At 34.1% G+C, this 51,482-nt stretch overlaps 7 protein-coding genes and 2 long non-coding RNA genes across 11 annotated transcripts; 3 read left to right on the top strand and 6 right to left on the bottom strand.

The window, feature by feature from the left end:
* Nucleotides 1-217: 217 nt before the first annotated feature.
* On the bottom strand, nt 218-6,031 carry LOC135121075 (cohesin subunit SA-1). Of its 2 annotated transcripts, XM_064045380.1 has the most exons (7): nt 5,441-6,031; nt 5,079-5,390; nt 3,173-4,414; nt 2,423-2,701; nt 1,688-2,365; nt 1,396-1,636; nt 218-1,332 (listed from the first exon to the last, which is right to left on the bottom strand). In XM_064045380.1, the coding sequence occupies exons 1-7, from the start codon at nt 5,870-5,872 to the stop codon at nt 1,139-1,141; spliced, it is 3,378 nt and encodes a 1,125-aa protein (XP_063901450.1). In that variant the 5' UTR covers nt 5,873-6,031; the 3' UTR covers nt 218-1,138. The 2 variants fall into 2 exon arrangements, with proteins under 2 accessions (XP_063901450.1, XP_063901457.1); XM_064045387.1 differs by lacking the exon at nt 218-1,332 and having other exon boundaries at nt 1,558-1,642.
* A 93-nt stretch (nt 6,032-6,124) lies between these two features.
* Nucleotides 6,125-10,354, top strand: LOC135121089 (ribosome biogenesis protein WDR12 homolog). The gene is made up of 4 exons (XM_064045402.1): nt 6,125-6,242; nt 6,343-6,481; nt 6,536-6,835; nt 9,425-10,354. Exons 2-4 carry the CDS (start codon nt 6,429-6,431, stop codon nt 10,323-10,325), a joined length of 1,254 nt encoding a protein of 417 aa, XP_063901472.1. The 5' UTR covers nt 6,125-6,242; nt 6,343-6,428; the 3' UTR covers nt 10,326-10,354.
* On the bottom strand, nt 10,345-16,860 carry LOC135121064 (nuclear pore complex protein Nup214-like). The gene is made up of 9 exons (XM_064045373.1): nt 16,617-16,860; nt 16,415-16,556; nt 16,042-16,359; nt 15,602-15,992; nt 15,115-15,544; nt 14,428-15,063; nt 14,051-14,371; nt 10,501-13,994; nt 10,345-10,445 (listed from the first exon to the last, which is right to left on the bottom strand). Exons 1-9 carry the CDS (start codon nt 16,650-16,652, stop codon nt 10,418-10,420), a joined length of 5,796 nt encoding a protein of 1,931 aa, XP_063901443.1. The 5' UTR covers nt 16,653-16,860; the 3' UTR covers nt 10,345-10,417.
* Nucleotides 16,861-17,609: 749 nt separating this feature from the next.
* On the bottom strand, nt 17,610-19,012 carry LOC135146167 (gamma-secretase subunit Aph-1). The gene has a single exon (XM_064078330.1). It carries the CDS (start codon nt 18,456-18,458, stop codon nt 17,736-17,738), a length of 723 nt encoding a protein of 240 aa, XP_063934400.1. The 5' UTR covers nt 18,459-19,012; the 3' UTR covers nt 17,610-17,735.
* A 2,806-nt stretch (nt 19,013-21,818) lies between these two features.
* On the bottom strand, nt 21,819-23,011 carry LOC135121056 (uncharacterized). The gene is made up of 3 exons (XR_010278841.1): nt 22,679-23,011; nt 22,415-22,610; nt 21,819-22,356 (listed from the first exon to the last, which is right to left on the bottom strand). It is a non-coding gene; the product is annotated as an uncharacterized LOC135121056 (long non-coding RNA).
* Nucleotides 23,012-24,821: 1,810 nt separating this feature from the next.
* Nucleotides 24,822-26,452, top strand: LOC135121021 (uncharacterized). Its single transcript, XR_010278828.1, has 2 exons — nt 24,822-25,276; nt 25,333-26,452. It is a non-coding gene; the product is annotated as an uncharacterized LOC135121021 (long non-coding RNA).
* A 1,591-nt stretch (nt 26,453-28,043) lies between these two features.
* Nucleotides 28,044-29,481, top strand: LOC135121029 (protein cornichon). Its single transcript, XM_064045342.1, has 3 exons — nt 28,044-28,400; nt 28,504-28,760; nt 29,129-29,481. The coding sequence occupies exons 1-3, from the start codon at nt 28,251-28,253 to the stop codon at nt 29,154-29,156; spliced, it is 435 nt and encodes a 144-aa protein (XP_063901412.1). The 5' UTR covers nt 28,044-28,250; the 3' UTR covers nt 29,157-29,481.
* Nucleotides 29,482-29,712: 231 nt separating this feature from the next.
* On the bottom strand, nt 29,713-30,742 carry LOC135121039 (glia maturation factor beta). 2 transcript variants are annotated; one of them, XM_064045355.1, is made up of 5 exons: nt 30,620-30,742; nt 30,485-30,552; nt 30,294-30,431; nt 30,147-30,243; nt 29,713-30,097 (listed from the first exon to the last, which is right to left on the bottom strand). In XM_064045355.1, exons 3-5 carry the CDS (start codon nt 30,294-30,296, stop codon nt 29,775-29,777), a joined length of 423 nt encoding a protein of 140 aa, XP_063901425.1. In that variant the 5' UTR covers nt 30,297-30,431; nt 30,485-30,552; nt 30,620-30,742; the 3' UTR covers nt 29,713-29,774. The 2 variants fall into 2 exon arrangements, with proteins under 2 accessions (XP_063901425.1, XP_063901421.1); XM_064045351.1 differs by lacking the exon at nt 30,620-30,742 and having other exon boundaries at nt 30,485-30,586.
* Nucleotides 30,743-31,518: 776 nt separating this feature from the next.
* On the bottom strand, nt 31,519-32,253 carry LOC135120776 (uncharacterized). Its single transcript, XM_064045117.1, has 3 exons — nt 31,943-32,253; nt 31,666-31,887; nt 31,519-31,605 (listed from the first exon to the last, which is right to left on the bottom strand). The coding sequence occupies exons 1-3, from the start codon at nt 32,108-32,110 to the stop codon at nt 31,519-31,521; spliced, it is 477 nt and encodes a 158-aa protein (XP_063901187.1). The 5' UTR covers nt 32,111-32,253.
* Nucleotides 32,254-51,482: the final 19,229 nt, after the last annotated feature.

Below are 51,482 nucleotides of genomic sequence, written 5' to 3'. Positions count from 1 at the left end.
TAGCTCAACCGAGCTCGGTAGCACAGCCCCCGCTGTGTCTACCGGGATGCGCGTTGTGGGTGTAAGGGACAATGTCCTGGTACCCGAGCAGAAGAAGGAGGGGTTTTAGGGCGGTAACCATTCCCCCAGTACCACCGTAGGCCGCAGAAGAGGCCAAGAACCATTACGGTGGTCTGCGTAGACATTTCCCCTCCACCAAAAAAAAAAAAAAAAAAAATTTGGTGATAAAGCATTTATTATTTATTTATTCATCTTTACAAAATGTAAAACATGTTTAGGCACTGTAAGCTATTTTCTTTACTATTGGTAAAATTCTAGAGTTTAAATGCTGTACATTTGCTACCTCCTTTATTTGAACAAATTAATGAACAAAAGTTCATGTATATCCATCTTTTTTTTTCAATTATTATTCTTGCATATTAAAATAATTTTGTTTAGAATCATCCTCAAAACAACATGAACTAGTTCTCTGTATGTAACGTTGCAGTAATCACTCAGAGATGCCAACAAACCTCTGACGAATCTTTATGTAATATTTCCTTTTACTAATTCGTTTTACAAATACAGCCGATTTCTGATTACTGTATTTAATGTAACGTAAAAAACATTATCACATAATTGCTGTCAATGTTTGAGGAAGAAACAAAAAATAAATAAAAAGTTACAGAAACTAGGTCATTTTTAATGCCTCTACATTTTTAAAAATATATGATCCCTTTTCGCAGTACCACAGTAAAAAACTATTTTTGTTTCCATGCCACAACATATAAAAAAAGGAAGAGTAAAAAAACCTACGTTTCTACACGGTTATTAATAAACAATAAAGCAATACGTAACTATTTTACAATCTATAAATAGACTTTTACAAGATTATTAAAGATATCACTGATGTCCTTCCTTTTTTTGTAAATTCATAGCTTCATCACTATTAATAAATATTACAAAAGAAGAAATTTCAAAAAAACATCTAAATTGAAATTTGAATGTGTATGTGTTCTCAATAGCTACTTCCCGTTTACTTTGAGACCAAAGTAGGGGAAATACCTATTAAAAAACTGCAACACTTCAAAAATATTGTAAAGGTACATAATCTATACAGTTAGTATTTTCTTAGAAATAACCTTAATATTTATCTAGTTTAACTATATAAGTTAGCTGGAAATTCTTGATCAGATAAAACTTCATCTTGTTCGTGGTCGGACTCAGGGTCTTTCCGTTTCCTTCCATAAGCTCGCTTACTAGTCACTGGAAGAGCATCTGTTTCACCATGTAGTAAAGAATTCCGATACAATAACAATGGTTGCCAATCTTCACCTCTACTACTTGGCATTCCTATAAATATTAAGAAGAGAGGTCAAGATAGATAAGGAGAAAATCACAAAACAGAATAGATACCTGTTGTTATCCTTCTATCCAAAAACGTTAATACAACTCTCTTGTCTTGCTTCAATAGTTTATTAGTAAATTCCGTCAAAATCTCTAGGAAAGGTAAATTAGGTGGTGGGCCAGTAGGATCCTCAGGTTGATCTGCTCCAGTGACAGCAAATAAGATGCCTGCTCTGTGTAAAGCTGTTATCGCTTCTCGATTTTTGACTGCGTCCAAACCAAATGACAGGGCAAATCGTTTCGCTAACTCCTACAACTTAAGTTAATCATTTTTAATTTCAACTTTCAATTCAAATTTTACCTTAAGTGCAAAAAATTCTTCATTTTGTCTCGTACTTTTGCCAGATGACAACTTCTGTACTTCATGAAAAATCATATTCAAACTTAAACACATTGTCAAAGCACAATTTACTTTATTAATTTCACGAGCTTTGCTCAAAGTAGCTTTAATGATATCACCATATTCATTGTAATATTTCACATAATGTTTAAATATATCAGCAGCAGCTTTTGTTGGCATTATATTATACACAATTAATTTACAATATGCTGCCAAGAAGTTTCTGCGTTTATGTAATTCTTCGATTCTATGTTCATCATGTTCCGCGTTTTGTTCAGGTACAAAAACATAAGACTGTACAAATTCATTTAACAAAGCTTGAAGGTTTCTATCTGGTTGACAAATTAATTCTGCCAACGCAGGCGCAGTGCTAGACAGCTGTTCGCTGAAAACTATAAGAAGATCGCACAAACATACATATGCTTCTTCTTTTATACTATTGTGAGGAGAACATCTGATTAACATTTGAGCAGCTTCTATAAATTCATCCAGTCTTTGCCGCATTTCTTGAATTCCGGATCCTGTTAAACCTCCACCTTCATGTTGAACTTCTAAACCTCTTAAACCCCATAAAAGGCAGTAGAAGCATGCACTCAAACTATACTTTAGAGCGTCAGGTGGTAACACACTGTCAGTGTCCTATCAATAACACGTTATTTTCCAAAATATTGTCATTAATATAAAAATAGTAATTACTTTTACATCCTGGAAGAGTGTCGACCATAGATTCCACTGATTTAAGTTGTGACAAGCATAAAACATGGAGACTTTTTTCAGAGAACTGACAACATTAAAGATTTCATCTGCATTAGGTGTTTCTTCGCCAAGTAATAAATTGCGCCAATCATCAATAGCTTCTTTATAAGAAACCACGATCATGTCAACTATTGTAGATCTTGCTACATCGCATCTTGTGTATATCGAATGACCTTCTGTACAAAGAATTTCAAGAGTTTTAGCCAAAGTTTCTAACACCTATGAAAAATATAAAATAAATATCAACAATTTCATAATATTAAAAACAGTATAATAATGTAATGTAACAATTTTGTTGTTCTTGCGTCAACTAACAAATTCCGTAATTGTTTAAATACATTTTGTGAGATTATTGGTTTTAAGTTCTATTAAAATAAACTTGGTTAAAAGTTATTTTGAGTGTGTTTTATATAATTATTGAACACAGTCTAAAAATAGTGACTAAAACTGACATGGGTTGGAATCAAATACAGAAATCTGAGAAATTAACATCGAGAATAAAAACCCCCATGAGGAGTAATAATGAAACAAGAAATTACATTACCATTGGAAAAATTCGGTCTGTAATGAAAATATATCTGATATTTTCTTATCTGCGTCATTAATTTTAGGTACTTCATGCGTGTTTTGTGGCAGTTTAAAAAACTTGTAAAATAAGTAAATAATCAATTTAATAATTTAATGACTTACTTCTGGTTCATGATGGACCTGCGCAATATGCTTCAATTTGACTAAAAGTGACTGAAGTGAACCTTCTTGCCTTCCACTTGTATACAGATCCAAGTCAAAATACTGAGGAATACTTAGTAAATTGGCTAACTTTTCTGGGTCTGCTGCATATTTGTCTAAAAGTGGAGGTAAACTAACAATGAAGTGTTCTGTCAATTTTTGTTTATCTTCTCCAGCTTGCTTCATCTCTCTCAAAGAAGAAACCCTTCTAGTTGGACCTCGACCTACTGGAGCCTCTCCTGTTGCAGCCTGCTTAATGCAGCACACCATAATTTCAATTAAACTTGTTTCTTGGCGATTGTCCAGTGGTTCTTCTTGGGGTCCCGGTTCTTCTAGTAACAAATCTGTCATACACTCCCAATCTTTCATCATACTGTTCGACTCTATGAGTGAATCAACAAGGTAAGCAGCGTGTTCATGCAATTCCGATTCAATGAAAAACTGAACCAAATCTCTGATAAAAGGTGTATTTGGCAGCCGACGCTTGCCACGTTTCGTTTTTCCTACATCAACATCACCAGGCTGGAAAAGTCGCTCGTTTAAAAATTCACCAGCAGCTTGAGCAACTGCTCGATGCGAAGAATAAACCAACTCATATACATGTTCACAATCCTTATCTGTTAAAATTTCGTGGTGATGCTTGAGAATTGAAATTACAAGCTTTACAGCTTGAACAGCAACATCATATTCTTTATCTAAGGTCATTGCAACAATACGATCTTTAAATTTGTTAGTAAAAAGTTCCAATTTTCCTTTAAGTTCTTCACTTGCATAAAGAGGTTGTAATGCTTGCAGACATCTTAAACGTACCTCCCCTACTTTATCATGTAATGTCCATCCTATGTATTTCAAATATGAATCATCTAAAAAGTTTGCATGGAATTTATGCATCCATACACCAATTTCTGTCATAGCAATAGCTCTAATTTCTGGTAGAGTGTCACGATATCTATGTACAAAAACTGATTTAAACATGTAAGTTAGCATATTTTTTATTTCATCCATGTTCTCCTCAAGTTCTTGTCTTTTGCCAAGGAGAGCTTCCAAACGATCACTGGCTCTTTTTTCTCTCGTTTTCTGACGCTCAGCTTCATATTGACGCTGTGTATTGTCCAAATTTACTGACACTGTTAAAGCAACATCCACTAGTGCTGTCATTAATTTCATGGCGCCAAGTGTAGCGGTGTGTCGGAAGGCACGCACCTGAAGAAAAATGTTATAAAAGAATAAGGGTAATATGAAGTTTGAAACTTGAAATTCGCCTACAAAAATTTGGTATTCATATTTGGCAATTTTTAGTAGATTAAGGAATGTGATATAACATGTAAATTGATATAAATGTATACAATGTAGAAACTACTTATAAGAAAAATATAGATATTGAGACTCTGGAACATTTAAGAAATATTATCAGGAATCCCTCACATTCTGCTATGATAACACAAATAATTTCAAATATTAATTTTCCTGTAGTCAATTTTACAAAATAAAAGTAAATTATTCAACCAAATTCCATAAAACTGACCACGGAATTCCATACAACTCTAAAATTTTACATCAATCTTGATCAAATGTTTACAACTGAATTTCAAATTTACATGTTAAACTTATAAATTCAAATCACGACATAACGGGAGTTTAATTACCACTGAGGTTTAATTAACAATCTGGTTAAGAGGGCTGTTTTATTGTTTTTCCCATATGTCATAGTGAGTTGTCATGTCAAAAAAAGGTTATTAATTCACTACAGCCGTGCACAACAGAACAGTCAATGTGACAACTGTATGACAGCTTTCAAAATTTATTTCAGAAACGACCCGTGGAAACGACGTATCAAAACTTTATAATTAAGACACCCAATACTTACTTGTGAATCTGATAATCCAGTAAGCAATGAAATCACATTATCCATTAAAAATTGATCATAAATTATAGAATACTGACACTGCTTCACCAAAGTTTGAACAAAATCGCAAAAATTTTGTCTAAATTTCTTCCAAGTCTGTCCAGCCATTATTAGTGGATATTCTCCTGACTCTTCATCAAATTCCTCAGTCATTCTTCTAATAATCGCAGCATGTTCCATAGTTGCTTGCATATGTTGGGTTATACGTCCCTTACATCCAGCAGCATTTATGAAAAATTGCATCAATGCAATAAGAGCTGATTCTCTGTTAACCTAAACAGGAAAATTCAGTATATAACAAAACTTATAATGCATTTATATACCTTATAACTCTCAATCCACTCATCCACGATGTTTGTAAGAGACACTTTACTATTTTTAATATAATGATATAGTGACGTCTCATCTTCTGTACCACCTTCGATATGATTTTTTCGACCTGGGGGTCTACCTCTACCTCGACCTTTTGTAGTTGTGCCAGTGTTGGTTGGAGAATAAGACGGTGCGATTGGTGGTGGCAGATTTGTTTGCCCTCTTGCTTTAGATCTTGTTATTCTTCTCATTCCTGGAGTTGGAGGCGATTCAAACATACCATCTGACGAAGATGTTCCTGCCTGCTCTACGTAAGCCTCATTTCCGTACAAATTTCCATGATAGCCCCCATAACCGTCAGATTCTACCTGAGGGGTCATGGGGTTCTCGTATTCTGGTGGTGGTTCGTCCATCCGTATGCGTTTTCCACCACGACGCTGCATATTCACGTTTTGACGTTTTTTTATTTATTTATACCATTTACACTAACACCAAAAAACTTCAATTACAAGTGAGATCCCAAATCCCAACATAATCAAGAAACAGAACGCAGAACAGCAAAACGCTGTGCGACGCCGGATGACGCCACACTCCACGCGTGCGCCGTTGCCAACAAAGTTATTTGTCAGCGTTTCCAAAACAGAATTTAGGCAACACTCAATTCATTACAGTAACCAAGAACGTGGCACACTTATTTTTGTCCTCTTTTTTTCACCATCAGAGCCATCAAGCCTATTCTTAGAATTACAAACACGAGTTTTCCTATCTTCACCTTCACAACAAATAACCTCAAAATCAACAAGGCTTGAACAGGTATAATCGAAAATTAACCGAGAATGTGCTATAGATGGTTTTAAAAAACCCGTAATTAAAAACTAACAACATAAAACTAAATCAATATACTATTTTCCAGATATATATTTTTCTGGCTCTCTTGGTTCAGAACTATAAAGCTACAAGCAAGCAAGAATAATTCAACGTGACAATAACTTGTAAAGCATGAATTCGGCCGAGTCGCAGTTACAAGTTCGGTTATTAACGAAACAAGAAAAGTACTATACTGTGTTTGCAATGTATGACCTATATAATATGTTGTTTTTTTTTAGTTTTGCAATCCCAGATGTGCCATTGGCAGTGCCGAGTTCTATTGAACATAGTTCTTTGAATGAGTTAGTGAATCAATTAATAAAAGAAAACAAGTCGGATTTCTTAAAGCCTAAAGAATTTGATTTCTTAATACAAGGCGAATTAGTTCGACTTCCACTGGTGGAACACTTAACAGAACATGCTATATCTACTGAAGCAACTATTGATATTGAATATATTGAAAGGACTCCAGCACCTCAACCACAGGATTCACTTTTACATGATGACTGGGTCTCAGGAATTCACTGTGCTGATAAATGGTGAGTATAATTTTATTATCTGTGCGATCCACTCTTGACCAGTATACACTTCTTTGTCGTTTTAAAAGTTATGGAATCATTTTAGCAGGTTCCAAAATGAACTAGTGCTCTGAGTAGGAATAACAATATCTATTTGTTGAAAATTATTTTTTGTAGCTGCATTATCATAGTACTCAAATCCACCTGACCATTTGAATGATGCATTGTTACCTTTTATTATTTCTACAGGTGGTGATAGAACAACCCACAAAATTTAAAAATGTTCTGTATACACTCCTTGATATCGTGAACTACTTTTATTTAAATAAGAAATTCTGTCTTCATGTCTGCAACAATTTCAGAATAATGGTCCATTTGAGACCCTACCCTAGCTCCAACTATCACTACTCAACATCAAATGAAAGATACTCGAGGAATGTGATTTTTGAATGTGCTCCATTCGCAAAAATCACAAACAAATGCACTTACTTTTAAAAAAATAGTTACTTCATTATAAACTTTATTTTTCAAGTTGAAACAAAATGGGGTAAATGATTTAGGACTATGAGAATTACGATTAATTCAGTACACGGTGGATTCAGTAGCAGAGCAGAAGGGTAAAATTTTAGATTTTGCTATTCAGTGCACAGTTGGGAAACAACCTTTCCTGAAAATAGTGTAATTGTTTATCTGTGTCTCATGGAAGGCTGTAGTTTTAATCAAACCGTAAATCAGAAAGTTGTTAAAATATCATCATGAGTACATTGTCAGTACATACTAGCCTAAATTACTACTTTTACGTTTTCTCGACCTTTCATGACCCCTAGAGTACGAAGAAATAGGTCTCCCGTTTTCGTCTGTCTGGCGTCTCGGATTTTTATTAAACAGATAAACTCCGAAAGTACTGGGCCGATTGTTGTCAAATTTTGTATTTGTATTAGGAATAATCATGTAGATGGTAAAACACTAACCAAAATTTGTCCCCACCACTAAGGTGATGACGTCACTTTAAAATTGTACGTACTAAATGGGTTTTAAATTGTATAAAATAACATAGTCCTACACTTGTAGTTTATGAATCCATATTTTTTAGATTAGCTTGTTCAGGGTGACTAGAAAAATTAATGAATACCATCTTTAATCTTAAGTTGTCATTTGAAATTTCAGAGGTCTATTATTGCAATGAATTCAGTTACTACGAAAAAAATGCACGGAAAACAGACTTATCGGAGATCACTGTCGCACTTCGAAATGCGTTCGTATTGTGAGAGTCGCTCACAAAACTACAAAAAATCAAAAGCAACCAATATTCTAAAATCAATAATAAAATAATTTAGTAAAATATTTCAAAAATTTTCCGTTTATTTCAAAATCTAGTTGCTTGAAAAACAATTGAAAAATGGTTACCATCACATATATATAAAATAAAAAAGTTACAGGGATTATATCAAATAAAAGAGACACCCGGTATAATATACTAGTTCATTAGAATTAATTTTTCAGAAATGACATTCATTTTAAACAGGAGATAAATAAATCATAAAATTAATCATCCAAACACTTCGGACGTGGCTATATACGTCAACATATAACTACTATACTATATGTACTATATACTTCAATGCTTAATTCGCAGTGGTGTAAAAAAATTAAAAATATTAACACACAAACATTTCCTCAAATTCATGTGATTTCTATGAAACGCGGAATTCTTAAAAACATCATCGTGGTTATCATTTCTGTCGAATTTGATACAGTTTTGTATTCGCTGTGTAAATATGTAGAAAAATTTTTGAGATAAAAAAGGAAAAACATTCTACTGAAAAGTGCATTTACATATAAATAAGACAACGATCTTTCTTTGTTGGGACTGACTAGTAAATATTCGGGAATGATTTGACAATCCATGTCGTCGTGGTATTCGCCAACAACAGTTTAACAAAAACTGATATACACTATGTGAGCAACACCATGCGAAAATATAGAAGTAATTGATTTTTCGAAAATCCCATGAAACCTAAACTAGGAAATAACCAATTTCATGACTCGTTTTAATTGTATGCCTTCCCTGAAATTATATTCCCTAACATTTAAATGTTGTTTTAGTCCAACCTGTTAAAAATCGTAACCTAATGATTATTTTTGCGGTTTAGTCGTTTTTGTACGCACATGTCTGAGCAAAAACAAAAACCTGTATCAGGTACTTAATTTTTCTAGGCGAATAATTCGCGAATAGTAAACACGGCTATTTTTTCTGCGTCCTAGAGCCCGCATTGATCAGATGTCGCTATACCCACTATACCGTCACATGCAATCACCTGATTTCTGATTTAAAAACTAAAAATAATCGAAAGTTGCGGTTTTCTTGTTGCCTTAAACATGTTTTTTATTTTTTGTTTGTTTATAAAACGTTTAAGTTACTACTTTTTTAAGTAATTTTGCACCATTAATCAAAATGTTAAAACAAGATTAATATTAACTGGTACCAGCGTTCCATTATTTCAGAGAATCCGCGAATTTATTAATTTGATGGATTTATAATTTTTTAAAACAAATTGTAATAGAAAGTAAAGTTTAAAGCCAACTGTTAATTGAATATAAAATTTACAGGATTCTGACCGGCTGCTATGATTACTCCGTCAATTTATGGACCACCCACGGCAAATTAGTGACTTCACAAAAACAACATACAAATATTGTTAAAAAAGTGGTTTGGCTAAAAGAAGGAGATCCTTCCTGCGGTTTTGTAAGTGTTTCCCATGACTTAACTGGATTGTTGTGGGAGTGGGAGCCCGGAACAGATACTGTTAAACCGCGCATTGCATTAAGAGGACATGAAAAAGGTGTTGACAGTGTTGGCGTCAGCCCAAATTCCCAGAGAATTGCAACAGGAGGCTGGGATACTAACCTGAAAATTTGGTCAGGATCATTTGAATCTGACGATGAAGAACCCGCCAATAAAAAAGTTAAAGGGCCTAAGGGCATAATTACAAGAACACCCTTACATACGTTAAAAGGTCATAAAGAAACTATCACTGCAATTAACTGGATTGATAACCATGTTATTAGTACTGTATCAATGGATCATACAATCAAATTTTGGGACGCCGAGTTATATGGTATCAAACATGATATTGTTGGCCAAAAAGCATTTTTAGATGCATCTTGGTCTTCTCTATCTAATACTTTACTAACATGTTCGGCTGATCGGCACATTCGTTTGTATGATCCAAGAACTTCACAAGGATCTGTTATCAAAACTACTTTTACTTCACATATTCTTTGGGTTAGTTCTGTAGCATGGTCTAGATACGACGAACATCTTTTCATGTCAGGAGGATATGATTCGTGTGTCAAACTTTGGGATTCCAGGAGTCCAAGAGCTCCACTTTATAATCTAGAGGGACATCAAGGACAAGTCTTAGTTGTAGACTGGTCCAATAACAAGTACTTAGTGTCTGGTGGAAGTGATAATAACGTACACATATTTAGAAATAAGCAAATTATGTAAATAGTTATACAATAAAACATTTAAAAAAATGTAGATTTTATTTTGAAACGAAGAACGTTACTGACAATACACGTAAAATATTTGTGTTGATTTTAACGCCAGCTTGAAAAAGACGAACTCCTGTAAAATAATATTTTTATTTATTAATGTCACTTGGTAAAGAGCTCTAACATACCCTGAAAACGGTGCATTCGCAGTTCCCGAGTTTGCAGCTTGTTGGGCTAAATTGCCAAATCCTACAGTTGTCTGATTCGCTAAATTACCGAATCCGGTATTTTGCGTACTAGTAGCGGCACCAAAACCGGTGCCTGTAGAACCAAATATTTTTGGAGGACTACCAAAGGCTGGAGGACTTCCAAAGGAAGGAGCACCTCCAAAACTGGGCGCACTCCCGAAGGAAGGTGAACCACCAAAAACAGGTGAATTTCCGAAACCAGGTTTATTGAAAGTCGACGCAGTTCCAAAACCGGTTTGTCCAACAGTTGCCGAAGATCCACCACTAAAGGGCCCGGACGGTCCTTGCCCAAAGCTGCTTCCTCCAAAAGAATTTTGTCCAAAAGTGGATTGTTGACCAAAAGGCGATGACTGGCTTCCAAAATTACCATTACCAAAAGTTTGTGTAGGTGTACCAAAAAGTGACCCGTTGTTAGAACCAAACACAGAATTGTTCGAAGGCGCTCCTGAACTACCAAACATATTTTTGTTTTCGTTTCCGAACGGATTACTTGCCGCCGAACCGAAGCCTGAACTCGATGTCGTTGCAGTAGAACCAACGTTAAGACCTCCGAAACCAAATGATCCTGTATTAGAACTACCGGAGAACGTACTTGGTTGAGTTGTATTTGAAGAAAATATGCTTGAGCCAAATGGAGGTGCAGTACTTGATGCTGGTGCTCCGAAAACCGTTCCACTTGAAGCAAATGTGCTTCCTGTTGTAGCAGATCCACCAAAAATGTTACCAGATGTTGTAGACGGTGCGCTTCCAAAGATTGATCCCGAAGATTGCCCAAATGTATTAGCGGATGTACCAAAAGTATTTGAAGTACCAAAGGTACTTCCCGACGAACCAAACACGGATTGGCCAAAAGTGTTGGTCGTTTGATTTTGACCAAAAACGGAGCTGGTTGTACTAGTAGCATTGCCAAATCCGCTGGATTGATTAGTACTCCCAAATATTGTTGCTTGCGTGGAACCAGTAGAAGTGTTACCAAATACTGAAGTTTTTTGTAGTCCGTCCCCGAATACGCCAAAACCTTGAGACTGTGCCGTCGTTGCAGTTGGAGCTCCAAAAATTGATTGTGGAGCTGTGGATGTGGCTGCATTACCAAAAATTGTTGACTGATTTGAACTACTAGAACCAAACACCGATTGAGCAGTTGATGGAATTGAGGCTCCAAATAAAGAACTTGAAGAAGTGGACACTGCAGTGCCAAATACTGACTGTGTAGTTGTTGTAGCCGGAGTACCAAATGAAGATGTAGCCGGAGGCGGAGCAGCAAACACTGACGGTTGCGTAGTAGATGCAGTTGAGGAACCAAAACCAGAAACTGACGTTGTAGATGTATCAAATAAGGATGTCTGTGTAGAAGGCGCTGTAGAAACAACTAAAGTACTAGCCAACGTAGAAGGTGTAGCACCAAATATTGACGACAGTGTTGTACTTGCAGAAGTTGTACCAAAACATGTTGATGCTGAAGCTGATACGCCTCCAAATATTGATGGTTTAGATGTGTTTGCATCGCTAGAACCGAATATTGATGATTTATTCGCTGAAGTGCTGACAAAACTAAATCCTGTTGTTGAAGTACCGATAGGTAACGTAGATGAAGTATCGCTGTTCGTTGTAGGAGTAGATCCAAAAATAGTTACTTTAGGTGTAATCGATTGAGGTGTTGAAGTAAAAGATGAGAATGTGGACGGACTACCGCTGTTCGTTGATGCAAGAGATCCAAAAGTGTTATCGGTTTTAGTCGTTATCAACTGAGTACCAAATATACTTGGAGCTGACGTAATGGCTACAGAATTATTTGTACTAACAGGAACAGTATTTGAAGTGCTAATAATAGTTACGGTAGATAAGCCAGTGGAAGCAGTAGTATTACTTGCAAGTACTGATGAACTTGCAACTGTTGAGGGACTCACTGAAGCAAATAATGACTTTGTCGTATTTACAGCAAATACTGCTGACGGCGGTGACGAAATTTTTGCAGTACCGCCAAAAATTGAAGACTGTATAGAACTTGTAGTAGTTACCAAAGTCGTACTTGTGGATGGTAATCCAAAAATTGACGATGAGGCAACAGCTGAAACTGTCGGTGTTGTAGTTTTTGCTGTGGTTACTGGTGGTGTAGAAAACAAAGATAATTGTGAAGTAGCAGTAGCCTTCGTAACTACAGAGCTTTGTGGTGTCCCAAAGAGGGATGTTGAAGTGTTGTCAGTACTCAATTTTGATGTTAATAAATTTTGTGGAGTTGTAGTTGAAAGAGTCGTTTTAGAGAATATGAACGGTTTGGTCGTCGCAGCAGACGAAGCAGAATCACCTTCCACCTTTTGATTTGTCGATCCAAAAATATTTGAAGTGGTTGCTGAACCAAAAGAAAATGAAGGGGTGCTAGCTGTTGCAGATCCAAATGCGAGGCTTGATGTTGCAGTCTTCCCTGCAGTAGTACTTAAATTCGTAACGATAGTTGTAGATTTTGTAGACGAGGTTAAATTAAATCCAGTTGTCAATGGACTAGCAGGCTTTGTAGTTACGCTAGACGCGGGAGTTGTATTTTTAACTGTGCCTGCATTGAAATCTGATGTTCCAAAAATAGATGTTCCCATTGAGGTTATTTCAGCATTAGAAAAGACGGTGGGCTTTGTAATAGAATTTGAAAAAACAGTAGGCGATTTTGGTTCCTGTGTGGGTACTGCAGATGAACTAATAAACGGAAATGATTTAGGCGTAATGCTACTGCCGACAGCCAAAATAGAATGACTTGCTTCTTGTGAAGTAGTTACTGTTACAACACTGGCAGTTTTACCTACAGATGAAATTGTTGATGCTGTTGGAGCAACACCCAAAAATCCTGTCTTCATTGTAGCAGGGGTTACTGTAGATACAAAAGCTGAATTTGGTGAACTGGCAATTACATTTTTTGTTAGAGATGCAAATGGCTTAGTTTCATTTGAAAAGTGTTTAGATTCAAATTTAAGCGTAAAATTTTGTAAGCCTTCAATCGCAGTACTTGACTTGTGTAATGTAACTGAAGATTCAGACTTTGAAACTGTGGTTTTTGGAGTTGAATGTTCAAAATCAAGTGTCTTTGTAGGAAACTCCTTAGATAGTGGAGTTTTCATCAGCAGTAAACTATGCTGTTTCAATTTTGAAGATGGTGACGCTTGAATCACCGACGTGGACAATGGAGGCTTTGCAGCAGAAACATGTGCATAATCTCTTTTCTTCAAAAACGACCTCAAATTATCTGCTTTTACCTTGGTGAAGTTTTTCATTCTGTTTGTAACATGCTCATACTGAATTTGACAAATATCATCCGGATCCATTCTTAGGCGTTTCAATTCATCAGGTAAATCTCTCATATCATCTATACTTACTAACAGCGAAGGACCCAAAGCTGATCGAGATTTATTTTTTATTCTTGTTGCGATGTCTTTCAAAACGTAGCTCTAAACATCAGCCAACAGTAAGTGAACTTAAAATAAATGAAAAAAAAAAAACTTACTTGTTTCCGCAAAATCGCATTTTGTTTCACCATTGTTTGAAATATCATTTCCATTGTTGGAATCTGAATTTTATGCGTTTTTTTACAATAGTCTTGGAAATTTTCCCATTGTTCATCCAATGCAAGATGTGCCTGAGATATTTGCGACTCCAAGTAATAATTAGTGTGTTGTATATCTGCAAGTTGTTTTTCTGAAGCTGAATCAAGAGGTTGCGCTCTTATCAGTATTATCATTGATTCATCCTGTGAGGCTAAATGACGTGATTTTGCTTCTTCATACCAAGCCCACGACTGCAGTAGATTCTGTTTTAAAATGTGCACCTAAAAAATGCGCATTTTAAAACTATATATTAAAAACCAAAATACTACTTAAACACCTCAGAACTTTGTGTAACACATATGTCCAAAACTTCACCAAAAAAGTCTTCTAGTAATTTCGTACTTTCAATTATTTTTGTTTTATCTTCATCAGAACCCAAATTGAACTTTAGAGTTTTTCCATGATGGAGGACAGCTTTCAATTCTGATTCTAGGAAAATGCATTCTTCTCTGACCATTTGTGCAAATATCTTTTCAGCTTCTTCCTCAGCTTTTAAATCCATGCTACCGATTTCTGACTTGGATGAGTCTTCTTTAGACTCTAAATAATCTACTTTCATTGTACTGTTAGGTGGTATGATTGAAGGAACAGTTATAAATGGTTTTGAAACAGAACTTGCAGAATTTAAAGTTATCGGAATTTGTGTAGCTGATGCTGCTGCCGTTTTATTTGCAATATTTGAAAAAGATGGATAAAGGGATGGATACTGTGGCATAACTGAAGCTTGTGCAACTTTGTTTGCTTGAGTTATAGGTGTTAGGGTTGCTTGACCTCCAAAGAGATTCACTGCTTGTGTTTTTGAAAGATTTAAACCCTGTGATGATGTTACTTGTGCTTGAACTTTAAAAGAAGTTTGTGTGGTATTAGCTGAAACATTAGTTGTCACTGCTTTTGCGTTTGTCATAGTAGGTGACTAAAACACATTTAATGCAATATTAAATAATGTAAGAAACTTCATACTCACTTCAATTGTAACTTGTAACTGTGGCTCGATTTTATTTTCATCTTTTGATATACTGTCTTTGACAGTTTTCATTTCTGTTCTACTCACAACAAAATAGTGCAACCCACTCATGTCTTTTATGAGATCTGGTGGAGTACATATACTCACAATTGCATCTTTTAAGTTAATTATAGAAAAACAGCATAACATTCCATGATGTGAAAACAGCAAGAGGAAAGGCGCAGGAGATAACGTAGATTCTCCCCAAGGTATTGGTGCTGTACTTCCTATTTCTAATGCACACCCTATTGGTAATGTCTCTTGATGATTGGAACTTAAAGGTAATTCTGCACGTGCCGCATCTCCCATTATCCACTGCGTCCAAGATTCACCAGAATTTCCAAGAATACCAACCTCCATGCTGTTTGATGAAGCTGCCATTAAAACATTCCTATAATGACAAATTCCATTAACCATCGTAAGATTTATGTTGTTCTTGTTCACTTACCAACTCTGTAACAAGATTGTGTAAAACTGCAAAGGTCTAGCACATCCATTGCTGTAGCATATATCATCATAATTAGTGTAGGTGGGCTCTCCAGTCTTTGGCGCATCAATAACTATAAAAGGCGCTTGCCCATCAGAGTTGTTCGGTCGAAACACACCAATAAATTGATAGTTTGAAACCCATTGTAAAGACAATACAGAATGCATTTCTTTTAAGGGTGGAGCATTAATGATTTTTACAGCTTTTAAATCTGGCTTCAACTGAGTAATTTTCCCATCCCGAGAACCAACAGCTATCTGTTTACCTTTAGGGCTCCATGAAAAACATGTTGCTCCTGCAGCTGTTGGTAACTCATTTATATCTACACCACCACTTTTAATTTCATAGACTCCTAAATAATTTGAATTAAACTTGTACAAGTTACGACTAAAACTAGTTACCAAGACTTCCATCACTTTTGCAAGCAGTAAACACAGATCCTACAGCAGGATTCCAATTTACTTCTATTACAGATACCTTTGGTGTGGGTGACAAACGTACTTCTCCTATCTGAATTATTTCTTGTTGCCAAAAAGACTTTACATCATAAAATAAAGCACAAGGACAATTATTTTTTTCAATGACGATGGCTAAAATAGTATGTTCACAATTCACTGACAGATGTGATGGGCGTGATACCAAAGACAGGTTTCTTCTAGGGTAATCAACTTTATCTCCATCACTAATTGTGTATTTTTCAATATCTTTCACTTGTATTACTACAAAACAATATAGACTATTATTACAACTGTCTAGAAAAGAAATAGACAATACCTTGAAGGCTGAAAGTATTTGTACCAATAAAAATTAACCCAAATCTGCTGGCACAGGCTACCAAACTACAATGTTGAGGAAAGTTCTTGCTGTCTGTATTTTCAAAAACTTTTAGACGACAGCGTAATTTAAACTGAAGATCCTGAAACGAGTATAATTACTGATAAGAGTCCAACTTTCGAATATAAACAAATACACTAACCTGGACATCCACCGGATCGGGGGCAGTTTTCAACATTCTTTGAAATGTGGTCGCAACGTTGGATTACCTCACTTTTTTAATGTAATTCAACAACCGATTTTTGTTTTTGTTTCCAGCTCTAATGATAACGATCCTAATAATAAAAAGTGTTTTGCACACACAATCTTACGATATTCGAAATCGAATTTAAAAATTACTGAACTGACTTCGAACAGAAAATCAACATAAATAATTTGACTTTTGACATGCAAAATTTGACAATAGACAACTTAAGTAAGGTTAGAACAGTTATCTCTGGTTAGAATTAGAATCAACCAATACGCGCCAGTTCATAATTCAAAAATTCTACTATGGATTTCTTATGGGAACTTTTATAACTTAACTAGTTAGTTCTTGCTGCAAGCGATAAAGGTTGTGTAATAATTTTCATGTTGCCAAAGGTTTAATTCTCCAATAGTGTTCTGTTAAAAAAGTATTGCAAATTAAAAACACCGATATCTATCAAAGTATAACATAAATCGATTCTAACGTCTTGATCTTGCGCATGAGTGAAACGGAAAATAAAAAATATGTTGGAAAGAAAAAGAAAACGAATATTTCGTGGTAACTGAATTCAAATTTTCCGCGTCCTTCGCTTTACTGGCACTTGAGTGCTGAGTCATCCAGGAAGTTATGGTGAAGTATTCTAATATCTATATTACCCACAGATATTATTATCTCCATGACACTCCATGGCACAACTAAATTTTATTTAAAACACGCTGGTACTCGGTAAAATTTTCTGAGTCATTACGGTATTTATTACTGATCACAACCACTAACTCTTGATGCAATGTTTTTAATTATTTGATCCAAATCTACTTCACGTAAAGAAACCATAACTTTAATTAATAAGTATATGTATAAAAATATTTCTTAAATTTAATCGAAAATACGAAATCGTCCACTTACTTAAAAAAAATAGTTAAATACGTATTTCTATAAAACACAGCATTGGCAAATTAAAATAATTTATTAGACTAAATTAATATTTACATTGACAGTATAAATTTATCAGAAAAAAGAAAACAAACAATAACTGAACTAATGCATAAATGTATTAATGACTATGGATCATAATTATTTAAAACTAATACAACTTTTACAGGAAGCATAAGAACCTCCTGCAATTTTAAAGGCAAATACAGCGGTCAAAACAACAATAAAATATAACGGTATAAGCGTTGCAGATGCAACTTGAAAATGATTAAATAATGTAATGGAAGATGTTAAAAGATGTGATGCGACCACAATTCCTACATGTAATTTATTATTATTGTCCAAGGCATTGAAAAAGATCACACCCCAAAATGTGTGCAGGAGTATGAAGCACAAAGCAGTAGCTGAACTAGTCATGAAGAACATTTCATTTCCAGACTTCAGACCCATGGTACCAGGGCCAATTGAATCAGCCAAAACATTTACTAAAGAAAATGCTCCACTAATTATTCCAAAACCTAATCCGCTGACATATGCCAAGATATGTTTGTTTTCAATAAGTTGTGTACTATCATCTGTTATCTTCTTGAGCCCACTTTCCGCTTTGCGTATAATCTTGTATATAATGTAACGAAATATTTCTTGGAATAGCACTGAAAACACTACACCAAAGGCAAGATCCTTTCTTAGAGGTATCACAGTGTACCACCATAATGATGACAGTAATAGTGACACTAACCAAAAGAATGCTGCAGCTATAAGTATTATAATCCTTACAGGATCATGTGCGATGGTAAATAAAAACATTGCAAAAGGTGGTCCAAAGGCCAAAAAAGTGCAACCAAAGAACTCCACCAGTGTCATGTTGATGTTTCTTGTAGAAATTCAAAGTTGTAAAAGATACTTATTTCAAAACAGACTCTTAGCCACAAGCACGATTTGTCGTTGTTTCTTCTATATATTTTCTTTTATTCGACTGTTGGGCAGGCGATTGTTTTCAGTTTTAGAGATACCTAGTACGTACCAGTAGTCGTCAATGCCTCTCTTTTTGTACCCAATTTTCTCCTCAACTTTCTTCACATTATACTTAGAATTATAGCACAACTTGGTAAAGTGAACATGGATGGTGAGTATTTGTTATTTTATAAATTATAATCCTCACAGAGTTTCGCCGCTACGTAATACGTCACAGCAGATCATCTCTGGCTACACATTTTATCATTTTATTTTATTAGTGTTAAATGTTGTTAAACAGCAGGGAAGTTTAACTTTTAAGCACAGAACAGTCAAGAACAGTCAATTTAAGTTTTTGTTTGTAGATTACCAATTACCATGGAATAACATAGATCAGGCGGCATAGAATAGTCTGTCATTACATAGTAACATTTTCATTTTTGCGATTGGTAGTATGGTAGTTGTACTTGCACTTATGCATGATTTGCACCATGGAGGAAGGAATATAATGGAGGGAGTGAGAGTTCAAATAAGTGATCCCGCGCCAAAATGCGTGAAAGCAATAAAAGGTGCTTCAATATGGCTGCCGCTTCAGTGGCGTATCTTAATAGTATTCATAAGGGGCCCCACTACTCAAAATTATATTCAATGCAAATATTTTTTTTAGAATATCTAAAATTTGAATTTTACTCATAGAAATTTATTTTGTATAATTATAATCAACAAAAAACCCAAATTCACATCAAAGTTTGAATTTTTGCTGTATAATTGTTGCGAGATCTTTGGAATAACATTTAAGGAGATAATATTATAAAGAAAAAACATTAGCCAAGAATAATAAAATCATTATATAAAATTATAAATGACTGGTAGTTACGCTAAGGTTTTGGGAATAGGGTGAGGTTAAAGAATAACAGACGAATTTGTATATGTTGTAATTCTAGAAGCTCGATTTTTTTTATTAATCCAATCAATGCATATCATTACTTGGTCTTAGTACCAGTAATCATAGAAATGTTGCCTCAATGCCAGTCATTTTCGGGTTAGCGGTAGGTCTTAAAATAATTTGATTAAAAGGCAGTAAGAGAACTGTACTTTATAATTTGTATAATAATTAATATTAATTTACAAATATGTACTAGATAATAATAACATAAATGTTTTTATAGGGTATTAAAAGAATACAATATTACAAAATAAAGATAAATTCACTTAAAGGATTAAAGGAAATACATACAATTTAAATAAAAAGAATACAGGATTACTACAAAGATGAGTTCGTTTCAACTAAAGGCTTGATACTTTTCTGAAAAATAGTATAAGAATAAAAAATATATATATAAGAAGAAACAAAGTAAAACGTCAACGCAATCAAATATGTTTTAGATTTTCTCCATATAATAAAACTTAACATGTTGTTTACATTTTTTTTTTTTTTAAATAAACCACATTTTGTAACTTTATTGCCCTTTAAAATGAATCAACTTAGTATATCTTTGCCTATCAGAATCTACTAAATAAGACTTACTTTTACAACTGTATTTTATACGCAAATTCAAATAAATATTAATTATTTCTTTCAACAAAAAAGATGTATGGAGGTGATTTCTATGAAGCAATTTGTCACAGTTTAAATTTTCAATGATGTCAATTACAATTTTGCATTTACTAAGTTTGGTATGTACTCGCTCATGTGTTCTGTAAGTTTTTTCACTTTGTAGGCAAATGGCAATCACATCGTCACTAGGATAGCTCAATCCCCCCTTTGATTTGAAATCAACAAAACTTCCTAATAAGTTCTCTTTTATACCAAAAAGGCATGATATACATATTTCACATTTCAAAGATTTGGCTAATTTAAAAGCAACAAATCCAGCAATGTAAATGACAACTTCCTCACAAAAATTTGTTAAAGATTCCTGCCTAAAGAAATAATTATGTTCAAAATTAACGGCACTTTCCTGAGTAACTTGTACGTCACTCGTTAATATCAATTGATCAGAATTAATATTTTCGAGTTTTTTAATTCGAGACGAACATGTCAAAATATTTACTTGCTCTAAGGGTACACAGTTTCCAAAACCACTGTGATTTATTTCTGCGTATATTAATAATTTTTTATATGCAGATTTAAACTGACGAGTAGTAGGGTTATTATTGCAGCCCCCTAAATTTCTAATTTGGAAGAAAAAATTTTCCAAATGATCTTGACTGCATTTATAGGTGGGCAGATACTGTAAAATTGACGTTCCTCCATCACCCACTACATATTGTTCATAAATATTTAATACTGCATGTAAACCAGCTACAAAACCTATAAAACCTGTTTTACGGGGCGAGTGAATAATTAAATCTTTGTTAAAAAATCTCAATTTGGATATATACGAAGTAAAGCAATTCACAAACGTTTTTACCTGATTAATATTATACTTATTTAATGCTTGCTTGTAACCAAATTCCTTTATTCTGCGCGAATTCAATATGTCAAAAGCGTCATTAATATTTAAAATGAAGGTAGCCGTTGCTTCACAGTTCTTAAACTGATCAAGCTGTAAAATATCTCGACAAAACGTCAAAGCTTCACAGACAGACCTGCTTAATAACTGTGTAGCTAGAGCAACTTTCATTTTTTGTTTAAAAAAATTTATATGTCTTCTACGTAGTTTGTTTGCAAGGTGCAGCCCTTCATTTTCTTGCAGTTCATTTAGAAGTTCTAAGTATTTAAAATCAATAACATTATTCTCTCCATCGACTATTCTTCTTTTGTCACCAAATGTGTTACGTATTAATTTCATCATGTGTGAAGGATCAAGTAAAAGAAGTATATTCTCTTCACCAAAGTTTGTTTTCAAATTAGAAGGGCTAAATGAGCAACCTAATGCAGATGCCATTGACAAATTTGTCACACAACCATCAAATGTAATATTGCTAATTTCAATTCCTACACTTTTTACTAAAAATAAACACTGTTTTAGTAAACCTAATTTTTGCTCACTATTTAAAGAATGGCTTAAAAAGTAACCCACGGGGATTTTCCAAGAGCCATTTATAGCAACCAGCATGAAAACTAAAGCTTCTTTGGCCTCTTCATTTTCATTTACTTCGATTATACTACCCATATCAACTAATATTGTTGCCCATCATATTCAATGCAGCGTTTAATAGCAACTTCATCGAACACTAAAGAACACACAATTTTACGTTCTTCAGCCTTTGCTTTTAACACATCGAATGCCTCACTTGTGAAACCTGGTGCACCAATCACTGAAGAATACCATACAGACAAAGTTTTTGGGTGTGGAAGACAGTCCATGAATTGTTTTCTTATAAAAGAAAAAGCCTTTGGGGAGTAGAAATGTGTTGTAACGGCAAATTTTCTTATTTCTGGCCCATATTGATTTGGCAATGGTTTGTTGTTAATTTTAGCCCACATTCTGCTCAACAGTTCTGTATTTTCCTGAAATTTATTAACATCCACACTGTTGTTTTCATAATAGTTGATTTTCTTCCTTAAACTTGAAACAACATCTTTCAGATTACAAATTTTGCGTTGCTGTTTTGAGGTTCTGCGTTTTAACGTTTTAATAGTGCATTGTTGTTGTGACACTAATGTCTTCAGGTTGTTAATTTGTTGTTTCAGTAAAACGTTTGCACATGTTTTTGTTGTTAAATTTTCAAGTTTCTTTGTAATTTCAAAAACTTTATTAGACAATTCATCTTCTATATTCTGTTGAGGCTCTACCGAAGGTGCGTCACAAACTTCTGTGTGATGCGTTTCATTGCCTCTAAAGGTCACTACATTGGTAATCTAAAATAAATATATGTATTAATTGTTATATCATGCAGCATGTGAGTTCATTTAATACCCTTTCTTCATAAGTATAAGAAATAGTTGGTACTGAATGTGGTCTTAAAACTACTTTCTGGGCTGATGTTCTATCAAAACACTTTTCTTCAAAATGAAATGAATACAGGAAAAAGTTGTTCACAGACACAGAATTTCCTAGGTGAAGATAAAGGAAGTCTGTCCACAGTTTCTTTAATTCAGGTTTCTGGGGACACCTAAAAGCAATTCAAAAATATTCATTAGTCCCTCTTAAGCAAATATTAAACGAAAAAATACGACACACCTGTGAAACGTTATTTTTTCTCTACCAATTGTTGACCTGGAGCCACTCGTAACTTTACACAATTTGCAACTAACCATTTTAAGTTTTTAAATAAACATGAAACGCTTATCGCAAATTCAAAACAAAACGTTCACACTAAACACGAGGTTAAAAGCGAAAATGACAAAAACAGAATCGTACGACACTGGTCAGTGCTGGCTGATGAAATTATTAAAGTAAGCATGCGCGGTGAAGGGCGCGCTAATTGAAAAGAGTAATAAAAGGTGCTTGCACTGGTGCCAAGAATTTACATTGCCGAGATACGGCGCACTCCCTCCATTATATTCCTTCCTCCATGATTTGCACTGATGTGAGTTTTTTTCAACGTTTTGTGTGGGCAACTCGTGGCACAAATCTAGAAAGAATATAGATTATGTTTATTTGTTTATTTATTTATTGTATTTAAGTTTGAGTTTATCACAGAACAATAATATGATATTATGCATAAGTCATAGAGATTATTATTAAATTAGTTAATAGTTAATAATAAATACAAAGATATAAGTTGTAATAGTAATTAGAATTACAGATAATTGTTTTCAGTCTTTATTTAATTTTCACAGTCTTCTACTACTAAATTACATACTTGATACATACTACCGCGTGATCAGAAATGACTTAGTTTGTTGGTAGTACTTTTTAAACAAAAATGCGAACTTTTCTTGCATTTATGTTGGCATAACGAAAGTTGTTGTGTGCATTGATTAAATACATATATGTATTTAATCAATGTTGTGTGACATATAGCCGCTAGAAAACATTTCTAGGGGCTATAGTGTGACAGATACAGATGTCAGTCGATAAATTTAGGTTATGTTTTGGATACATTCATGCAGGAAATCTCTCCATGGATACATTTTGCCGTCACCTTCGCTGCTTTGCTATTAAAATCTCACCAATTGATTACAGTCGTGCGATTTGTCAAAAGGGAAGATATCGAAAGATGTCTTCGGGAGATACAGCAACCTGTAATCCCTTTTTTCACTGTGCCATAAAGCCAGTGATATTCTAAAGCAAAGTTTGGTGTGTCTGAGTAGCGTATTCCACTGCCACTTTGTACTGCTAGAGGCATATGTAAGGGTAAAATTACCAAAAAGTGTCAAATATAGTGACTTTCATGTGGTAAAGTTGTCCCTCTATATGCGGCGGATGAATTAGTAGATATATTAACAGTAAATTTTAATTCAAATTAAACAAAATGTACAAAGACTGATTAACCAAAGCAGCTGACAAATACAAAAAACACACATGTCAATTTGGCTGTTGCCAACCTTTGGTTACAAATTCGTGCCCCTTCGGTGGTGGCGACATCTACTTTAGTTTTGCTTGAAATACCCTTAGATCATATAATAAATCATATTATATGATCTAAGGAAATACCCTATTAATAACATTGCCAAAATCTCCGAAAAGTACTACTCTGTTCTTGCTTTTATATGTTTGATAGCATGATAGCATAGAATTCAAATATAATCTTATTTATTCACTGTAAATAGTATATATACATACATCACATTTTTCACTCAGTGACATTACTACGTCGTTACACTATTGGTGGTTATTCAATATGTGAAATTGTGTCAAATAGTGTCAAATATAGTCAGACATTCAGTCAACATTACCGATTCCTTTACCTCCTTATATAAGCACCATCATGTGACCTGACCTGACCCCCGGAAATTATAAAAAACATCATGATACCAATTTCAATTAAAAATCCAGGATTGCCAACACTCAATCATTTCTGATCACGCGGTAGAATTAGATATATTGATTCTATACTTTTCCTGTTCTGCTTTTTTTTATTCATCACAAATTACGTTCGCATTTTTACGTGTGTCCCAGTCTTCACAACATGAAAAATCATTAGTTATGAATTCGGCTGTTCAAGTGAAAAAGTCATCAAGTTGACCTTGTTTTTTTTTGTAAACATTGCAAAGTACATACAGGATGCCGCATCCAAGTCTGGATATAGGGAATTAACATGCGAATTGGTTTTTATTTTATAATATCTCCCCAGATCACTTTAAAGCTAATATTGAGTGATGCCTTTGTGGAGGTCGAAGAGGGCTATCGGCCAGTATTTTTTTCAAATCGTTGCATCGCGCTCATTCACTGTAAAAAGGTTTTAAAAATCGTATTTTGAAATTCGCGCCCGATCCGAATTGTCGCGAAGTGTTCCGTCGTACTGTCGAAGTTCGGCGATCGCGTATGTTCATTACCCATGCAAAATTCAAATGTCAAAGTGAAATTAGAAATTATTCTCATCAGAAATCAACGAACAAGTCAAACTGAATTATTTTATCCAGTGTGATGATTATTGTAGGACAAATTAAACGGAATAAATGCACAAATTGATCCATTCATTCGTCATAGTGCGCGACCCCGTCAAACGAGCCATCTCGAACTACAATCAGACCGTATCCAAAAAGCCCAAGATGAAGACTTCAAGACTTCGAGCAGCTGGTCTTCCTCAAAACCCCATCAAAGCCCATCGGCAGCATTGCGACATTTTCTGGGAGCCCTCAAGCTAGGAATGTACTCGGGCTGCCTCACTCAGTAATCACTGAACGACTCAAATTGAATTATTTTATCCAATATGACGATTATTGTAGGTCAATTTAAACGAAATAAATGCACAAACTGCACAAAATATTTTATTAGGTTATGTTGCTGGTGCTGATCGAGTCTTTATTACTAAAATCTCATTAAAATGCCATGTTCTACTGCGATTAGATGAAAAAGCGAGGGCCCGCTTTTCTTATTGTGTGATGATAAGATTTGCCATCAAAATAGCTGGCGCTTTTGAAGAGGACCTTTTAATGAACCATTTAGATAACTACAAATAACAAAACTTAACAATTGTTGATGAATGAAGTAATGAAATATTGTACGAATCTGGAGAAGTATTGCACTATTTTCAAGAATTGCTCAAAAAGACTGCTCTCAGCAGCTGTACAGTAAGTAAGCCAATCTTCAAAACTCCTACGCGTGTTGATCAGCATTTTAGTTGAAATCTGAAGACAATATTGCTGGATTGCTTGTTTCAGCGCTTCTCTGTTTGTATAGCTTGTCTGAATGCAGATGGTCGTGAAGAAATCTCCAAAGAAAAAATTCTCAGGGGTTTATATCCGGCGATTGCACAGGGCAATGGGGCGGTGCAAACTTTCCATTCCAACATTGCGGAAAAATACTGGTTCAAATAAACAACATTTATGCGAACTGTATGGCTGGAGATTTGGTCCTGGATGTAAAAGACCTGCTGCAGATGCCGCACCCTTCGAGTCCCAGGAAGTATTTGCTGAGCTAGCATATTATCCTACTTCTGAGCATTCAATCCGGATTCGATGAAAAAAGGTGCAATGACATGATGTCCTAGAAGCCCCAGTTATACACTGACAATTGCACGCCATTGATAACGAAGGTCATGGACCACGTGAGGGTTGTGTAATGCTCAAATTTGATCGTTCTGACGATTATAACTTCCCTTAAGACCAAATGAACGTCAGTAAAACAAATTTTCCTCAAAAACTCTCCATCAGCCTAGATTCTCTCAAGAGTTCCTTCGTAAAACTCTATATGTGAGAAGTAGTCCCCAGGCTTCAATTTTTTGTCATGATGCTTTTTGAAATTCTTCTATCTCATCTGTTTAAGACCCCTAGAAAACGTCGTGCCCACCTGATTTTATGTAATTTTTATCACCTTTGAAAATAAATGTAACTTTATTTTGCGAAATATTATTTTTATTTTTGTTGTTGTTAACACAATAAACAAATAAAACAGTAATACAAAAGTTTCTGAATCCCAAAACACATTCGTAATAGAGAAAAATGCTTTAAAATGTTGATGAGTCAATGTTCTACATTTCCCTCTCAAAAATTGCCTGTAATGAAGATGCTTCCTGGAGGCAAAAAATCCATCCCTGCTTAACGAATGTAAAATCAATTGACTTCCAATCTTTAGTGATTCCAAAAAAAAGGGTGAAATTTATCCAAATTACCTACTAATTAAATTAACTGTTGAAGAACATGCAGGCCCCCGCTTTTTCATCTAATCGCAGTAGAACATAGCATAACCTAATAAAATATTTTGTGCAGTTTGTGCATTTATTCCGTTTAAATTGACCTACAATAATCGTCATATTGGATAAAATAATTCAATTTGAGTCGTTCAGTGATTACTGAGTGAAGCAGCCCGAGTACATTCCTAGCTTGAGGGCTCGCAGAAAATGTCGCAATGCTGCCGATGGGCTTTGATGGGGTTTTGAGGAAGACCAGCTGCTCGAAGTCTTGAAGTCTTCATCTTGGGCTTTTTGGATACGGTCTGATTGTAGTTCGAGATGGCTCGTTTGACGGGGTCGCGCACTATGACGAATGAATGGATCAATTTGTGCATTTATTCCGTTTAATTTGTCCTACAATAATCATCACACTGGATAAAATAATTCAGTTTGACTTGTTCGTTGATTTCTGATGAGAATAATTTCTAATTTCACTTTGACATTTGAATTTTGCATGGGTAATGAAAATACGCGATCGCCGAACTTCGACAGTACGACGGAACACTTCGCGACAATTCGGATCGGGCGCGAATTTCAAAATACGATTTTTAAAACCTTTTTACAGTGAATGAGCGCGATGCAACGATTTGAAAAAAATACTGGCCGATAGGCCTCTTCGACCTCCACAAAGCCATCACTCAATAATAGCTTTAAAGTGATCTGGGGAGATATTATAAAATAAAAACCAATTCGCATGTTAATTCCCTATATCCAGACTTGGATGCGGCACCCTGTATATGTCTACAATAAACCTCAAATTCAATCGATGACAGCTGACAACGCGCAAAGTCAATTATATACAACAGTATATGTAGATTAATACATACATCATAAAACACATGCGTTTTTTGCTACATTTTTTCTTCCTTTCAAAAAAGCCACGTCAACTTGGTAATTTTTTTTAGTTCGACACCCATTATGTCTATGTGATGTGTAATATGTACTAACATGTATTAATAAAACGGAGTCACTGCTTGAAGACTCGAATGTTCTTGTTTTTTTGACCATGTTGTACATTTCTAAAAGTGACAATGACAATGAAATTTTGCAGTTAATTTGACTTAATACATAAGACAGCGTATAGAACGTCCTTGTACCAGCAAATGTTTTTGAAATTTGGACAAGACATTAATTAACACTGATATGAGTTGTTCGTGCACAACACTAATTTTTAATTTTATGATTTAACAAAATTTAATAAATTACATAGTCTAGGTTATTTTTACGTCTATGATTGAAGAGATCGTTGCTTTGGTGGTTGCTTCTACTCTGCGTAAATGACGTTTGACGTTTTCTAACGGTAACCTCTAAAATTAGAGTTGATACGCGGAAAACCAAAGATCAACGCCTTAATTCTGCTACGTTATAATTGATTGAAATATTTGTATTAGCCCTAAATATATTTAATGAACTAGTTTTTGTGGAAGTAGGGTGGCACCTGTTATGATACACCAATTCGAATAAGTACAAAAAATGGCGTTCAACTTTCCTGCATTATCTTACATTATTGCATTAATAGTCGATGCTTTTTTAATATTCTTTTCTTTATTCCACGTAATTGCATTTGATGAATTAAAAACCGACTATAAGAATCCAATTGATCAGTGTAATAGCCTAAATCCAGTAAGTATTGTAATTTACTTACAAATTAGCAATGTTGTGCTTGGCAAACATTTTTGCATAACACATTACTTGTTCAGTTTTCTTTAATTACTGTGTATTTCAGCTGGTGGTTCCAGAATATCTCCTTCATATTTTTGTCAACATACTTTTTGCTGCAGCAGGAGAATGGTTTTCGTTGCTTTTAAATATACCATTAATTATTTACCATATCAATAGATACAGAACAAGACCAGTAATGTCAGGATTAGGAATTTATGATCCAACTAGTATTATGAATGCAGATGTTTTGACTAGATGTCAAAGGGAAGGGTGGATTAAACTTGCTTTTTATTTATTATCCTTCTTTTACTATCTATATGGGTATGTAATAGCTCTAGAGAGTGCTCATGATCATACGTGATAGTTAAATGAATAAAATTAAGCTTAAGTGACAATTGCTGGTCATTAATAACAGACACTAAATTTGTATTAAATATGATATTCTGAATAAAACATGTAAACATTTAAGATCATTTATAATCTCAACCATTAAACAAGGTACTGGCAAAACAATATTTTAGTGTCATAATAATTAACATGGCTGTGTTGAAATTCATTTTTAAATTTAATTTTTTTATGTTGGACACGTATGATCATGTGCTTGTATGTTTAAAAAACATACAGTTATTTTATATATTTAGTGTGTTTTAAATAAGAACCGAAATCCTTAATAAGTATGTTTGTTGCAGAATGATTTACTGTTTAATCTCGGCGTAAGTTCTTGCCCCCGCCAAAGAATTATGAAGGACAAAACAGTAAATAGAAATACATAGTAGGCAGTAAAATTTGGTAGCAAAAAGGGATTTCGGTTCTGATTAGGGTGTATGTAAACATTGAATGTGATGCATTCAACATAGTAAAAGAACCGATTTTCTTTTTTGTGCTTTATTTCTTCAATAATTGATACATTTTTGTTATGAAATCTTTTTTGATGAGATTTAATTATTATTAATTATTAATTAACTCCTCAAAATAGATTTGCTATATTATGAATATTTTGTTGTTTATGTTCATAAAGATAAATAAAAGGTTATTAATTATCTTTCTTTACTTTAATACAAAAGTATAAACTTGTAAATATAAATGCAACATTTACATTATAACAAAACGTAAATATATTTATTCTTTGATATAAGTTTGAATTTGGTTTTGGTGTTGCTTTGGACTGGCTACAAAACAAGTTTCAATTTTGTACACTTAATACTGTACTTAAAAATATATTTTTATATAAAATAATTAAATGCTTATTGCTTTGTTTTCAAATTTAAAAAAATAAATTTAAGAAAGTAGGTATGTGATTAAAAAAATAATTCATAACATTGGTGATGTTATAACTCAATTACCTAATTTTTCTAATAACCATTCTTCAGTTAAATCTTCAAGTTCTCTAATTTCGAAAGCTCTAAGAACATCAGCTTCTCTCTGAAGTGCAATTTTTGAACCTGCATACATCATCTGCAATTCAGCATGACTGTCCCTTGGCGTAAAATATATAAAACATAGCGGATAAGAAATTCGCCCATCACTGTGCTCTTGACGATATGATAATATAATATAGCGAGGTTGATGACTTTGTAGATTTTCTTGTAGTTCTTGTATTGTGATATTTTCAAGTTTTTCGTCAATTATTATTTGTTGCTTTTCACGATCCACTTTTACTAAAATACATTATATTACCTCAATACCAAAATTCTGAAAACTACTCACAAATGAGAGCAGCTGTGTCTTGCGCCTTTCGAAAACGGAAATCTTTTAAAGCTTTCTTAACGTCATCAGTAACTGCACAAATATTCACGTTTCCTGACTGGAATTAAGAATTATTAACAAATTAAGTAATGATCATTATGAAAATACCATTTTCTATAATCTTTTCTATACTTTGGTAGTTATAAATACGACCATTAAAAAACGATTGAAATTCAATTCGACTGTATGATTTCTACTGATGGATTAGACCTTTTTGTTCTCCCTCTTCATTAGAGCTAAAAAAAACTATACACAAATGTATTGTGAAAGTTATTGGTTTTGCAGGTGCCAAATCTTACCTGAAGTAATAAACAAAAAAGTTACAACAAACTGGTATAAACAGGCCTGACAAAAACGAAAGAATCGACTGCAACAAATGACAACTGTCAAAAACTCAAGCAAAACTTTACAAATATTACAGATAATAACTTTACCAACACGACCATCTACTCGATTGTGACATCAACATCAATCATCAAAATGTAGTCGAAATGACACCAGGCTACCAGGCATTACATTGCCATTACTTTGTAGAGATGTCTCTAGAAGGTATTGCACCAGGACTCTAATTCTACAGTTTCCCTGTGACTCAAGTGCATCGAGCAGCAGTCGTGGCATCGAGTAATAAGTATAATTAAATTTTTTCCCAATAGATGTCATCTTGGCCTCAATATTATTCAAGTTACTAGATATGACCAGAGAACACAGAGAAGCGCCATAGTTTAAATTAAATGACGGTTGAGGACTTCTCAATTTATGTTGGTAGCAGTGTTTGCTTCTAACTAGGAATAAAAGTAACTAGAAGAAATGTCATAATATTTTTAACGACGCGTTTTATTTTCGACAAATTGACACTAGATTAACCAGAATATTACAAGCTGCTTACTGTTTCCTTCACTATCATTCAGGTCACACGAATTACAATTATAGTGAAGCACGGTTTTTATTGGCATCGACTATTTAAATTTGGCGCTTGCCTTTGGCGGTTGGGGACTCCAATGGCAATAAGGGTGGTTTTGCAAAATCAGCCTCTATGTCGCTTCTCTATGTTCTCTGATATGACTATGGCCCCTCTAGAACTTGCCACAAATTGTAGCCTGGAGCAAACCTGGTGCAAACATGGACAAAAGTGACCAAAAAAAGTCGCGTCTAAATCTAGAGAATTTCAATTTGAACATGGGGAACTTGCATATCATAATTAATTTTTTTTCTGATTGATACAATATTGAATAATATTGCCTTAGTTACAATATGTCATAACACACTAATATTTCCCAAGGGAAATATGAAATGATCATATTGTCCCAAGGGAAATATGAATTGTCATATTTCACTACAAATTTTTTTTATTTTTTAATTGATTTATATTCACCAATTCGTTCGTTCTGCAGGCGCCAAAGATTTCCATAATTAAAACGACCTTCAAAATTATGGATGTAACAATCTATTTAATAGAGGAGAATCACAATGAAATTTTTACCTTATACATCAAAAAAATGTCATTAGGAGCTTCTCGCATGAATTTTTTGAGCTGTTGTCGAGACAACACCTCTGATTTTTTAGGAATGTATCCTTTATTTTTATTCTTCACAAATGCTTCTACTTCATCGAACAGTTTAACATCAGTTTTTTCCCTTAAATGTAACATTGACCTTAGCATCGATAATTTTGGCCACAACGTATTTGGTGAATATTTGTGCGACTACGGATAGAATAAATTAGTCATACGTCAAAAATAACAAAAATCAGCAAAATACCAAATCTTCAAAAAATGCAAGCAAAATATTTTCGTCGACACCATTCACCGAATTTTCTCTTCTCCATTCTTGAAAGTCTTCATACACTTTACTGTAAGCAGCTTTAGATTTCACGGGAACCAAACATTCACGGGCTTTCGCCGCTTGTGATAGCACGTAGTTCGACATTTCATCAATTTTATTTATGACAGGACGCGACAATCAAAGCAGCCAACCATGATATTTACAAACACCCTTAGCAACGTTACCAATCCGATTAATTCAAAAATTTAGAATCCAATATTTTTTGTAACAATATTGTATCAATCAGAAAAAAACTATTGATTACAACACGGGAAATATGAATTATGTCCCTTGGTTGTCTATACATCCCTCGGGTTGCACCCTCGGGATGTAACTAGCCAACCTCGGGAAATATAGTATTCATATTTCCCTAGTTGTAATAATAGATAACATAACAATGGTAACACCAAATATGTATGTAGTTTAGTTGATAATTCGAGTCTTTGCGCTTAAATGAATCAATAAGTATTAAAATCCAAAAAGCTGTTTTGTTAGGAACGTGTCATATTGTTCGTAACATGTTCGTACCTAAGTTTCTCGAACAATCGCTAATGGCTGATTGCAGAGTGATTACTGATTAGACCGAAATACCATATTTATTTAATTCCTTGATTCACACTAGAATTTAAAAAATATCATACATCCAGAAGGTCTGTGGTTTTAAAAACATCAAAACAAAGTGTCACTGTCACATACTACATCTATATTAATAAAAATGAATCGCCGAAATGTATGTACGCCCATAACTTGAGAACGGCTGCCCCGAATCGGACGATTCTTTTTTTTACGTGTTCATTATCGTCAGGAGAAGGTTTATATGTAAGAATATTTATAAAAAATGAGACCGGTTAAAGATAAAAAAAAAATTAAAAATTTTGCACGGGAATCGCCACTTCGAATCAATTTGAATAGTTGGCCATTCCTGACGGACCTGTCGCCTGACTGACGTGTCACACAAAACTATTTCTTCCGTGCGATTGTGAAAAGTATTATTGCATTTCAAGTCGTTGTTTGTTTTTTCGTAACAAAAAACGTCGTTTATTTCAAGAAAAGTGTTCGTTAAAGTGAATTCAGTTACGCATTGCGAAAGTTTCTTATTAATTTTGATCTGCCATTCTATTTACCTATGTTCACTTTGTTGGTTTCGACAAAACCTCAAACTTTACCGTTATTCGAGGATTTGATTTGAAGTTTTCAGTATTTTAAAATTCTCAAGACAAAATTTACAGATTTGATTGACTGCGAAAATAATTCTGTGTCGTTTTATGAAGTTCATTACAACCCCGAGAAGACGACAAGCTGACATAGGTCCACGAAGTCAATGAAATGTGCGACGAACTACCTCAGGTACAAATCGCAATGATTTATTTCATGGGTAATTCGGATACGGAAGTTGATCAGCGTCGTGCTCATAATCAACATAATAGTCAAACATTGAAGCGAGACATTGGGTGGTATGAATAAAACTGAGTAGATACTCATATTCGAAGTACGAAGTACCTACTTTATTATTACTCTTATGTACATGAGCATCTACTCTATGTACTGAGTACCTACTTGGAAACATTGTATCTCCCCGGACACAAATTGAACATCTACCTACGCGTTTTCTGAGCATACAATCTAAAAATGAGAATCGGCGTGGCAAATGACTGAACTGTCTGTAAAGCAGCTTAGAAAGCGAGTAGGATCGTTGTAAAAGTGAATTTTAACTACACATGGATACTTTCATGAACGTGGAGCGTCGTCAAAAGGTGCATTCAGTTTGAAAAACATATTAGCAGCGGGAATATCGAAAACTTTTCAGGTAATTAACTTTTATTTATGCATAAATTGTGCAGTACGTTTTTTCTAACACTGGCCATAGAGATTCCCATCTCAAGGTGTCTACCCCATACTGACTTATATTTTGGTGACCCGATTTTTGCCTTGATGGTTGAACACTGTCAGTGTTTTCCTTTTTTGTTGTATCGAGATGCTACTTGAGCATCAAGTGCTACCTATTTGCATCATCTAGAAAAACTAGAAATACTTTGATTTGATATTCGAGTAGATGCTTCGTATTTCGAGTATGAGTATCTACTGAGTTTTATTTATATCAACCATTGTCAAACAACTGATCGAACGTTTTTTCGATAGAACTTCCTTCGCACCAAAAGTATAATGTAACATATTCAGCATTTTCGAGTTGAGTCTTTTCTTCACACAATTTTGTGATGACCTAATCAACATTTACGAACAACACGTATATCACCTTGGATTGATGCAGTGTAACTAATACTAAAAATAACTGTATTGTATCTCCAAAATTATCTGCGAAAATCGAGTGAGCCGTCCCATCAATTTTTAATGATTAACAATTTACCATGCTTACAATAACTTTAAAACGTCTGCAAGATCTCAAAGTATTCATTTCTGCAACTCTTGAGTTATTCAATAAAATAAATTGACTGATCCATATATTTTTTTAAGTCACTGTAAAAGCAAATCTAAAAAATTGGTCTAAAGAGTTTAGACAGTACTTCCCTCTCTGTCGGAAACGTGACGACTGGATGTCTATTATGTTTTTTTTTTCGCAGTGGATTTCAAAGCATTCGGTTCTGTAGTTCCTGATTAAATCAATAAAATATATTTACGCATTCATTAATTTTTTTGGGTCACCCTGTATATGCAAATCCAAAAAATATGAATGGAATGATAAATCACAAGGAGAGACTCATCATATTTTGTACATTTTAGATAGGATTTATTCAGCGAAATTTTGTGGTGATGTCATAAATTTTTTAGGGGAGATGAGCAAATACACTTTGATCAAAAACTTACCAGGCTTATGACAACTTTAAAGAATCATCAAGATTTCAAAGCATTCGGTTTTGTAGTTCCTGAGTTAATCAATAAAATAAATTTACGCATTCATTAATTTTTTTTAGTCACCGTATATATACAAATCCCAAAAATATGAATGGAGTGATAAATAACAAGTACAGACTCATCATATTTTGTACAGTTTCGATAGGATTTAGTCGGCAAACTTCCGAGCTGACGTCATCAATTTTTTTGAGGGGATAAGCAAATATATTTTGACTAAACATTTATTATGCTCTTTACAACCTTAAAACATCTGCAAGATTTTAAAGCATTCGGTTTTGTTGTTCCTGATTAACTCAATAAAATAAATTCACGCATTCATTAATTTTTTTGAGTCACGCTGTATATGGAAAACGAAAAAATTTGAATGGAATGATAAATCACAAGAAGAAACTCACCATATTTTGTACATTTTAGGTAGAATTTATTCAACAAAATTTTGGGGTACGTCATAATTTTTTTTAGGGGGGACGACCAAATACATTTTGATAAAACATTTACCATGCTTATGATAATTTTAAAACATCTTTAAGATTTCAAAGCATTCGGTTTTGTAATTCCTGAGTAAATCAGTAAAATACTTTTAGTCATTAATTTTTTTTTTTAGTCACCCTGTATATGCAAATCCAAAAAATATTAATGGAGTAATATATCACAAGTACATACTCATCATATTTTGTACATTCTAGATAGGATTTATTCGGCAAACTTTTGAACTGACGTCATCAAGTTTTTGGGTTTGATAAACAGATATATTTTGATTAAAAAGCTACTATGCTTACAGTAACTTCAAAACGTCTGCAATATTTCAAAATTTTCAGTTTTGCAATTCTTGATTCAGTCAATAAAATAAATTGACCCAGTGATTAATTGTTTTGGGACACCCGTTTAAGTAAAACTAAAAAAATATTAATGCAGTGATAAATCACAAGTAAAAACTCATCATATTTTGCACATTTCAGATAGGATTTATTCAGCAAAATTTTCAGGTGACGTCATCAATTTTTTAGGGGGAATGAACAAATACATTTTAATCAAAAAATTACCATGCTTATGATAACATTAAAGCATCTCCAAGATTTCAGAACATTCGGTTTTGCAGTTCCTGATTAAATCAATAAAATTAATTCACCCATTCATTAATTTTTTTGAGTCACCCTATATAAGCAAATCTAAAAAATATAAATGGAATAATAAATCACAAGTATAGACTCATCCTATTTTGGATATTTTAGATAGGATTCATTTGACAAATTTTGGGCTGACGTCATCAATTTTTTGGAGAGGATAAGTAAATATATTTTGAATAAAAATTTATTATGCTTATCATATGTTTAAAACATCTGCAAGTTTTCAAAGCATTCGGTTTTGCAGATTCAAAATTAAATTGTAGGTGAAATGAAGTTCACCGGGTCAGCTAGTCATTTAATAATTAATGATTGGATATACGACAATGCCAACTGGGTTCAACACAAAAAATATCTATATAGCATTTAAATATTATCTACTAAATTAAATGGACAAACATTTTTATCATCGTTTCAAGAAAAACCTGTCTCTGCAAAGAGTAAATAAAAAATATTGAAACATAATAGTAACATTAAATTTATGACTAAAAAAATATAAGAGTAAATTCTATAATTTATAAAAAATAAAACTAATTCATTGCAATAAAAAGAAACAAATTTATTACGGTTAGGTAAACATCACAGTAGGTGTTGAAAATGTTAATCATTTTGTTCAAGGCACATGTTCCCTCTCTTTTTAATTTCAAAAATGTTCTGTAATCCTTTCGTCAATAGGTACCCACTGTTCAATTTCATGTTGCAACAGGAACTCCTAACTGTTGAGGAAATTTTGTCAAAGATGCTTGCGGATTCTGCTCAAGTCGTCTCAAATCGTCAACAACTTCCTCAGATACTGAAAGTTTTCCAGGTGATTTCCCTTTGTCAACACTCCCAGTTTGAACAAATCTATTGATTACATCTCTAATGTAAGCCTCTCATGATGTTTCTTGAATTATGTATCAAAAAATCAGGGTATTTGACCAGATACTCTTGCTTACAAGCGGTTGCAGAATACAGTCACCCTTCGTTTACGAGTGTCTCACTGCGATGACAAGACATAACAATGAAAGTGTATTATTCAACAGAATAAACCATTTTCACGGTCTTTGTTTCCTAGCACAGAAACAAAATTTTTGTACGCGAGCACCAAGCATTTTGAAAACGACTGTTTTGTTTTGAGCTTGGATCAACGAGAATTACCTACTGTAATTCATACGTGAAAAACGTTAAAAGAATAAAACAATAAAAACGATAACTTAACATGACGTGTTACAAGACTGTTATAATGATACATAATTCCAGCGAAGCGGGATTTTTGACATCCATGGCCAACTACGCCCTTAGAATCATTTATAAAAACTCTGTATAAACCGGGTCATATGTCCATCTATCGATTTGTTGTCTGTGTCGATTTTATTGGACCAATATAATCTCAGATTACACAAGGATGATTGTTGTAAAATTTAGATGTTTGCTAGGTATATCCTGTAGATGGTAAAATCCTATAAGCAAAATTTCTACAATCCTCCACACGAACAATTTGAGGACGTCACTTGAAAATTTTACAGAGTGAATTTTATAAATACCTACATTTTATACAGGGTGTTATTGAAATACATGGAAACAAAAAATCTGGTGAATGTAGGAAACCTAAGAAGTCAAATGAACGTTTGTTGTTTTACTAAAATTTTGAAAGGAAAATTTAACCCCTATCCAAACATTCATTCCTCCACTGATAAATAATGGTTTCACGAAAAAATGTGAAACCTAGTAACTGAAAACTGCCGAGGTGTAACTACTGTTGCTATTAATTTATTGCTAGCAACAAATAAACAATGACAATAATTAATGAACTAACAATTAAACCTTCAAAATCATAATTTAATCAACCATAAAATGAAACAAAACGTAACGTATGCAACTAGAGCAAGTTTTCAAAATGTCCACCACCATTTCGTATACACGCTTCCGCACGTCTAATCAGTGATTGTTGCCTTGTTCATGTAGAGTTCTCCACACCACAAAAGGTGAAACTCCCACTCGGTAAGACAATCGTCTAATGCTTATACCTGGATCGTTTTCAACGACATTCAAAATTTCTTCTTCGGCATCAAGTGTCCGTTCTGCCTTTCACGACCACGATCACTAAAACGAGGTTGAAATTTCCCATTTTCTCGTAGACGCTGAACAACGTTAGCAAATGTTTTATGATTTGGCAATCTTCGTTCGGGAAATGCTTCTTGGTATAAACGTCGAGCTTCCAAGGAGTTTCTTAAGGCTTGTCCATACATGAGAACCATGTCAGTCATTTCAGAATTAGAAAAATTCATTTTGTTCTTCCAAAAAATTGCAAAAACTTCAAAAAATGATGGGCTAATGAATATATTGTCATGTTAACAAGCAACAATTTTACCTACTTTAAATTACTATAGTGATCAAATTTACCTTTAACATTTTTGGAATCAGTAGCGCACACGCAAATTTTAACAGATTTTCAATCAATTTTATCTCGAAAACTAAAGGATTTTTATTAGATCAATATTTGATGCATAAATTCTCTACATCATGACCAATTACCTTAAAAAAAGTTTCCATCTATTTCAAAAATACCCTGTATAGTAACTAGGGATGTACCGACTAGTGGCCGACCGGTCGGATATGCCGACTATTCGGCCATTTTTCATTGTCGGCTGCAGTCGGCGACTGGTCGGCTAAACAGCCGATCGGTCGGCTTTTTTTTATTAAAATTAAAATAGTACAGAGTTTTCATAAATGATTATAGGGTCGCAGTAGGTTATGGATGTGTGCCGCCTTTCGCTTTATGTGTACTTTACTAAATGTGTCCTTGGGCACGACAAGCACCACATGCATCTGTATAACTGGTTGCCTAAATGCTTCATGATTAAATATCGAAAACGCATGCGTCAATACACATGTGACTAACATAACAAGGCGATACTGGCGATAACAAGTGAAATTTTTGGTTGGCTGTTGATATACACACGCACAAATTCCAATGACTAAATCATCCTCGGAAAAAGAAGTTCCACGTTTAGGAGTATATTTGTAATGAAGTGCAGGAGGCGAAGCGCCCGTGTGTCCTTTCAAAAAGTTAGCACGCGTTGGTGACCATAAAAAGTTAGGTTATGTTAGCAACGGCTGCAATGCTGCAATTAAAGAATGCACGAATGCGAAATTTAACAAATTTTTGTGGCAAAAGGAAGCATTTGCATAACATTTGAAGATGAGGAACGTGATCAAAAGATGCTGTAGAAGAGCTTTGCACAAACAGTTTGTGCGAAATCGAGAAGCGCGTGTTCTGCGCGATGTTACGGAGTTAGATAAACGCAAATGTAGTTCATTTTCAAACTGTTTTTCAGAAGTTGAAGGCGCATTGATGACCAGTGGGACCAAGGGCCTTTTGTGGTTAAATATGCCTTTATATACATGGACACCAGATGCATGTGCTTAGAAAGATGATTTTTGATTAAGAACTCAGAGCAAGAGTATCTTTAATGGTGTATACAAATTTGACAAACAACGCATTTTAATGTCTGATAACTACATTTCCTATCCATCAGTTCTACTTCATGAAAGTTAGTTTTGGTTTGTGAGTGCATTAAATGTTTTACAGCAGATTCTTTAGCTACATTATCAAAACTTGTCTGGGTGGCAAGTTTATGGGACTTACTGACCAAAAGGTCATGGTGAATAGCTGTAAGTCATAAAGTAGATGAAATTCTTGACCAAGATGTATCCTTCAGTAGTTTCTTCAAAGTGTCTAAATATGTTTCCAGCCCTCTATTGGTTTACCACCAAAATATTTGTATTTCAAAGATCTGTGCAAAGATTTGGCGTGCATGTTGGTGTTAATGCCTGCGTTCTTTTGATAACACTGGGCCCATGACTTCATGCGCTCTTTATTTTGAAAGTAGCAAGTGTTTAAATAATTCACAAATTTACTTTTTACCAAAAATTTAATCAGCTCTTGCTTCAGTCTTATAAATTTATTTTCATCTGTTTCTTTTAATACATAATCTAATTTTGTAAGAATCTGATTTATTGTTCCAGGCATTCCAATGTGTAGCTGTAACTATCATCTGTCATGAAATAATTGGGTACCAGAACCGATATTAATGATTTTATTTCACCAACCAGAACCTCTTATATGTTGGTGTCCTTTCAGTTGGACAGAATAAATGTTACTGGATAATCAATATTTTTATCATCTAACACATGGACTTGTGGTCAATTCAATGTCATAGAGGTTTGTCCCATGTGTGCCATCTACACAAATGATTTTGGCGCCATATTTTTTTAACATATACTCCAGCCCACTGTACATGGAAGCTAATGCAGTCATTTTTGTGCAATTTTTCATGTTCTGATGCACAACAAGATTTTCCTTACTTCATTTACCAGATATATTATTTTTTCTGCAATGTGGGGAATGTCTTTCATAGTCAGAAGATTAAATCTGGTACATGAACTGAGTTCTAGATTTTTAACAGTTTCAATTATTTTTTCGTGTGTTACACCAGTGCGAATTTGTTCAACTAGACATGTCGTTTCTTTTGTAGTCAGGGGTTGACAGCGAAGATCATTGTGATGAACAACATGAATAGCAATAAACTGAACAAGTACCACTGAGGAAGAATGATCAAAGTGAGCTGTAATTCGTGAAGGACAGACTCCTTGCATTTTGATACTGCCACTAATTTTAGGAGCTCGTATATTTCATTTACTAACAGAATTTGCTAGATTACTTCTGACATTCATAGTAGAAAATAATAATTCGTCATATAAAAGAATTAGTTTTTAACTCTAAATCTGCTTTTCGTGTAAAAAAAATCTTCCGTTTTCTTAAATTGTAGATCCTTTACTTCCAACTCAATGTTATAAACGATGTTGAAATGATTCGTTAATAAGTGAAAACGCTGAAAGTTTTCAAAGCATAGCGGACAAATTATTCTGCTAGTTTTTAATATTTTTGAAATTGTCGCCGTGAAAATATTTTAGATGTCGATTTGTACTTGAAATTATTTCACACAATAAGCACATTTTGTTAACACTTCAAACTTTTGGATGCTCATACTGAAATATGTTTTGTCATGTCTAGTGCTTGTTTTTACTTAATAAAATAATAGAACTTTATCTGTCCATTGTCCTTTTCATAAAAATTACACGAAATTCTTTAATTAGCCACAAAACAATAGTATATTACAAAATTAATACTTCACTTCCCGCGACAAAAGTACATATTCAACGAAAATGTATAAACGTAAAAGATAAAAATCCAAATATAACTTTGACTGCTGGGTAGCTTCTAAACCCTCATCGTAGAGTCATATAAAATCAAGGACCACCAGATGGGAGAACGTACACGGATAATCAGAGTTTTTACGGTTTGAGATTTCATTCAGTTCTATCAAAAATTTTATTGTACATAATAAATAGGTATTTAGAACGTAGTGTGATTTCATTTTAAGTATCAAGCTTCAAAATATACTTTCGTTACTAGTTTTTGATTTTTGTTGTTTTTTTTGTGTACAGATTCGTTTCAATGCAAAATTAGGTCACCCACATAGAATTTGAACATTTGAAATTACGCGGGCGTAATTTGTTACCCTCATGCGCGGAACTCCAACATTCTTGATAGTCAATTTGTTGTTAAAAATAAAAATAATTCATAATGGAATAAACAAACAAATTTATTGTGGTTAAACATCACAGTAAATGTTGAAAATGTTCACCATTTAGTTCAAGGCACATATTCACTCTCTTTTTCTTACTTTCAAAAATGTTCTGTAACATCCTTCCATCAATGCTTTGAACCCATCGTTCAATTTCATGTTGCAACTCTGCCAAGTTATTCATTTGCCGTTGAAACACTTTGTCTTTCAAATATCCAAATATTGAAAAGTCCAATGGCGTAAGATCTGGGGAACGTGGTGGAAATGCATGCTGCACTCCTAAACTTATTACACGATCGTCATAATGTTGTTGTAAATATTCCAATGTAGCACGTGCAGTGTGTGCAGTCGCGCCGTCCTGTTGAAAGTACCCTAACTGCAGCTCTTCGTCATCAAGTTGTTGAATAAATGGTTCCAAAATCTGTTGCCTATACCTCTCTCCAGTCATAGTATCATGAAAGAAAATAGGTCCATATATTCGTCTACGAGAAACTGCCAACCATACTCCAATTTTTAAAGGATGAAGAGGCGTCTCTACAAAAACATGTGGATTTTCTGCGGACCAAATTCTAAAATTTTGCGAATTGACATAGCCAGATAAATGAAACCATGCTTCATCACTAAAAAATGTAAGATCCAGTAACCCGTCATCATGAAAAGTATTCTGAAACCAATTGCAATATTCTACGCGGCGTGGAGGATCTATTGGTAAAAGTTGTTGCACAGTAGTTATTTTGTAAGGATGCATATGCAATCGTTTTTTCACTACTTTGTGACATGTGGTTACGGGAACTCCTGACTGTCGAGATAATCTTGTCAAAGATGTTTGGGGATTCTGCTCGAGTCTTTCTCTCAAATCATCAACAACTTCCTCAGATACTGCAGGTCTCCCAGAAGATTTCCCTTTGTTGACATTGCCAGTGCGAACAAATCTGTTGATGACATCTCTAATGTGAGCCTCTAATGATGTTTCTTGAATTTCCAAATCAGGGTAATTGGCCAGATATTCTTGCTTACAAGCGGCTACAGAATACAGCCACGCTCCGTCTACGAATGTCCCATTGCGATAATAAGACATAACGATGAAAGTGTTTTGCTCAACCGAATAAACCATTTTCACAGTCTTCGCTTCGAGCACAAAGTTTTCGCACGCAAGCACCAAGAGCCTTGAGAAAGGCTATTTTGTTGTTTTAAACTTGGATCAACGAGAATTACTGTAAATCACACTTGGAAAGTGGTAGAACAATAAAAGCGATGATTTTAAGTGACAGGTTCCAAATGACAAGCACAGTGACAAGTGAGAAATGTCAAATGAGACAATTTCAGCAAAGCGGCATTTTTGAAATCCATGGCCAACTACGCCCTTAGAATCATTTATGAAAGCCCTGTATATAAAACAATTAAACCTGGTTTACAGAACCTCAATTAAATATTTAATTGCGATTTAATTTTTAACCCCGCGTTGAAATACCATATGACCGAATCTACGCCAATCAGACGTCGCTAATGGCCTTGTTAAATGTGCGATCAACTTAATCTCAGTTAAAATATTGTATAAACTGGCCCTAAATTGTGTTATTCTTTATTTTTATACTGAGTTACTAAAAAAAATTAAATGTTAAAATTATCCAAACAAATTTAACACATTTTTTGGAAAACAAAGGAACTTTAGTTATTCCTTTTATTAAAATAAAACAAATTTTTAAGGTAGTCAGAGAAATAGAAAAAAAACACACTGTCTGTCGCATTTATAAACCGGTTTTAGCAAAGCCGAACAGTCGACCGACTAGTCGGTTTTTACTGGCCGAACAATCGGCTAGTCGGTTAGTCGGCCAGACCTACAGTCGGTACATCTCTAATAGTAACATAAGAGGAACGTTTAGCAACTGTGCTAATAACAGGATGATTACGGTTTCGATTCTCTCGTGGACTACTTTTTATTACTTCTAGACCGTAAGTTAAGGATGTAATCAAGTCCATCCCGTTTCCGTCTATCTATCTGTCTGCCGTTTGTGTTAATTTTTATTAGACAGATAAATAAACTCCGAAAGTACCGAACCGATATAAATTTGTATTTCAGGAATATCGTGTATGTACATGATAAAAAGCTAACCAAAATTTGGCTAATCCTCCCCATCAACAATGTGATGACGTCAACTCAAAATTGTACATAGTAAATGGATTTTAAATAGTATAAAATAATGTAGTCTTACACGTGTAGTTCATAAATCCGTGTTGAGTTTTTACCCGAGACATCCAGACTTTTGGAAAATGATTTTGCAATTTTATTTTGAATCTGCAAAACTGAATGCTTTGAAATCTTGCAAACGTTTTAAAGTTGTCGTAAGCATGGTAAATTTTTAATCAAAATATATTTATTTATCCCCCTGTGCAAAATATGATGAGTCTATACTTGTGCTTTATCATTGCATTCATATTGTTGATAATTGCTTATACAGGTGCCTCAAAAAAATTAATGAATGAGCCAATGAGCCAATTTATTTTACTGATTAAATCCGGATTGGATACTTCCATTTTCTTGAAAATTTGGAAATGAAATACTGTTCAATTAACATTACACTGCATTTATAAAAATTAATATACACGTGCTTGAAAAAATATTGATAACGTCATCATAAAATTTTGTAAGGGAAAAACTCATTTGAAACATACGCGTAGGAAGCTTCTTTACATTTACATATATTTTAACATTACATGCATACATTTGTTTTAATTCATAGGGATTCTCACAAAAAATTAAAATTCGCAAAATCAAATTTTATAATTTGTCGAAAATGTTGGATGTTTTGTAGTTCAGGGCCGAGGGAAGTTCTGTTGGAAGTAAAAGTATTTTATTGATTAAATCAGGAACGGCTTACTCCATTTTCCCGGAAGTGTGGGAATACAATACTGTTAATGTTAGTATTACACTGCACATATCCAAATTGATATACGTGTCCCTGCACAAATGTTGATGACGTCATCGCAAAAGTTTGTAAAGGAAAAATTTATTTGAAACATACACGTAACACGCTTCTTTACATTTACTTCAGTGGCGGCTCGTCAGGGGAGGCAGCAGGGGAGGCAGTGCCTCCCCTGGAAAAATTAACTATTAGTTTTTGTTTTAATATCTGTCAACTTCAAATATATTTTAAAGATATAGCAAATAACTTGTATGGACCACTGTGATTTATTAAAACGCGTCTTGGTAACATATTTTGAAGTACGCGCTTTCGACAGGAATAAGCGCTGATCATCACAGCAGTGTAGGCCAGCTGCAGACGGAGGCATGCCTCAGATAGACGAATATCTTCAGTATGATTAGTCAGTGGTGCTAATATGTTTTTGAGAAAGACAATAGGCATCAGTGCTTTATCAAAGCGCCAGCGGAGGCACCAACGCCTACCGTCCTTAAGCCAATCAGATCGAATTTTTTAATCTCACGGTGAAACTGCACAATGCTGAACAGGGATGCTGAATGCATTTAGTGTGCATTTAGTTGTGCATTAATTAGACGCGAGGAAAGGTGTTCCCTGCATGTGCATTGCCAAGGTTATGTATTAAAACTTTTAAGTTAACTTGAAAACAGTAGGACAATGAAAATATCAGTTTCGCAATGCTGATAGTAACATAAGAATCTCTAATCTCCAGAATATCTTATAAAGCTTAAATATTTAAGCACGGTTTTCTTACGACGAACAATTGTGTGTCAAAGATTTAGAAACCTCTCATCCCAGATTTGAGCAGAACTTTATTAATTAATTGATTAATATATTTGAATCAGCCCTAGATCATATGAATTAATAGTTAATGCTAATAAAGCAAACTTTGTAGTCTTTACACCTTCTCATTGGTTTGTGTGAAGCAATTAAATGTTTTTTATTCGAGAAGTGTACCTACTACCTATTAGAGAGATGTTACTGACTTATTGGAGTTATTTGTATTGTTTTCATAAAAACGGATAAACAATCTGTCTTTTAACAAAAGTAATTGTGAACATGTTAATTAATACCTGCTGATTTTGAAACGAAAAAGTTGCCTCCCCTAACGAAAAGACCACGAGCCGCTACTGATTTACTTTAACATAACACACTTATCTTTATATTAACTTATCAGGGTTCTCATAAAAAAAGTAAAATTGGCAAAATTAAATTTTATAATTTTTGGAATTTATGATGCACCTACGAAAATTCTTTAATAGAGTAAAAAATATTTTTTATAGCAGAAATTAATAATTTACTGTAAAAAGTGATGATGGAAATTAAAGTAGAAACCTAAGGCTATTTTCACCGCATAAAAATCATCTCTGGGTTTTCACCCTAACAAAAGTTAACAAGGGGTATAAAATTGAGCATGGGAATCTCAATGTCCACTTTTAAAAAAGATGCACTGTAATATCAATAATACCCATACTTCTGAGAAATTTTAGAGAACTGCAATTTCCATAGGAAAATAAACAAGAATACTTCGATTTTTGTTTTGGTTCAATTGTCAGAACTATGTTAATTTTTATAGAAAGAGTATATAATTTCTAATTTTCTAAACCTAAGTGCAGGTTGGCAAGACATGTTTTCAAAGGATATTTCAAGTCAAGTTGCTGCATATTTCCGCTGGTGTCTCGCCGAGAATCATGTTACTGTGCTAAAGACACGAACCTCAAAACAAACATAAATCTTGCTCTTTTAAGTGGGTAACGTCGTAAATTTTAAACTGCTTTTAAAGAATAACAACCTACCTTTTATTCTCAGATATAGTACCTATCTATTACTTAATTGCGCGAAACACGCGTTTGATCTTTTGACCTAACATAATTATTTTCTAATTTGCTAAATGTAAAATGACATGTTAAATTTTTGTTAGTCTCAGAATAGTTCGTTGGTAAAATGATAATCACTGGATATTAACGGTATTAATAAAAATGACTGTGCATATTTAAAACTACATCGGTGAATATCTTAAAACTTATTTGAAATTGTCCTTTGTATTTACTAATCAGGAATCATTCCATATGAACGCTATCGGTTAACACAAAAAAATAACAGAATAATCCAATAGCAATTAAATTGAGTTGTGTTTAATGTCGAGCCGAAATAACGTTCTTTTTGGAATGTGATGTAAGTACATAATAGATACGATTAGTATCGGTCCAGTCCACAGTCATGCTTGAACTAAACGTACATGGGGAAATAATTATACCAACAACAGTTTAAGCTATAAAACTGGTTAAGTTAATTTCTATAAAGTAAATATTTAAACATATTTCTTTTGATGCATATGGCCAGGTTGAAGTTAAACATTCATATCTACGAGTTCTGCATCTATATAATTAAACAGCGTGAGATTCGTGAGATACATACATGATCAAAAAAAGTATACATACAATATTTTCAATTGAACAGCCGATATAATGCATGTAGGTATGTACCTTTGTACGTACTGAAGCTATGTATGTTTGCTATGTTTGACTTATAAAATCTTGTTCCACCTTTCTCTAGGTATATACAGGGTTTTCATAAATGATTATAGGGTCGCAGTAGGTTATGGATGTGTGCCGCCTTTCGCTTTATGTGTACTTTACTAAATGTGTCCTTGGGCACGACAAGCACCACATGCATCTGTATAACTGGTTGCCTAAATGCTTCATGATTAAATATCGAAAACACATGCGTCAATACACATGTGACTAACATAACAAGGCGATACTGGCGATAACAAGTGAAATTTTTGGTTGGCTGTTGATATACACACGCACAAATTCCAATAACTAAATCATCCACGGAAAAAGAAGTTCCACGTTTAGGAGTATATTTGTAATGAAGTGCAGGAGGCGAAGCGCCCGTGTGTCCTTTCAAAAAGTTAGCACGCATTGGTGACCATAAAAAGTTAGGTTATGTTAGCAACGGCTGCAATGCTGCAATTAAAGAATGCACGAATGCGAAATTTAACAAATTTTTGTGGCAAAAGGAAGCATTTGCATAACATTTGAAGATGAGGAACGTGATCAAAAGATGCTGTAGAAGAGCTTTGCACAAACAGTTTGTGCGAAATCGAGAAGCGCGTGTTCTGCGCGATGTTACGGAGTTAGATAAGCGCAAATGTAGTTCATTTTCAAACTGTTTTTCAGAAGTTGAAAGCGCATTGATGACCAGTGGGACCAAGGGCCTTTGGTGGTTAAATATGCCTTTATATATATATGGACACCAGATGCATGTGCTTAGAAAGATGATTTTTGATTAAGAACTCAGAGCAAGAGTATCTTTAATGGTGTATACAAATTTGACAAACAACGCATTTTAATGTCTGATAACTACATTTCCTATCCATCAGTTCTACTTCATGAAAGTTAGTTTTGGTTTGTGAGTGCATTAAATGTTTTACAGCAGATTCTTTAGCTACATTATCAAAACTTATCTGGGTGGCAAGTTTATGGGACTTACTGACCAAAAGGTCATGGTGAATAGCTGTAAGTCATAAAGTAGATGAAATTCTTGACCAAGATGTATCCTTCAGTAGTTTCTTCAAAGTGTCTAAATATGTTTCCAGCCCTCTATTGGTTTACCACCAAAATATCTGTATTTCAAAGATCTGTGCAAAGATTTGGCGTGCATGTTGGTGTTAATGCCTGCGTTCTTTTGATAACACTGGGCCCATGACTTCATGCGCTCTTTATTTTGAAAGTAGTAAGTGTTTAAATAATTCACAAATTTACTTTTTACCAAAAATTTAATCAGCTCTTGCTTCAGTCTTATAAATTTATTTTCATCTGTTTCTTTTAATACATAATCTAATTTTGTAAGAATCTGATTTATTGTTCCAGGCATTCCAATATGTAGCCGTAACTATCATCTGTCATGAAATAATTGGGCACCAAAACCGATATTAATGATTTTATTTCACCAACCAGAACCTCTTATATGTTGGTGTCCTTTCAGTTGGACAGAATAAATGTTACTGGATAATCAATATTTTTATCATCTAACACATGGACTTGTGGTCAATTCAATGTCATAGAGGTTTGTCCCATGTGTGCCATCTACACAAATGATTTTGGCGCCATATTTTTTTAACACTCCAGCCCACTGTACATGGAAGCTAATGCAGTCATTTTTGTGCAATTTTTCATGTTCTGATGCACAAGATTTTCCTTACTTCATTTACCAGATATATTATTTTTTCTGCAATGTGGGGAATGTCTTTCATAGTCAGAAGATTAAATGTGGTACATGAACTGAGTTCTAGATTTTTAACAGTTTCAATTATTTTTTCGTGTGTTACACCAGTGCGAATTTGTTCAACTAGATATGTCGTTTCTTTTGTAGTCAGGGGTTGACAGCGAAGATCATTGTGATGAACAACATGAATAGCAATAAACTGAACAAGTACCACTGAGGAAGAATGATCAAAGTGAGCTGTAATTCGTGAAGGACAGACTCCTTGCATTTTGATACTGCCACTAGTTTTAGGAGCTCGTATATTACATTTACTAACAGAATTTGCTAGATTACTTCTGACATTCATAGTAGAAAATAATAATTCGTCATATAAAAGAATTAGTTTTTAACTCTAAATCTGCTTTTCGTGTAAAAAAAATCTTCCGTTTTCTTAAATTGTAGATCCTTTACTTCCAACTCAATGTTATAAACGATGTTGAAATGATTCGTTAATAAGTGAAAACGCTGAAAGTTTTCAAAGCATAGCGGACAAATTATTCTGCTAGTTTTTAATATTTTTGAAATTGTCGCCGTGAAAATATCTTAGATGTCGATTTGTACTTGAAATTATTTCACACAATAAGCACATTTTGTTAACACTTCAAACTTTTGGATGCTCATACTAAAATATGTTTTGTCATGTCTAGTGCTTGTTTTTACATAATAAAATAATAGAACTTTATCTGTCCATTGTCCTTTTCATAAAAATTACACGAAATTCTTTAATTAGCCACAAAACAATAGTATATTACAAAATTAATATTTCAATTCCCGCCACAAAAGTACATATTCAACGAAAATGTATAAACGTAAAAGATAAAAATCCAAATATGACTTTGACTGCTGGGTAGCTTCTAAACCCTCATCGTAGAGTCATATAAAATCAAGGACCATCAGATGGGTGAACGGACACGGATAATAATCAGAGTTTTTACGGTTTGAGATTTCATTCAGTTCTATCAAAAATTTTATTGTACATAATAAATAGGTATTTAGAACGTAGTGTGATTTCATTTTAAGTATCAAGCTTCAAAATATACTTTCGTTGCTAATTTTAAAGACTAGTTTTTGATTTTTGTTGTTTTTTTTGTGTACAGATTCGTTTTAATGCAAAATTAGGTCACCCACATAGAATTTGAACATTTGAAATTACGCGGGCGTAATTTGTTACCCTCATGCGCGGAACTCCAACATTCTTGATAGTCAATTTGTTGTTAAAAATAAAAATAATTCATAATGGAATAAACAAACAAATTTATTGTGGTTAAACATCACAGTAAATGTTGAAAATGTTCACCATTTAGTTCAAGGCACATATTCACTCTCTTTTTCTTACTTTCAAAAATGTTCTGTAACATCCTTCCATCAATGCTTTGAACCCATCGTTCAATTTCATGTTGCAACTCTGCCAAGTTATTCATTTGCCGTTGAAACACTTTGTCTTTCAAATATCCAAATATTGAAAAGTCCAATGGCGTAAGATTTGGGGAACGTGGTGGAAATGCATGCTGCACTCCTAAACTTATTACACGATCGTCATAATGTTGTTGTAAATATTCCAATGTAGCACGTGCAGGGTGTGCAGTCGCGCCGTCCTATTGAAAGTACCCTAACTGCAGCTCTTCGTCGTCAAGTTGTTGAATAAATGGTTCCAAAATCTGTTGCCTATACCTCTCTCCAGTCATAGTATCATGAAAGAAAATAGGTCCATATATTCGTCTACGAGAAACTGCCAACCATACTCCAATTTTTAAAGGATGAAGAGGCGTCTCTACAAAAACATGTGGATTTTCCGCGGACCAAATTCTAAAATTTTGCGAATTGACATAGCCAGATAAATGAAACCATGCTTCATCACTAAAAAATGTAAGATCCAGTAACCCGTCATCATGAAAAGTATTCTGAAACCAATTGCAATATTCTACGCGGCGTGGAGGATCTATTGGTAAAAGTTGTTGCACAGTAGTTATTTTGTAAGGATGCATATGCAATCGTTTTTTCACTACTTTGTGACATGTGGTTACGGGAACTCCTGACTTGAGATAATCTTGTCAAAGATGTTTGGGGATTCTGCTCGAGTCTTTCTCTCAAATCATCAACAACTTCCTCAGATACTGCAGGTCTCCCAGAAGATTTCCCTTTGTTGACATTGCCAGTGCGAACAAATCTGTTGATGACATCTCTAATGTGAGCCTCTAATGATGTTTCTTGAATTTCCAAATCAGGGTAATTGGCCAGATATTCTTGCTTACAAGCGACTACAGAATACAGCCACGCTCCGTCTACGAATGTCCCATTGCGATAATAAGACATAACGATGAAAGTGTTTTGCTCAACCGAATAAACCATTTTCACGGTCTTCGCTTCGAGCACAAAGTTTTCGCACGCAAGCACCAAGAGCCTTGAGAAAGGCTATTTTGTTGTTTTAAACTTGGATCAACGAGAATTACTGTAAATCACACTTGGAAAGTGGTAGAACAATAAAAGCGATGATTTTAAGTGACAGGTTACAAATGACAAGCACAATGACAAGTGAGAACTGTAAAATGAGACAATTTCAGCAAAGCGGCATTTTTGAAATCCATGGCCAACTACGCCCTTAGAATCATTTATGAAAGCCCTGTATAATTTCACGTCA

The sequence above is a fragment of the Zophobas morio genome, unplaced genomic scaffold (genome assembly GCF_036711695.1).
Source record: "Zophobas morio isolate AGI-343-1 ecotype UQ-CSIRO unplaced genomic scaffold, CSIRO_AGI_Zmor_V1 ptg000005l, whole genome shotgun sequence".
Taxonomy (NCBI): Eukaryota; Metazoa; Arthropoda; class Insecta; order Coleoptera; family Tenebrionidae; genus Zophobas; species Zophobas morio.
This window is presented reverse-complemented; position numbering and strand designations above follow the sequence as displayed.

What these genes read in the sequence shown, in the direction of transcription:
- LOC135121075 (XM_064045380.1), bottom strand. Translation starts at nt 5,872, where the DNA reads ATGCAGCGTCGTGGTGGAAAACGCATACGGATGGACGAACCACCACCA. An exon ending in AGTGGATTGAGAGTTATAAG is followed by an intron (nt 5,391 to 5,440) that starts GTATATAAATGC and finishes TTTCCTGTTTAG; the next exon opens with GTTAACAGAGAATCAGCTCT. An exon ending in CTGGATTATCAGATTCACAA is followed by an intron (nt 4,415 to 5,078) that starts GTAAGTATTGGG and finishes ATTTTTCTTCAG; the next exon opens with GTGCGTGCCTTCCGACACAC.
- LOC135121029 (XM_064045342.1), top strand. Translation starts at nt 28,251, where the DNA reads ATGGCGTTCAACTTTCCTGCATTATCTTACATTATTGCATTAATAGTC. An exon ending in AGTGTAATAGCCTAAATCCA is followed by an intron (nt 28,401 to 28,503) that starts GTAAGTATTGTA and finishes TGTGTATTTCAG; the next exon opens with CTGGTGGTTCCAGAATATCT. An exon ending in TTCTTTTACTATCTATATGG is followed by an intron (nt 28,761 to 29,128) that starts GTATGTAATAGC and finishes TGTTTGTTGCAG; the next exon opens with AATGATTTACTGTTTAATCT.
- LOC135146167 (XM_064078330.1), bottom strand. Translation starts at nt 18,458, where the DNA reads ATGACACTGGTGGAGTTCTTTGGTTGCACTTTTTTGGCCTTTGGACCA.
- LOC135121064 (XM_064045373.1), bottom strand. Translation starts at nt 16,652, where the DNA reads ATGTTGAAAACTGCCCCCGATCCGGTGGATGTCCAG. An exon ending in GTGTTACACAAAGTTCTGAG is followed by an intron (nt 14,372 to 14,427) that starts GTGTTTAAGTAG and finishes CGCATTTTTTAG; the next exon opens with GTGCACATTTTAAAACAGAA. An exon ending in GCGAATGCACCGTTTTCAGG is followed by an intron (nt 10,446 to 10,500) that starts GTATGTTAGAGC and finishes ATTATTTTACAG; the next exon opens with GAGTTCGTCTTTTTCAAGCT.
- LOC135121089 (XM_064045402.1), top strand. Translation starts at nt 6,429, where the DNA reads ATGAATTCGGCCGAGTCGCAGTTACAAGTTCGGTTATTAACGAAACAA. An exon ending in TTATTAACGAAACAAGAAAA is followed by an intron (nt 6,482 to 6,535) that starts GTACTATACTGT and finishes GTTTTTTTTTAG; the next exon opens with TTTTGCAATCCCAGATGTGC. An exon ending in ATTCACTGTGCTGATAAATG is followed by an intron (nt 6,836 to 9,424) that starts GTGAGTATAATT and finishes TAAAATTTACAG; the next exon opens with GATTCTGACCGGCTGCTATG.
- LOC135120776 (XM_064045117.1), bottom strand. Translation starts at nt 32,110, where the DNA reads ATGTCGAACTACGTGCTATCACAAGCGGCGAAAGCCCGTGAATGTTTG. An exon ending in TTGCATTTTTTGAAGATTTG is followed by an intron (nt 31,888 to 31,942) that starts GTATTTTGCTGA and finishes TTCTATCCGTAG; the next exon opens with TCGCACAAATATTCACCAAA. An exon ending in ACATTTTTTTGATGTATAAG is followed by an intron (nt 31,606 to 31,665) that starts GTAAAAATTTCA and finishes ATAATTTTGAAG; the next exon opens with GTCGTTTTAATTATGGAAAT.
- LOC135121039 (XM_064045355.1), bottom strand. An exon ending in AGACACAGCTGCTCTCATTT is followed by an intron (nt 30,098 to 30,146) that starts GTGAGTAGTTTT and finishes AATGTATTTTAG; the next exon opens with TAAAAGTGGATCGTGAAAAG.